The sequence below is a fragment of the Hibiscus syriacus genome, unplaced genomic scaffold (genome assembly GCF_006381635.1).
Source record: "Hibiscus syriacus cultivar Baekdansim isolate YM2019G1 unplaced genomic scaffold, ASM638163v2 tig00015148_pilon, whole genome shotgun sequence".
In the NCBI taxonomy this organism is placed as follows: domain Eukaryota; kingdom Viridiplantae; phylum Streptophyta; class Magnoliopsida; order Malvales; family Malvaceae; genus Hibiscus; species Hibiscus syriacus.
The window spans coordinates 1-58150 of record NW_024062351.1 but is presented as its reverse complement, the minus strand read 5'-3'; the positions used below and the strand labels follow the sequence as shown (position 1 = coordinate 58150).

The window sequence follows — 58150 nt, the reverse complement described above, 5'->3', positions numbered from 1 at the left end:
GTGAATAATAATGGAAGGAATAATTACCCGAAATTACAGAAAGGAGCAGACGCTCACATCTCTTGAGAAACTCCCAATGGAGATGAGCCTTTAAGCCGAGTCTTCTCGTGATGTGATCGAGGAATGAAAGCGGGGTGATCGGATGCATCTTCCATTGAAGTGTTGACAGTACCAAAAGCTCCATTCTTTGAATCGTTTTGGCCTCAAAAACATATCTTGTCTCCTCCACCTTAAAAGAAACAAAACAAAAACACATGTTCAATACATGTATATGTTTAAGCATGTAGCTATGTATGTATGGATGGGAAACGTACTTGTAGGTCTAGAAGAAGGGGCACATGGGTCTCTTCACCTTTTGCAGCCAAAGAGAGACAAGTTACCGCCACGAGTTGGATCAACCAGGGCCTATCGTTTTGTAAACCGAATCTACTAAGGAACCTATCCAGATAGTTAACGGAAAGTACAGCCGTGAGAGCAGTGAACCCGTGGAGAGCATTGACTTTAAGCATCCACTCCACCGCCTCACGGTGGATCTCACGGCGGGTCACCGTCAGAAACTCATCATCTTCCTTGGAAAAAAAAGAAAGTAGCTCGTCGTCTTCCCAAAACAAGTCTTGCTCCAACAAGAGTGGGAAAAAGGAATGGGACCCGCCATTGTCGGAAGAAGAACTCTCTTCTTCTTCCTCTGAAACTTGAGCCACGCCATCTTCTTCGCAGTAGAGAGCATCAAGCAAGAAAGAAGGGTAATTCTCTTGTTGATGTTCACGGTGTAGAATTGCCATCTTCTTTACGAAGAAGGGTTCTTTTTTTTCTTCTGAGTTCCCAGACTTAGTTCATCATACAAAACAATAAAGCATCCATAAAAGAAAAGCAATATATGTATCCAAGAAGCTGGCTTTTTGAAGTTTAGGGTAAGTCTTCCAACTCAAAATAAAAAAGAGTAATGCGTAGAGTGGCTCTAATAGCTTATAGATGGAGATTATTAGAAAAAAAAAAGGACAAAAGGGGAGAGGAGGGAAAGGAAAAGAGCGGTCGGAAGAAGAAGAGAGGGAGACTGATTTTTTTATCAGTGGGTTTCACTCTTCTACCTTTGTTCCACTCAATAAATAATATTTTGTATGCTTCTGAAATTGTGAACCGTCAAGTCTCATGACTTTTCATATATATAATATGTTTTTTTCGTATGAAAATTTGTTTCTAATATGGTCACGTTAGTATCACCAACTACTAGGTTATTACCAACTTGGTCACTCATAAGTCAAAATAAAAAGAACGACTATTTTTAACTGGTATAACAACAATTATATCTTAATATTCATACATCATATTAATTTAATCTTAATTTCAAGCAATTTAATAATATTCTGTTCAGCCTTTAATGAGATTGCTGGTATCCTTTGATATGAAATAGGGTTTATTATATATATATTCTTTGAATTTCTTTTAAAAATTATATTTTTATTGTTATCTCTCCAAATTTTCAGAGACATTTAAGATTTTTAGAATTTCTTTGATATGACCGTAACTTTTGAAATGTTGCAATATTTTGACGTAGATTTACTATTTGATAATCAAACTTATTTAGTATGTTAACTGTAAATAACTATCAACATTTTAGATCCGATGTTAGTATTAAGGTCCAGTATATAAATCATTATATAAGACTAAAAATTTAGAATATTCTCTCTTGAACTTTCTCTCTCTCTTTCTACGACCACTCATCCTTGTCTTTAGGTTTAGCACATCTGTAACCAAATCCTGTATTAATGAAAAGTTACGGGAAAAATAAATAACCAAATCCATCGTAACCCAATTTTCTCATCAAAAATAATTTTTTATATAAAAATTACACATACAAAAAAATGTTTTGGGGTTTTGGGAAAAATCAATGGGTTGTGGCATGGGGGAATGGAATGTGGTTGGCGGGGGGCAGAAGGAAAGGTTAGAGTACTGGGGTGGCACACACACCAAGCTCAAAGTTGAAGCCTCCATGAAAACTACTCTTCCTACCAATATACTGCTTCTTTATCATTCATATCACCGTTATGTTTTTAATGATATGTATAAAAAAATAAAACATAAAGTAAATGTTGGCAGTTAGATACAGTTTTTAAAAAAAATAAAATTTAGATATCAAAATGAAACAAAAGTAATAATTTAATTATTGTACGTGTAGTTTAACCTATTAAAAATATCAGATTTCTAATAACCAGGTGACATTGATATTAAAATGGAAAGAAAAATGATAATATTATATATTTGAAAATTTTGAAAATAATAAATTAAATGTTTATGTTTTTTAACCATGTTTCCAAACATGGGAATGTGGATTTCATTCCCATTGGAATCCCACATTCCTCGAACCAAACAGCCTCTTAAAGAATAAAAGAACATTTTGATCTGTACGGAAACAAATCTAACCTTATTATTACTATTATTTCTCTCTTTTTCTTATGTATACTTTTGCTTCTTTGCTTGCAACGTTGGTTGTATTAATGATGCCTATTATCATCAGTCATCACACGTATTTACATCTTCTTAATGTTAGACCTAAATAGGATCTACCAAATATTTTAAATATAAAATTTAAAATTATATAGAATTCAAATTTTTTAAAAGTAGCATCGCATCGCAATATCATTCTGTCCATCCTTGGTGCCATTGGCTTTGACATCTTGAAGGTTTTGCTACGGACAGTGGAAATGGTTGAACTCGATGGCTCCCACGGTGTGCTTAGTGGGTTCCCATATGAATTCAACGTCAAAACAATATAAAGGCGTTAATGGTGGGAGAGAGAATTTGATTGAATTCAAAAGCAAATGTTTCTAACATCTTGGTGCTGAATCTTTCAAACCACCCAAAATTGTTTACCGTGATTGGTTTGAATTTCCTCTCATTTTGCACCGAAAGTCCCTCTCCCTTCTGCTCGGCACTCAAAGGGGTGGTGGAGGAAAAGTTTGCAGAGAGAGCAAGTTAGTTCGGCTATCAACAGTTAATTTTATCCTACACATCTAATTATGTTGAGTTAGTATTTAATGCTTAAGTCGATAAATATACTCATATAAGTACTGAAATAATATTGATAATTTAAGAATTTCATTATAATATTCTAAGGTTTAATATCAGTATAAAATCCGAACTATATATGATTTTCTTAAAAAACTATCGGTATCCAAATAATTAATCGAATAATTAACGTAAACATCATGATTTGAACTGCTAATCTTATGTAAGGGATCTAGTACTTCATCTTCATCCTATTAGACCACCTAAATATTTATGAACTATAATATGTTGGGTCTGATGCAATTAACACTACCATTAATAAAAGTAATAGTGAAATACATAAATATTGGTATAAAGGTAAAACTATGATTTAGTCCCTATATTATATTTAACTTTCTCATTAATAATAATAAAAATACTTTCTCAGAATTGAGTTACTTATAACTTTCTCACTAATAATAAAACAAACTTTCTCAAAATTTGTATCATAAGAATAAGTTCAGATGAATATACTTAGGGACCATTTATAATTAAACCATTCATTTTAACAAATACCATAATTTGTCAATTTTATTTTCCTTTAATTTTTTAACAAATAAATATAGAAAAATGGCTGCAAAAGAAAAAATGATGAAGGGAAATTATTAAAGATTATATGAAATGTACATCAAAGAACATATATTTGAAGGCATTGTACATGCTTAGTATAAATAAAAGTACATTTGGGTCATTAATCAGTAAAAAAAATATTTTCATCCATTGCACACTTTCTTAGCTTCTCCTCCATGACCCAGGGAGGGAGGTAATTCATTGCTTTCTCAACCACTGGCGACAATAATTGTCCTGGTTCGTTGCCCAGTACTCGTAGCCGGAATTCGCTTCAATAGCTTTACTCCCAATGGACTGTCCTTGCTCTGCATCATAAAGCAACGTTATAAATTCACATATACGAATTGAACATGGTAATGGAAGTAATGAAATTCAATGTGAGTTGTAATTACCAGACGACAAGTTCCGGCTGGGAGGTCACATACGGGATACTCTATCGGGCAGCAGCTGTAGTGATCATCGCAGCATGTCGCGGACTCCATCGGGCAGCATCCCCAGCCAAAGCAGTAATTAGCGTACTCAAATAAGCAGCAGCAAGTGGTTCCTTGACGACATGTGTAATACGCATCACAAACGGTTGCAGGTCTAACAGGAGCAGGGGGAGATGGGGAAGGTTTAGGCGGGTTTGGTCCGTTTTTGATGGGGTATGATGCCATCATTGCAATACCACACTTTCCGGTGGAGGCGCCTGCAATGTTACGCTCCATCTTGATGTATCCGTTCTCCCCCCAGTTAGGACCCCATGAATTCCTCACTATCCAATAATCTACACCACCTTTAGTGCCATATCCGACAGCAACAACACCGTGGTCGAGATTTGTTCCACACTGACCGGTAAATACACCCTGCGTACCAAACACAATGTTATATGTACAAACTCTTATTCAAGGGCGATGACATAAGATTATCTACACTTGATAAATTAGGCTTATTCAGATTTCATAACACAACAGAATAGGTCTAAATGCACTTCATGGTGCATTTGATCCAATTCACTGGTAGCAAAATTCGAATGAAGTCTTCAAAAACTAGAAAATTAGTGCTAGAAGATTCAACTGTTTAGTATTTACCGATTGGTAAAGTTGAAAGGCCCTGCCACCAGCTTCAATGGCAACACTAACAGGTTGATTTGCAACAGCCTTCTTCAAAGAATTCTCATTGTTTTCGGGGACATCTTCGTATCCGTCGATGGAAACAACACGGGCATTTTTCTACAAGAAGAATGTAGATTACAGTAATTAACACCATCATCATAAAATTTTCTCATACTAAAATGATCAAAATTCTTACTAACCCTATTTTCATCACATATGTTATCTGAAGCACGGTAAGGGTATTCCTCTTCGGTGTTGATACCACCATTGTTAATAATAAACTCAAAGGCTTGGTCCATGAGACCCCCATTGCATCCCTGGTTATACAAATTATCACAGTCCACCAGCTCCTGCTCCGACAATGAGACGAGATCATTGGTTACAATCTTGTTTATCCCTTCTACTGCAGCCACAGTTGAAAATGCCCAGCAACTCCCTACACACAAATCAAATTAATGTCTTTGTTCATAGTAAAAACGTGTGATACAAGAAAAGGGGAAAAAAAACTTTACCACATTGGCCTTGATCCTTGACGGCCCCGACGGCACCTTTCTCCCTCCAATCAACGGACTCAGGTAAATCATCGCCAACCCGAAACGCATACTTGTTGCTCTTCACCTTACCTGCATGTCTATACGATCGGGTTTTCAGGTCCACCCTTGTGCCCAAATACATAGCTTTGTATTCCTCATTGGTCAAATCCGCAAACTTGTTGAGACCAACCTTGTAGGTGCGTTTAACCGAGTTATGTTCAATGACAAAGTTGAGATTATCCTTAAAGATCTCGAACCGTTTTTCCTTCTCCCCCAAGGCATTGTAATTCTTGCCATGTTTCACTAACCACATCTCGTAAATCCTCAACATCTTGACCTCGGTCGTCGTCTGGTGTCCCCGAACATGGTCAAGATCATAGTTGATGATGGACATGTCCAGAGCCGATGACAGTGTTGTTAAAAAACCGAACAACGAGATAGAAAGGATAATGAAAACATGGGAAGAATGGTTGAGGAGAGACATGATGGTCGTTTTGGGGGATGGAAGGGAGTTGGAGGAGAGATGGGGATATATAGGATAAAGCAGAAGATAACAAATAGGAAGAAAGTGCGTTGAAATAGGATTAAGAACTGAAAATATGGTGTTTGTATCTGTCACGGTTTGATTATGAGAGGACAAGGGCGACCCTACCCTATATTTAGAGATACAAAGGAGAGGCGTTCGTGGAAAGGTCTCTCTTTGTCCTATATGTATTTGAATTATATATATATATATGGTTGTCGACATCATATCGGTACCGATTGTATTAGTCTGTACCTAAAATTTAGATCGATTCAAATTTTAATATGTTACGATTTGAATTTTTCTTTTACTTATATGGGTTGGACTTGTTTGGGATTTATGGGCCTCTCCTTTCGTCATTGCAACTTCTATGGATTCCGATCCCTCTATGAAATTTGGTTCTTTCATTTATAGCTTTAAAAAAATGTTTCTTAGATATGGTTTGGAAAAAATAAACCATAATTACATGTTTAAAATTATATTAATACTTTACCAATAACATAGATTTTTTAATTAAAAAGTAAGGGTTTTAATCCTGACATTACGAATGGAGCAGATTGGATTGTACTAACATATAACAACCTAAAACCCTAGGCTTAAAGAGATGAAAAAAATCTGGAAAATCACGAGAAACAAACCGGATCTCCACCTACCAAATAGCACTACCACTTGCAGAAACCATATAAAAACATTTCCGTTTCAAAAATGCTACTCAACAACCACACTTACACCATTGTATAACATCAACTCCAACACTTTTTCCTTTAATCTTTCCCTTCACTTTAATCCATGGAGATTTTAACCTTCTTCAACAAAGGTTTCGCTTACACTTCCATTTGCTTCCTTTTCCTTCCATTTCTCCTCCCCGTAATATCCCACGATGGTACCGATATCGGCCCGATAGGCTCACCGGCACTGCCATTGGGTGTCTCGACGCAACGGTTGATGTTCAAAGACCGGAGGCTTGCTGTTGTTTACCCTGTAATCCAGGCATTCAAGAGAACGATCACCGAAGATCCACTTAACAGGACGGGGAATTGGGTCGGGTCGGATATATGCAGCTACACGGGCTTTTACTGTGATAACCCACCAGACAATGAATCAGCCGTTGCTGTCGCCGGCATTGACTTCAACGGGTTTCTGTTAGCTGCTCCGACACTGGAAGGTTTCGTCGACAACCTCCCCGACCTCGCTATCTTCCATGCAAACTCAAACAGGTTCTTCGGTTCCGTACCGGACGTCTCCAAGCTCAGATATTTCTACGAGTTGGACATAAGCAACAACGGCTTCACCGGAACATTCCCGACGACGGTCATCGGAATAAAAGACTTATCGGTCTTGGACATCCGTTTTAACTCCTTCGCCGGGGAAGTTCCGCCTGAGATTTTCAACCAAGCACTCGAAGTCCTCTTCATCAACGACAACGATTTCACCGCCAAACTACCGGAGAACTTCGGTTCGACGCCAGTTCTCTACCTCACCTTGGCGAACAACCGTTTAACCGGTCCGATCCCGCAAAGCATACGCAACCTCAACTCGACATTAGTCGAGGTTTTACTGCTGAACAACAAGTTATCAGGTTGTCTCCCTTACGAACTAGGGTTTTTGAAAGAACTTAGAGTCTTCGACGTCGAAATAAATCTGTTAACCGGTCCATTGCCGATCTCCTTGTCGTGCTTGGAGAAAATCGAGCTGCTCAACTTTGCTAATAATCTGCTCTACTGGGAAGTGCCTGAGGAACTGTGTGCGCTTCCAAACTTGGTGAACTTGTCGTTGTCGGACAATTTTTTCACCCAAGTAGGTCCGGTTTGCAGAAAGCTGATAAAAAATGGTGTTCTTGACGTGAGACAGAACTGTATCCCCGGTCTTCCCGACCAAAAATCACCACAAGAATGTGTTGAGTTCTACGTGAAGTACATTAGGTTGTGTCCGGACCCTGAGTCGTATAAAATCATCCCTTGCAGGGATAATGCTCCAAGGAACCATCATTTGGAAGGGTCCAATACCAAGAAAGCTCCCGTTACTTACAAAACTCTTTCAAGACACAAGTTTTAAGGTTTTTTTTTTAATCATTTACGTTTAGAATTCGTTAGCTCTAAAGTTCGATTTTATAGTATCGGCATTGTGTTTTACTACAAGGTTTTTAATAAGTTAATGCCAAATGTGGATGTAACCGTTTGTAGTTTCGAAAAAGTTGAAAAATTATTAGATGGATTTAGTTAATCATGTTATTCTTAGTCCCGACCAATAAAATTCATGAATGATTGCTATGGTTTTGGATATCAAAAAGCACTATCAAAGTTGTTTGTTTGCGTATTATCCACTTTTTATGTTGTAGTAATTAGTAAATATTAATATCATCCTTTTGGAATCAAACAATCCAAAACATCATGGATCAATATTTGGTATATCAATAAATTATCATCAAAATTTAAAATAAAATAATTAAAATTTATTTTAATAACATGTCACTATATGATTAATTAATAAAGTATAAGATTATACACTACTAATACATCAAATATTCACCCTAACAAGTAACAACCCTTCAATATATATTTTTTTATATATTTTATGATTCAACCCTTCAAATACACTACTAATTAATACATAAGATTTTATATATTTTATGATTCAACCCTTCAATATACTTTTTTATATTCCCTCTTCTCTCTATTTCTATATCTACGGGATAGATTTACTAGCATTCTTGAAAAATTAAAGTATTTTTTACATATATTTATAAATTATATACGATTGATGTCATAATTTTTCAACAAATATTATCTTATAATCACCTTAGACTATTCAAAAAAATTAATTATTCAACCATGATATTTCACGTTTACATCTATAGTTTATGTATGTTACATTTTGAGTATAATAAAATGTTTAATTATTTATTTTATGTATAAAACAATTATATATATCAACAAATATATATTATGATTTAATACAATTGAGATTAAAAAAATACATACATTGTCAAAAATTAAGAAATTTTCTAAATAAATACTTTCATGTAATAATCCCAATTTACTTAAAATGAATAATTAACTAAAAATGTATTAATAAGGGATAAAAGAAAGAGAAAATGAATTATATCATGTTTGCCTTTTGTTGAAGGGTCAACACTGATCAACTTAATATTACAATTATTTTCTTGCTAATTAATTTATTTAACTAAATTTAGGGCAAACTGTGTGAAAGGTCACTCAACTATGGATAACTTTCGCTTTTGGTAATCCAACTAAAAAATGGTATATATTAGTCATTCAACTAATCAATTTCTTTGTCATTGGCCATGACTTCTTACGAAAAGATGATGCGTCAGTTACTAAAACTAATATTATAACAATAAATTTAGCTCTTAATCTTTATACATCACATCACATTAGTCCTAATTCTAGTAAGGTGACCCAAAAAGACAAAATTGATTAGTTAAGTGATCAGTTTACAATGTTTTATAGTTAGGTGACCCCTGATGTAGTTTACCATTTCTTTTAAAAAGGCTACAACCATGTGCGTATAGAAAAAGGGAAAGGCAGTGGTATTCGTTCCCCCCAAAAAGCGGTTTAATTAGTTTTTAGTCCCTTAAAAACAAAAAAATATTAACTTAATATAATTGCAAAAATATACTTTAAACTCTTAAAACTGTATAGTTTAATTTCAGCTCCTCCTTAAATAAGTATTTCTTTTAGTGGTGGTGTGTTGTAGCCGTGGCTTAGGACCTCTTATAATTTTTAATTTTAAAGATATGATCTATTTAAATATATTCTATTATATTTTCGAAAATATAATTTTCCTCTAACAATATAACTTAGTCACGATAGTAAAATCACATTCAAAAAGATTATAAGACAAACTTAGTCAAGAGTCCTCTGAGCATATTTTACCTCTAACAATATAATTATTGGCCATCAGTTCTAATTATCGATTACAAATTTACATAATTGATTGTCGATCGATTGATTATCGATTATAAGATAATATATGTTTAAAAAAAAATTAATCATTAACCATATGTATACACTATATAGATACAATTACTCGAATTTAAAATTTTAAATACAACAATCATTTTTATCGTTAAAATCACTCGATTAATTCAACTCCATCCCTCGACCATCAATTTAAAACCATGACTTGACAAAGGGATAGTAACCCCATGGCAATAAATCCCCATAAACCAAACCACATATAAATATATGTGTACTCTGTCTCTGTCTCTGTCCTATCAACAGCCTGTTTGTGTTAAATAAATATCCCATTGTACCTTATATCCCTCCATTTTTGCACACTTACGACTATTTTGTTTAATGCCTTGTATTATATGGTGAATTGTATTTTATTCGTTATAATTTGAAAAAATAAGTAAAAATGTTTTTATAAGTTATAAAAAATAATAATAAGTTTGTAACTGAACCTATGAATTGGTCTCAGTGGTAAAAGGAAATGTTATTCATCTCAGAAGTTATGAGTTCGAGTAGTTGTGTCTGCATGATGCATGTGTGTTGTCTATAAATTAAAAAAATTCTAAATAATTACTACCATGTAATTAGCTTATATTATTCAAAATAATAATAACAATTCCACCTAAAGAAATTTATACTATTTCTTGTTACTGTTATAAAAATAATCATTTCTTTTAACAAATTGTTCCGGATTACAGGTGTTGATTTTTTAATACCCTACTATTAAAAGTTAAAAAATAGTCCTCTGACTATATGATATTGTTTTATCAAGTCCCATAATTATTAAAAGTTACGAAATGAACTATTCATATGTTCCAAACTCGTTCTTTTCCATTACAAAATCGATGACAATTTGAGTTGAACGTTAACCTGCTGACTGTATATAATAAAATCTTATCCTAAATCTCAAATAACTATACAACCTAAACGGTTCTGAGATCATATTTTATAATATCTCAGTCAACAAGTTAATGTCTAGTTCAGATAACTGCCATTTTTTTTAACATAAAAGGATGAGTTTGAACTATATGAATAGTCGGGTGATCATTTTGTAACTTTTCAAAGTTGAGGGACCCAACAAAGTAACACCCTATAGTCGAGGATAATTTTATTACTTTTAATTGTCGAGAGATTCAATGAAGCATTACGCTATAGTCAATGGACCATTTGTGTACTTTACCCTAATTTTTTTACTGTTTTTAAAATATATAAACTAAACCGTAATCCATATTATATAATACAATTATCTATAAATGACTTTCAATGTTGTACATGTGTGATTTGTACATAGTAGACAAAATTAACAACTCCAGAGTCTAGTCAAACCTTAAGACATGTCCAAAATGTTGGGCTTAGGGAATCAATTAGGTGTTCTCTCACTCTTAATCCATCATTTTCATTTAACAAAATAATACTCTTTCATAATAAACAAACACAATTAAACTCTAGTTTTCAATTAATTTATAATTATATATAAATAAATAGTGAAATATGGCAATAACTAACAAGATATTAAAATGACATAGCATACATGATTCTCAATTATACAAATCATGTGACCATTTTTTTTTTTGGAAAATGGTGTTTTGTATTGTATTAAAGGGTACACAAATACAAAACTAGAGAAAGGCAAGGGCCTCATTAAAACCTTCTCTAAATCTAAGCGGAGGAAAAAGAGTGTACCAAGTCAATGTCAAGACCAAGAGAGCTCCGAAAAATACACTTTGCATAAAGCCAGAGCGCTAGACCTACAGTCGAGCAAGCACGAGTAAGCAGCTTCAAGCACCAACCTACAGCACATTAGAGTGCATAGGGCTAAAACGCGACACGAGGGAAGCATGAAACCAAGCAAACATAACCCATAATTGAAGAAAACCAGTCCACGGCGAGAGGACAAACTGCTTAAAGATGTATTTTTTAGTCCCTTAAAGATTCTAACCTCTTAAAAATTTATAGTTTAATTTCAGCTACTCCTTAAAGATGTATTTTTTCACTGTGGTGTGTTGTATCCGTGGCTTATGACCTTTTGGGTCTAAGTGAAACCAAGAGAAGATGGAGATTTTGCTATGAATAGTATAAGGTGATTATAAATAAATGTGAATATTCGTCAGTCAACAAATTTTGAGTTGACTAGTCTATTTTATAACTCTAACTTTATTTTGATTTTTTAATCGAGTTTACAACTTTCAGTTTGAGCAAAGTTATTTGAATTTTTGTTTAAATTTAATTTCTAGATATTTATAATATTATGATACTGTTTGATTATAATTTAAACAAATTTCTATATTCATATGTGATATACGTATATTATGTAGAATTGAGTGAGAGCAACATTCTTTGTTACTATTTAGACTATTCGATAAGTTCAAATCAAAATTTTAAAATAAAGATAAACGGTGAAAATGGTTTTACGAATGTGATTGGATTATCGGCTTAAAAAAGACCATGACATGAGTGTTTTCGAGTATGGTTGGTAGAATCGGATTGGACTAATGAATCGAATTGAATTAATTGGAAAAAATATAAATTGTTTTTGAATTGTTTACCATGATAAAAAAAATTAACCTAATTTTTAAACTTGTCTTCGATAATTTTAAATATACTAAATTTTCAGATTTGAAAACGAACGTAAAATTTTATATTAAGTGGATGAATATACAACTTTAAAGATGAAAATAAAGTATTAATAAAAATATATAAAAGAATATTCAAATTATATGAGAAAAAATGATTGGTATTCATTCGTTTGTTCATATAACCGCAAAGGGGGCCGGCCGATGCACCATACCTCGACCATCAATTAAAAACCAGGACTTGACAAAGGGAGGAGTACGAGAAATACATAGTAACCCCATGGCAATAAATTCCCAGGAGCCAAACCACGCATAGTTTATACATATACTTGTGTCTCTGTCCTATCAACAGCCTGTTCGTGTTAAATAAATATCCCATCAATGTTATTAAAACCGGACCGGATCAGCCGTTTCGACCGGTTGAACCGTGAACCGGTGGCCTGTTCGGTCCAGTTAACTCTTAAAACCAGATTAGCACAGAACCGATAAAGAATCGACTGAAAACAGGAAAAACTGGGATGAACCGACTGAAAACCGGCAAAACCGGTTTAAACCGTCGGTTCACTTTTTTTCTTTAAAAAAAAAATTAAACCAAACGGCGTCTTTGTTCAACGAGCCGAGTCAAATTCGAGTATTGATGAGCTCGACTCGAACTCGAAAACTTTAAAAGTAAGCTCAACTCGACTCAAAAACTCACGAGCTAAAAATTATCAACTCGAAATATAATATTAAAACTTGAAATCTAAAAAACTCAAACTCAAAACAAAATTTAGAAATTCGATTGAAGCCTAAAATTTGAGCTCAATTGAAGCGAAAAAATAGTTCACTTTGTGCTCACCAAAAGGCTCCATGATTTTGAATGTCAAATTACCTCTATTATTTATAGAAGTAAGTTGGTATGCTCTTCTATGTTTCTTAGCCATGTGGGATTGTTTTGTTCTCATATTTTTACTCTTTAAACTTTTGAGATACTCTTCTATGTTTCTTAGCCATGTGAGATTGTTTTTTTAAAAACAATTAAACCAAATGACATCATTTGTTATGATTTTTTAAGCCCCAATTTTATTTTTTTGATTATAGTTATATAATTATATTTAATATTTAATATGTTTTACCTTAAATATTATATTGTAGTTGATTTGAATCATTTTGTTTCACTTGATTTTATGGTTTTTCATTTATACATGTTATGACTTGTGATATTTTTTTATACCTTTTAATATTGTAAACTTAAAAAAAATGTTACATATATATTAATATTGCTTTGAATATTATGTAAAATTAAAAAAATATTATTTTATATAAAATCCGATTGAACCCGATTGAATCAGTACCTTCACCGATTCAATGTCCGGTCCGGTTTTGAAAACATTGTATCCCATTGTTGTTGAACGTGTGTGATTTTTATACATTAGACGAAATTAACAACTATATTCTCTAGTAATGTCGGTTCTCTTACCATTAATCTTTCATTTTCGTAATAAACAAACACAATAAGACTCTAGTTTTCAATTAATTCATTATTATATATAATTAAATAAATAGTTCTGGTTGTTGATAAGTTGTTAGGGCTTCCAATCATTTGTACGTTTTTTGGGTCGAATTTGAAGTTTATTGTATTCTAATCATACACGAGTAGGTCGTTAAATAAACAAGTTGATTTGGACCACACTTAGGATTTGTTTTGTCTTATTCATTTTATGAACAGGAGATTGATTCGTGATGATAATCGTTGTTGGGTTTAAGATTTTATGCTGTAGATTACCAATACTAATAGTTTATTAATATAATTGTAGTGAGTTCAGCGAGACTTGGTTTTAGTTAAGGATTTTGTACTTAATTATTTGAACATGATGCGAAATGGAGTGACAATACCTTAAATATATTATAGTTGTTTTGAATAATTTAAAGTGATTATAAAATTATATTTATATAAATATTTTATTAATATATTTATAATACACGTATTATATAATTATAATTATTTAAATTTAATATTTCTAGAAATTGTACACACCAATTTACTAAACATTATCTAACATCAAACATTTTCTTGTTCATTTCATCTAAAGATAAAATGTAAATTTTTATTATTTTGTTGACATACTATAAGATTATTTATAGATATATTTTATAAAAAAAATGTTTTGAGTATGACTTTAAATATTATAATTACATTAATCATGTTCGATATTGGGAATGAAACAGTCTTAAAAAATATTCATAAAAAAATAAAATTTATTTAAAAGATATTTTATATTTAAAAAACAAAATTGAAGAAATCGAATTAAAAAATTTTGAACCGTCAAAAATGATAAATCTGCAGCTTTGGAGCGAGGCTTGAATATTTCGAAACCACACAGAAACGACGTAAATGCGTAATAACTATGTTTTTTTTGCCGCAACCGACACTCCAGCTTTTGCTTTCAATCTTCTGCCGCGACGCACGTGAGTCACGTGACCTCCCTGGTAAAAAAGATACAAAAGGCCATACTAGTCAGTATCCCCGTAAGATTCTTATCCGCGAGCGCCTCTAAGCCAATTATTTTAAGCGTTGACGAGCATACGGCTTCCCGGCGCGTATCGCTCATCCTCTTCCCACATTCGGAAAAATCTTAAAGGTGTGTTTGGTTGGGGGAATATGAGATTCTCATGAGAATGAAATTTATATTCTTCAATTTGGTTGGTCGGGAATGTCATTCCCGGTAATCTTACATTGTCAATAGTAGATTTTTTAGGGGTATATTATCGGAAATATCATTACTTTCTTTTCTTTATATATTGTTGGATTACCGTCGTTTTAAACTAAAATGCCCTTAAAAAAAATTTCATTTCAAAAATATATTTATTCTGTTATTGAATAATAAAAATTCTACAAAGGTTAAATTATAAATTTATCCCTAAATTATTTTAGATTTACAAAAAAATCTATAATTAAAATTTTATATAAAGTTCATGAATTAAAATAAAATTTTATCATTTCATTAAACATTTTTATATTTTTAATTTTGTAACAAAAATTATATAAATTTTATGAATTTATATTTTTTAAAGAAAATATATAAATATTTTCAACTTGTTAAAAAACAAATATATAATAAGAACAATTTAGTTAAATATACATTCTATTAATCTTTTATTCCTTTAACCAAACAGATTAATCTTACATTCCTGCTAAACCAACCAAACACAAAATACAATATTCCCAGTAATCTTATTCCCTGGTAATCTTTTATTCCCACTGGTAATCTTACATTCCGTGAACCAAACGTAGAGATGACAAAAAAACCCGAACCCGACGGGAAAAATCGAAAACAGAATTAAACGGGGACGGGGAAAAATCGTTTATGCTAAATGGGGACGGGAATAGGGACATGAAAAAACCGTTTATGTTAAACGGGGACGAGGACGAGTTTAGTAATCTCTGTCCCGATTAACCGGTCCGATAAATATTAAAAATAAATAATAATTATTATATATATATATATAATATTAATAAATTTAATTTGAATTAAAAAATATATATAATATTTATATATTTAATTTAAATATATATATCCGGCCCGATACCCGATCCGATACCCGTTTAAATAACCGTTTATGTTAAACGGGGATACCTGTTTCCTCGCAAATTTTCCCGATTACCCGATAGGAATCCCCGTTTAAATCTCCATAATTTTTTAAGCGATACAGGTACGAATATTTTAAACGGGGACGGAGACCAATATCTGGCCCGAACCCGGCCCGTTGCCATCCTTAACAAAAACGTACCCTAAGTGTTGTACCTACCGGGTTTTGCTAATCTTACCATCCGGTTTCTCACCTTCTTTCCTTAGAATGTAATCCTCCCACCACCGACATATTGCCTACGAGTACTTGACCTCAATTCTCCATCTTTTAATATATATTTTTAAAATTTTTATTTTCGAATATGTATTAGAATCTAATTTTATTTATTAAATTTAATTACTTTTATTAATTTAATTTAAATTAATTAACTTTATTTAATTAACTAAATCTAATAAAAATCCTTAAATAATTTATTTAATTATCTTAAAAACTCATAAAGCATAATTAGATTATAGATATTTATATTTTAATTCATTATCTACGAATTTAAATAATACATATATAATGTTTAATATTAATATTGATTATAATTTTATTATGAGTGTTGATTATATTATTCAAATTTAAATACTACTTAAATTTTTAATAGCTAAATTTGTACATATTTGTTCACATCTAAATTCATATTATTTATTTTCATGAATAAACTAAAAACATTATTATCAAATGTATTAAAGGTAAAGAAAATTATAAACAAAATTAAAATAATAACAAATGTTTGATTATTTTATTTTTAAAAATTTCTTAATTTTATTATAAAAATGTTTATCATGTTTTACGAGAATCTATGTAAAGACTTTCCACAGTCAAAACACCAAGTCTAAACTAAAAACCATATCAAAATAAATTTAAGACATAAAGGCCAATTAAATTGAATTATATTCAAATAATTATTAAATTTTCTAAAATTTATAATTATTATAATATTATAATGATCATCTTATAAGAATTTCATAAATTTAATGAACTATTTTATACTTTTTTTAAAAATTTGATAGCTAAAACAATAGTTAAAGTATAATTTAGTGGCCTTGATATAGTTTATCCAAAAATTAAAATTTCCACTTCTACTTTTTACACTCCACTGTTTCCTCATAAACAGTTATGAACATTCATATTTTGTAATAATATTTCTGAATACACTTAGAAAGGATAAAGCTTTTATAACTATTACAATTCTGTACCTAAGAAAGAAAGAAAATGCAAACGATAAAATTTGCAGAGATTAATCGACCTTGAAAATTGTATCAATCATCATCTTCACCGGCTGATAAAGAAACGGACAAAGGCGATGATGATGTCAAATTCTTACAGAACTCAGATTTCTTACCGTTATTGTGTTCTTTTCCGACGATAAAATGTCCCAGAGAATCTACGGTTTCCACCAAATTTTCGTCGCACAAAAACTCGTCACTAAAGAGGCTTTCAACGTTCCTCTCGATTTCATGCACGAAAACATGGGTTTTCTCACCCCTCTTCTTGCTCCTCGCCAACACCCCCTGTTGGATCATAAACTTGATCCATTATGGGAGCCTAAACCCAAACCCAAACTAAATTGATGTCATTACTTACATCATTTAATTAAAGATGTCATTGCTTACATCATTTAATTAATGATGTCATTGCTTACATCAATTTAGTTAGGTGAGAGTTAGATATTTGTTGAATTTGTAATGGTTTAAATTAGTTTATTTGTGTGGTGTAGGATTGTTCTTGAGTAGTATAAATACCCCTTCCCATTTTAGTTTTAAGCATCAAGAAAAATTAAGAGCTTCTAAGTGAGTGAAGAAGCAAAGTCTTATAAGAGTGAGTTGTAGTTCTTGTTTTTGAGTGAGAGTACTCTTGTAATATTTGTTTGAGTTTCAATAAAAGTTGTTTGTGTGAGTGTTTTATTTCCAACAAAGTGGCATCAGAGCGAGTTGGAAAGATCGAAGGTCTCGACGAGAGGAATACGACGCCGCCAGAATTTTCTCAATCTGAGTTCTGACGCACCGCCACGCACCGCCGGAAGACTGCTGCCAGAAAATCGAGTTGACTCACCGAGTTGAGCCGATTCAGCCGAGTTGGAGCCCTTGACCGAGTTGTCCAAGTCCCTCCAAAGTTTTTTTTTTTTTCATCGTTTCGGATTCATCCGTGCAATCGGATTTTACAAAATCTCATTATATTGAGAGATATGGCAAATGGTATGGCACCATTCCAAGTTCCGACACTCAACAACAACAACTACGACAATTGGAGTATCAAAATGAAGGCACTTCTTGGATCACAAGATGTGTGGGATATCATAGAGAAAGGCTATAATGAGCCTGCGGATGATGATATTTTTGCTACTCTTACACCAGATCAAAAGACAACTTTGAAGGATTCAAGAAAGAGAGACAAGAAGGCTCTCTACCTCATCTATCAAGCATTAGATGATGATGGTTTTGAAAAGATTTCAAGTGCAAGCTCTAGCAAGGAAGCGTGGGAGAAGCTGCAAACCTCTTACAAAGGATCCGAGCAAGTGAAGAAGGTTCGTCTCCAAACATTAAGAGGTGAATTCGAATCCTTAAACATGAAAGCATCTGAGTCTATTTCAGATTATTTCTCAAGAGTAGTAGCTGTTTCTAATCAATTAAAAAGAAATGGTGAAAAGTTAGACGATGTGAGGATAATAGAGAAGATACTCCGTTCGTTGGATCCCAAATTTGAGCACATCGTCGTGACGATTGAAGAAACTAAAGACTTGGAAGAAATGAAGATCGAACAGCTCCAAGGATCATTGCAAGCATACGAAGAGAAGCATAAAAAGAAGCATGAGTTTACTGAGCAACTCCTCAAGCTGCAACTCAAGGATATGCATGAGAGCCAACGCAATGATAGAAACCAACGTGGCCAAGGCAGAGGTAGAGGCCATGGACGAGGTGGAAGTCGAGGTCGTGGACGAGGCTGGAATTACAACAATAACAATTCCAACAACAACTATGAGAAAGGAGAAAGCTCAACACGAGGCCGTGGAAGAATTAATCCAAACTCAAAGTATGACAAATCTCAAATTCGATGTTATAATTGTCAAAAATTTGGGCATTATGCTTCAGAATGTAGAGCTCCCAACAACAAAATTGAGGAGAAGGCCAATTACGTGGAGGAAAAGACAGATGGCAAAGAAACTCTTCTTCTAGCACGAAGGAAACTGATGGTGTCCAAGCAAATTCCTGGTATCTTGACAGTGGTGCAAGCAATCACATGTGTGGAAGGAAAGACATGTTTGTGGAGCTAGACGAGTCAGTAAGTGGAAATGTTTCGTTTGGAGATGATTCCACAATAGCAGTGAAAGGGAGAGGTAACATTCTTATCCGTTTGAAAGATGGGAGACATCAATTTATTTCAAATGTCTACTATGTGCCCAATATGAAAAGTAACATTTTAAGTTTAGGGCAACTGGTAGAGAAAGGTTATGATATTCATATGAATAATTATAATCTTTCTATAAAAGATGATAAGAATAACTTCATTGCTAAAGTGCCGATGTCAAAGAATAGAATGTTCTTGATCAACATACAAAATGATGTTGCAAAGTGCCTGAAAGCTTGCTACAAAGATGCATCATGGCTTTGGCATCTTCGATTTGGGCATCTCAATTTTGGAGGTCTAGAGCTATTATCTAAGAAGGAGATGGTGAAAGGACTACCTCACATCAACCATCCTGACCAACTCTGTGAAGGGTGTCTAGTCGGGAAACAATTCAGGAAAAGCTTTCCAAAGGAGTCAGAGACAAGAGCTAAGAAGCCACTTGAGCTCATCCATACCGATGTGTGTGGACCGATCAAGCCAAGCTCTCTCGGTAACAATAACTATTTTCTTCTCTTCATTGATGATTTTTCAAGAAAAACCTGGGTATATTTCTTGAAACAGAAGTCAGAAGTTTTTGAAGTCTTCAAGAAGTTCAAAGCAGCAGTGGAGAAAGAAAGCGGTAGAAATATCAAAGCCATGAGATCCGATCGAGGTGGAGAATTTACTTCCAGGGAGTTTCAAGAGTTCTGTGAAGCAAATGGAATTCGTCGACCAATGACAGTTCCTAGATCCCCCCAGCAAAATGGTGTGGCAGAAAGAAAGAATAGAACAATCCTCGACATGGCACGAAGCATGCTCAAAAGCAAGAAACTACCCAAAGAATTTTGGGCGGAAGCAGTATCGTGTGCAGTCTACTTGTCAAATCGATCTCCAACAAGAAGTGTATGGGGAAAGACACCGCAAGAGGCATGGAGTGGAAGAAAGCCTGGCATTTCCCACTTGAGAACCTTTGGAAGTATAGCCCATGTTCACGTACCAGACGAGAGAAGAACGAAGCTTGATGATAAAAGCGAGAGTTTTATCTTCATCGGCTATGATGCTAATTCGAAGGGCTACAAGTTGTACAATCCAGACAATAAGAAGTTTGTGATTAGTCGAGATGTGGTCTTCAACGAAGAAGGAGAATGGGATTTTAACTCTCATACAGATGACTTCAATTTCTTTCCTCAGTTTGAAGAAGATGAGCAGACAATGAGGGAGCAACTAGATGAATCTCAACAAGAGCTTGCAACTCCACCCACTTCACCAACATCAACCACTCAAGGAGACTCGTCACCTTCATCATCGTCAAGTGGGAGTCAAAGTGAAAGAGTTGTGCAACGCACAAGAAGCCTTAGAGATCTCTATGAGGTAACTGAACGACAAGATAATCTTACATTATTTTGTCTGTTTGCCGATTGTGAACCAGTGAGCTTTCAAGAAGCGGTACAAGAAAAGAAATGGAGAGATGCGATGGACGAAGAAATCAAGGCCATCGAGAAGAATGACACATGGGAACTTACCTCACTTCCCAAGGGACATAAGGCGATAGGTGTCAAATGGGTGTACAAAACAAAGCAAAACGCCAAAGGAGAGATTGAAAGGCACAAGGCGAGGCTAGTTGCTAAAGGCTATAGTCAAAAGGCTGGAATTGACTATGATGAGGTATTTGCTCCTGTTGCTCGATTGGAGACTATCAGACTAATCATTTCTTTGGCAGCTCAAAACAAGTGGAAGATACAACAGATGGATGTAAAGTCCGCCTTCCTAAATGGAGTTCTTGAAGAGGAACTTTACATTCAGCAACCATCAGGCTATGAAGTCAAAGGGCATGAAGACAAGGTGTTGAAGTTGAAGAAGGCTCTTTACGGGCTAAAACAAGCACCAAGGGCATGGAATAGCCGAATCGACAAGTACTTCCAAGAGAATGGCTTCAACAAATGTCCCTACGAGCATGCTCTATATATCAAGATCAAAGATGAAGATATTTTGATCGTGTGCCTCTACGTGGACGATTTGATCTTCACTGGAAGCAACCCAAGCATGTTTAATGAATTCAAGGATGTGATGATGAAAGAATTCGAGATGACAGACATGGGGCTCATGGCGTACTACCTTGGCATTGAAGTTAAGCAACAAAATGATGGAATTTTCATTTCACAGGAAAGCTATGCAAAGGAGATACTGAAGAAGTTCAAGATGGAGAACTGTAAGCCAATAAGCACACCGGCAGAATACGGGATCAAGATGACCAAACATGAAGAAGGCGAAAGTGTAGATCCAACATTCTTCAAAAGTTTGGTAGGAAGTCTACGCTATCTAACTTGCACGAGACCCGATATTCTTCACGCAGTTGGATTGGTTAGTCGCTACATGGAATCCCCAACAACCACCCATTTTAAAGCCGCAAAGAGAATTCTTCGCTATCTGAAAGGTACAATTGACTTTGGCTTGTTCTATTCAGTTTCTAATGATTACAAGCTTGTTGGATATAGCGACAGTGATTGGGTGGAGACATAGATAATCGAAGGAGCACTACTGGATTCGTATTTTTCATGGGAGATATTGCATTCACATGGATGTCAAAGAAACAACCGATTGTCACATTATCCACTTGTGAAGCGGAATATGTTGCTGCTACCTCATGTGTTTGTCATGCAATTTGGCTTAGAAATCTATTGAAGGAGATTGGTTTGATACAAGAAGAGCCTACCAAGGTTTGTGTCGACAACAAGTCAGCCATTGCCTTAGCAAAGAATCCAGTATTCCATGATCGAAGCAAGCACATTGATATTCGCTACCACTATATAAGGGAGTGTGTTGCAAGAAAAGATGTGGAAGTTGAATATGTGAAGTCACAAGATCAAGTTGCTGATATTTTTACCAAGCCACTGACCAGCGAAGACTTCTTAAGATTAAGGAACCTACTAGGGGTCACGAGATCAAGTTTAAGGGAGGGTGTTGGATCATAAACTTGATCCATTATGGGAGCCTAAACCCAAACCCAAACTAAATTGATGTCATTACTTACATCATTTAATTAAAGATGTCATTGCTTACATCATTTAATTAATGATGTCATTGCTTACATCAATTTAGTTAGGTGAGAGTTAGATATTTGTTGAATTTGTAATGGTTTAAATTAGTTTATTTGTGTGGTGTAGGATTGTTCTTGAGTAGTATAAATACCCCTTCCCATTTTAGTTTTAAGCATCAAGAAAAATTAAGAGCTTCTAAGTGAGTGAAGAAGCAAAGTCTTATAAGAGTGAGTTGTAGTTCTTGTTTTTGAGTGAGAGTACTCTTGTAATATTTGTTTGAGTTTCAATAAAAGTTGTTTGTGTGAGTGTTTTATTTCCAACACCCCCGCCGTAAAAATCGGAGCCATCCTCCCCGGAGCATCCGGGAAGTAGCCACGTGGACCGTCGATCAATATTATATCCCAGCTCAAATCGTATATATGGTTCGGCATGTCGTTGATCCCAAGTTTACAATCAGAGAACAGGAGATTCTGCACCGGTCTGCACTCGTCTCCGATGTGGGATTTCGCTAAGGATAACAGCTCCGACATTTTTTTCACTTTGGTAGTGTACTGAACATCGTACGCTTCGATCTCCGGGTGGTTGCGCTCGAACGACGAGACTAAGTACTCGCTTTCGTCGAGAAAAACGGTGTGGCCATGGATGTTGAGGGAGTGCCAGAGGAGGGATTCATGGGTGAGACCGAAAACAAGGAAACGGCACGGCGAGGAAGGGCAATTATGGAGAGTGGAAACAATAAGGGAGAGTTCGGAAGACGACATGTGGTGGGTGGTAGTGTTGACGGTGGAAGCGTAGTGGAGGAGGGCGGCGGTAACGGAAGTCGGTAGGGAGGAAGAAGCGGGGCTGGAAAGATAAGGAGTAGCGGAGGTGGAAACAGAGGTGGTGGTGAAAAGAGTCAGAGAGAAAGCAATAGTGAAGAAAGTGATGAAAAAGAGGAGGAAGAGACGGTGGGGCGAAGTGGCGGTGGGTTTGTGGATGGATGGGTGGAGGAGAATCAGCTTTGTATTAGCGTTGCTGTTCTTCATGTTCTCTTATTGTCTCTGGGTTTTGAGAGAATTCTTTGATAGCGGTTTTTGGAAGTTGAGATTAAAAGCGAAGAGGAGAGGAATCGGGGAGGAAATTTTGAAATGAATCGGAGCACGAATCTCGAAGGAAAGTGAAAGGGAATGACTGGGGGACAAGAAAATAGTAGATGAAAGAAATTGGTGGGGATTTTTTTTATTGGAGGACGAGGTGGTGGAGCCGGAGACCGATACCACGTCTGTAGTTTTATTACACTTAAAGCGGTGGTTGTTTTCGATGATGTTTGTTTCTCCCTTGGATTAAGTACTAATTAATACGGGATTAACGGAGGAGGAAGGATTTGTGACTTAAAACTTTTCTTACATCATTATTTCTAAAATAAATAATAAACGTCTAACATAATGTATAACAATTTTTTATTACCTAAATTATTCAATAAATTTTTATTATACATTTAAGTATATTTGAATTATGAATTTAATTTAATATTTAAGCTACTCGTCAACAATTTTATAGCATATGGTTAAAAGCTTTCAATTAATACATTCTCTTTCCTTTAAGTTGTAGGTTCAATGCGTATTAGAAGTAAAATTCTCTTTCTCCCTCCCTTAGGTAGAAACTGTTAAACAATTAAGTTATTCATGTTAATGATAATAAGATGATACTGTCAGTTGTTAGTGATCTATCCCTTATAATTTAGATGGAAAATTATTGTTGGTGAAAAAACGATCGTTGACTTGTGTTTAGAAGAAAAATAAATTGGGTCATGAAACAAGAGACTCAAAGAGTTGGTCGTTATAGCGAGCGGTTAATCCCCTTTTCAATTTGGATTGGAGCATTTATAGATATTTATAGTTTGTGAGAGTTATAGGTTAGTCATGACTACTTGTAGGTCAGTGTGTTAAGTATCTGATAGACATCGGATTTTATTTTATCGTATCAGGTGTGTCTATCAGAGATCATATTTAAATATTTTAATTCACTTTAGGGTATGTACTCCGGAAATGCAAGGTTTTTGAAGGGCCTCAATGAACAAAGAAATTTATATGAAATATATTGATTAATGGAATGTTAGTAGTTTGAGTGAATGCGGTTTAATATAAATCATAAGATTTCAAAAAGTGAATTGTCAGTTGGTAGAGCGCAAGGCTTTTAACCTTGTGGTCGTGGGATCGAGTCCCATGATGGGTAATTCATAATTCTGACTGTCGGAGGTCTCCCACGGAAGCTGCTATCAACCTGGCGTTGGGGCAGCCTACTATCCTACCTCCCCTTACCCCATTACATATTGAAATAAGATTAGCTAATTTTTTTTATAAGATTTCAAAAAGTATGATAACTCGCATCTCTTTTTATTTATAAATTGAAATATAATATAAATTATACTCGTATGTGTATATAATAATAATAACAATAATAATAATAATAATGATTTAATCCATCATAATCTTTAAATTTTTTTATTACGATAATAATATCTACAAAATTAAATTAAAATTATCCGTTGTTTGATTCAATGTGTAATACTATAATCAATATAGGGTTTACGTGTGAGTGGACTCGGTAAAGGAGCATGAGGTATGGAGAAGGTAATTGATGGATGATGTTGGAACAGATAAGCATGCCAAAGTCTGCATTTATGACACACATTACATTCTTTACTTTTTATTTTTTTTACTTTTGGATTTATGAACTTGCTCTCTTTTTTATTTAGTTTATTTATTACCTATCCTATGCTGCTTATGGTCCTCATTATCATTAATTTATTTTGTATCATTCTCAAAAATAATAATGATGATTAACGAGACCGGAGGTTTGGGTTTTAACCAATTTGAGCCTTTGTTCCTTTTATTAATGATGATGTTCACAAAAATTATCATCTTTTAGAAAATATGATATATGTTTTCAATTCAAATAACAGTTAGCTACTTGATTTTTCAAATATGACTTTATGATGATATGAAATCGATTAATATCTTTAAGATGTAGAATGTTTATTATTATATATCGGGTAAACTACACAAATGGTCACCAATCTTTGAGTAAGTTTTCATATTTACCACTGATGTTTCAAAAGTCACAGATCGGTCACTAATATTATCGTTAAACTTAATTTAGGGCTTTTATTCCTATATGTATTCTTTCATATTTTTTTTCTTTGGAAAATTGTAAAAGAAGAGAAATTTTGTGAAGATGGAAGACTCAATTGATGTTTTGCTTTGCAACTGTGAATACCCAGCTAAGGTTTTATTTTTTTTATTTTATTTCCATCAAACCCAAAAGAAGCTTACTATAAAGCATAGCGTTGTCCCCCCTTTGTCGTAACTCCATGTAAATACAATAGTTTTTCTTTACTCGTTTTTCTCTCTGATTTTTCTCTCAAACTAATGGAAGAAGAAAAAATGGGTTTTTGGAAGAAAAAGAAATGGGATTGTGGAAGAAGAAGAAACGAGTTTATGAAAGACAAATAAATGTGTTTATGTATAAGAAAAAATGGGTTTATGGAAGAAGAAGCAATGAGTCAATGGAAGAAGAAGAATGATTCAGAATGAGAAATGAAACCCTTGATCCCCTTTTTAATTGATTAATTAATTATTAATTACATATTAGTTCAAGCACCGGTCAAATGAATTCCAATGGTCCTCCAACGTTGCGGTCAAAAGTCAATGTAGGCAGTTAGGGGTGGGAATAGGCCAGGCCGACCTCCAGGGGCCTGGGCCTGGCCTATTTAACTAAACAGGCCAGGCCCAGGCCTTTTTAAAAGCCTATTTAACTAAACAGGCCAGGCTTAGGCCTATTAAAAAGCCTTATAAGCATGATAGGCCGGCCTATTTAGAGTGACTACTTTGTAAAATATACTAAGTTAGAGTGACTTAATAGGGATTTTACTCTAAAATTAATGGCTAAACTGAAAAATATTAAATGTTTATTGTTAAACAGGCTTTTAAACAGGCCCAGGCCAGGCCTAAATAAAAGACTTTGACAGGCCACAGGTCAGGCCCAGGCCAATACAAATCAGTGTAGGCCAGGCCCAGGCCTATTAAAGCCTGGCCTGGCCTGGCATATTCCCACCCCTATAGGCAGTTAAAGCGCCAGCTGTGTTTTTCATCATACCTGTTAACGGCTGTTAACATCGAGTGACCAATTTGTAACAAACGATAAAGTTAGTGACCAATTTGTAACTTTTAAAACTTCAGCGGTAAAAACAAAAACTTACCTAAACATTAGTGACCAACTGTGTATTTACTCTTATATATCCGGAGATTACATTTAAAGTTCATTTAATTTCCGTTAGATAAAACTTGTAGAAATGTCAGTCATCCCACCAACTAAATTCTTCAGACTACTTTACAGCTTTCGACGAAACTATATTCTTCGAACATATGTTTTTTAGTCATCTGCATTACATAAATAAAATTCTTGATAGATCCACATACCTCATTAGAATGTAAGTAAAGAATTTGCAATTAGATATATTTAGGGTGTAAATCTATAAATAATCATGACAACTTTACCGTTGATACACATTAAAGGTTATTATAAATATCCCAATCAAAACTAGAAACATGATCGAACAAATACTACTATATGCTTATCCGAGATTAATAGCATTTTCCAATTTACGTAGGATATTAGAAAGCCGATCAAGGTACTTCCAAGGGCAGGATAGAATGTTTTAATATTGTTTCAGTAGAATCTATGGATGTAGAAAATATATTGGTGGGATCTCAATTAGGGATGGGTATGGACCCGATCCCGACGGGTTCTGACCCGATCGGGTTGGGGTTTTTTAATATAAAAAATTCAAGTTCGGGTCGGGCTAGGTTGGATTTTTTAAAGGTAATGTTCGGGTCGAGTCGGGTTCGAGTTTAGGGTGAAATACCCAATCCGACCCGAAAAATATAATTTTACCTTATATTTTTTTATAATTACAATAATACCCCTTTGTATATTATTTTTTTCAATTAAATCATTGTTTTTATTGAATAAAAATAGTATTTTTATTATTTCGGGTCGGGTCTGATCGGATGATTATTTATGTTTGGTGATTATAAGAAAATTCATAAATTATGTTTTGCGGTTGTGCCTACACAGCACTTAGCAGTTGGGCATCGTTTTCCCGTCTTAATCATTAATTTAAAACAGAACATCTTTAAATATTTGTGTATATTTTTACACCGTGTTTCGTGGGATTTTCTGTTTTATACAACTTCTTGGCAAGTGTGATTAACTTACAAATCAAATTAAGCACTAAACACCGGGATTAATGATAACAAAACACATTGTGTTTGACAAAAGCTTGTATTGATCAAGGGAAAAGGTGGCCATTGATTACTTTTTGAAAAAAAGATGTACCCATCTCACACTACACCATTTCTTTTGACCCCATTATAGATCAAATCAATTTATTTATTTTAAAAAGTACACTTTGGTGAAACTTTATTTATTTTTTTTAATAATATATTTATTAAATTAATGTATTTTAAAAAATAAAGATGCCCTTTGGACTCGAATTATTTGTAAAGAAAAAATAACAAAAGACATATGCTTCTCAATTGAATTAATTTGACCAATTCAGTTATGATGGTTATACGGTTAAAATAAGTTATGTCAAGTTGATTACAGGTTATATATTTCTTTTATAATTGAGTTGAATGACTTAATTAACTTTTAATATATATAATTTTTAAATATATATTTATAATATATAAGTGTTTAACTAAAATCTCAATTCACTTAAATTTAGTTTAATTTATAGATTGAATCGTATAATACAAATTAATCTATTAAAGCATGACATTTGATAAGGTCGAGTTCAACGACGACCCAATTTAAATAGGTAGAAGCAACCCACACATCTCAAGTCAAGAAGCCCAACTATCTCTACCCATTTTTGATTTACCCAAACTTAATCCGGAACTATTAGGGATAGGCACGGGATGTGGACCCCACATGTTCTAACCTGATCCGACTCTATTAGATGTAGGTTTCATCTAAAAAAAACAGGCCGAGTTCGGATCGGATAAATTCACCTTAAACTTGGTTCAAGTCGAGTTTCGGGTGGAGGGTGTGTTTTTATTGGGTTTGTCAGAAGCCCAACCCATGTCCATCCCTAGGTACTGTAATTGTAAAACCCGACCCCTTGCTTTACCCAAAATGTTTATATTTCATTATTCTTTTTTCTCATATTGATTTGTTATGAAATATATTTAAAATTGTAGAAAAATAATCTAAAAATTCAATGTTATTCTGATTTCCTCTAATGATAATCCGATCAAATTAGTTTCAAGATATATTGTTCCTTTTATTGAAGGAATGATTTTCATTATTTAAATTTTAGAGAGATTTTGAAAAATCTAAATCGACAAAATAATAGAGAATAATAAGACAAATTCATCCGTATCCGTATCTAGAATTACAATAAAAAAAAACGTCTTAGAAGAGTAATTTTTTAAGATAACTAAAAATATGTGAAAAAACTTTCAACTTTGATAAAGAAAACGGTCGAGTAAAATTTAAAATTAACTTCATTGACTTTCACATCAACATCAAACTGCCACATCATCTGAATGTTAACAATTTAATAATTTGTGGTTACATTGAAGTCAAAAAATCAAATTTCAGTGTTAAAATTGAAACTTTTTAAAATTTAGATGGTAAGATCTATATAAACACCAAAACTCAGTGACATTTGGGAGTAGTTTACCCCAAAATTTTTATCAGACAGTTTAAAAGGACAGTGTACATATATATATATATATAACTTCTTAAACAGACGAATAGAAAGGACAGTAAATATCAACGAAGTAGATACAAAAAACATACGTATTTTGTTTACTTTAAATGCATTAATGATTCTAGCTAAGCTACGTTTGCCCTGTATCACCAGACAGGGATTAAATTCCTCAATTCGACGTGGAAGTCGGACACGGCAACGGCGACCGACTTAAAAGGAGATCAAGAACACTATCACGATCTCTGCTCCGGATCTCGGCATCACCTTTCACTCGAACGTTTAATCTGCAGGGCAGCTCTGACAACGTTTCCCCTTGTAATGATTCCAACCTTTGAGGTGCAAATAGAAATCAATTAGAAATCATCCCTGGCTAATATGAATTCAAGAAGCATATAACGGTGAGTGTGCACGCGAGTGTGTGTGTACGGAAAGATACAAAGAACATAACGGTCCGCAGAGAACTTCTTACTAGCTTGCCATCACCATCTACCACCGGTAGTCGACGATACTTGGTCTCGAGCAACAACCTGATACGAAAAACGTCGGAGTAAGGACATCTACCTAACACGATAAACGCATTCGATGCGTTACAAAAAGCTGGAAAACGAATACCTAGCAGCGTCTTCTAGGTTTGTTGTTTCACGAACAACAAGCGGTGAAGGTGTCATCAAGTCCCCAACCACTTTTCCGTTGTTTTTGTTCATCAATTTCTGTATTTCATTGAATGTCTGCCATGGCAACCCAGAATTAGAAAAAGAAAGCAACAGTTGTAACGCCACAAAAATTCATAGTTGAGATCTATTTTGCCTGAAACCAGGTATCCATATACGAAAATAGAGATAAATCGGAAAAAAAATGTTCGGAGGAAGGCATGCATATGTTGTTAAGTCGATAAAAATTATCAGGGTCGGAGCGGCAACATTGAAATATCTAGAACGTGAAGGAACTTAGCATTGGAATTTGGTACAATGGTACTACAAATTATAAACAAATTTCAAGCAAAACCGAAGATTCAAAAGCAGATTGCTTACGTACTTTCCAAGAACTATCAACATTAGGAAACAGGGTCGTGTCATTTTGACTGCTACCTGATGGATAAAAAACGGAACGAATCAGTGACCATTTGGGGACGCACAATTACAAGAGAAACCGAGGTGGAAAAACTCCGAAGTAGGTGTAGCATTCACCCCTTATTACATTCCCGACGTGCTCAGATATATAAACACTCGATAAATATGCATGATAGAAACGCTACTCTAAGCAAAACCTTGTATAGAAGTTTAACTCATTACCAAGCATCAAAAACAACTACCTGAAACAGAGTCCAGTGCCAGCAAATCATAATCGGAAACAACGCCGACCTGCAATATAGAAGTCGGTCAGTACTAGTTTAAGGATGACGGCCGTACCGCTGTAGCTCAGAATTCCCAATCCCAGACCAATAATCTACTCCAAGACCATATTCTCTCCATGAAAAAAAAATCTCAATCGAACGAAAACATGATCATTAAGAACTATGCGTATCCAAACACAACTCTGTGCATTCATAATCATATACCAACAAGGCAACAACAAACAAGATATCAAAATTCCATATCCTATAAACATACATGATTCTCAGTTTAAAAGGAACACAAAGAAAGAAACCCCAAGCTACAAAATATGAAAATAGTAAAAATACTTTAAAATTTACCAAATTCCAATCATCATCAATCACTGGGAAACCAGTGACTCTCCTCTCCACAAGTGACTCCAATGCTGCAATTACAGAAATTCACAACAAAATTAGGACTCATAATACAAATACGGTGAATAAGTAAAGTTATCAAGGATCATTGATACCTTCATCCACGCTTGTTGTAGCTTTGACAACATGTAAATCCTCTTTCCTGGTCATGAAATCACCCACTGTATAATTTCCATTTCTTGACTAAAAAAATAACAGAAACATGTAAAAGAAACAATCTTTTAAATAGATATAAAAAGGAAGATCCCAAAAAGAGGTCAATAGAGGGTTACGGGGACTGAGTTGGCCATGAGTCCAGCAGCCGATGGAAAAGAGCCTTCTTTGGGTTTGGGGAGAGACAACGAAGGTGGTAACTTATCCGGATGATGGTACAAGGAGACGATGCAGGGTTGCTTGTAATGGAGAAAAGAGTTGAGAGAAGGGAATGGTTTCAGGGTTTGACTATTAACTAAAGAAATCGAAGCCATGTTCATTAAAAAAATCAACCTTCTTTCCCAAAGCAAAACAAGAAACAATTTGATGAATTTAGATACGGAAACAAGGAAAAAGAACTTTGGATATTGATAAAATAGGCTGAAACCGAGAAGTGGAGATTGAAAGAATAAGAATAATGATGGAAATAAAAAGGGTGTGAGCAGTTGTTACTTGTTCCACTCAAACAGGAGACTTGAGGAAAGAGAGAGAGAGAGAAGCTTAATTGGTCGGTACAGTGTGGGACTTTGTTGTTCTTTTTATGTTTAATTTATTCTGAGTCCCTGTACTTTTTATATATTTACAAATTAATTTATCAGGTTTTATTTTCAATAATTTAATACTTGTACTCTTTATACTTATATAAAAAAAAGTATAAGTTTACACATTTCTAGGATAGTTAGATGGATGAAAATAGACAATTGAAATTATCTTCTTATTCCTACTATTAATCTCAACCGTCTATATCTATTATATATATATATATATATTAAACTTGACCTCCTTAAGAGACGCGTATAATAAATTATTAAATTTGATAGTCGATGATACTTATATTGTTTCGCTTTATGTGAGCTTGATATTTGCATTATAAATATAATATATCTATACTTAATAAAAAATGGTTACCTAAAAAAACAAAGTTATATTACTTTCGAATTTGAAAACTAATTAAATATTATTTATTAAAGACAATTAATATCAATTTTCTTTTGTCATTTTTTATTTCAACATACAAAAAAATTATGTATTTTTTGTTCACCTTCTTTGAACTGTTCGTCTTCTTTGAGTTGATAACTTCAATAAAATTATAAAGTGTTTAATTTAAGTTGAAGACAATTTTTTAAAAAATGTTTTTTAATTCAATAAATATTTATGGTTTTATTTTAAATATATATTCATCATGCGAGTTCATGAATTTTAATCTTTAAAAAAATCTACACATACACGCACGTACGTGCATGCACACACACCCACTCCTCCCATGTCTCTGATTGTTGAGGTTGAAAACATCGATCTTTCGTTTATAAAACGTGATCCCGAGTTTTTTTTGGGGGGAAATATCAACAGTTTATTTTTATTTTTACAACGATCCTAAAACGTGTAAAACTAAAATGCTCAACATTGTACAAATGCATCCCACCCTCTCCCTCTCTATAGTTAGAATTTGTTCGAGTTCAAACTAAAAATTCAACATCAAACAAAAAATCGCATAACTGATTTTTCTACTATTCTAATATTATAATTGAAATATGTTTAATAATACTATCAAAAGATTTTAAATAAATTAGGTTATCGTTAAAATAAATAATCAAATTCAACAAAATTTCCATCATAGTGCTATTGATTGAATTTTAATTATTAAATCGAAAGAGTGGATAATTAAATTATTGTAACTAATAATATAGAGATTAAATTTTAAATGTGCAAAGATTATAGGGATTGAGAGTAAAATTAGACCTTCTTGATTTTACCTCAAAGTCCCCATACTTGTGAGCCGATTTTGTTTTTGTCCACACAATCACGCGCCAATTAAGCATTTGTCGGGACTCCTCTTCCCTCCTTGCAAGAAAATTGTGACTCATCACATCTTTTATTAATTGTTCAAACAAGTTGTTAACTTTCTTTTTCCCATTTACTTAAAATATGAATTATTCAACAGCATTTCATAAATTAAATTACACCGTTTAATTTATATTTTGGTGTAGTATTCGTTCGAATTATTCAAAATATATTTAAAAAAATATCGTTGATTTTCTTATCTCGTTTGATATTATAATTTAGGGTAAATTATATGTTTAGTATTTAAAGTATTACTTTCGTTTCATTTTGGTACCTAACTTTTTTTTATAACTATACAGAACGTTTAGTTTAGATTTCATTTTGGTACCTCACTGTTAAAAACTTAACAGTGATGCTCACGTGTCACCATAAGCTAATGTCATATCATTATTAGAAAAAATATAAAATATGTATTAGTAATAATCTTACATGCAATTATGTTTTTTTTGTATCTCCCAATATACTATTTGTATTTACTAATGTCTTAAATGCAATTTTGAAAGTATTAAGTGATATAAACTTTTATATTAACGTGTTCTATTTTTTTTAATAACGATCAAAATTTAATTTGTTACCCAATTAATTTGGTTTGATTATAAAAAAAATTATTATGGACAAAATCCTTTAACATTAATTTATTTTATTCAAAACGTTATAATTTAAATTATAAACATTATTTAAAAATTTAATGTTTCATTTTAATATTTTAATTGATTGTTTGTTAAAACAAATCCATCACAAGAATAATGTAGTAAAATGTGATTTATTATAAGATGTATTTCTAACGTTATTATTATCTATGCTATTTTTAAATAATGAATGTGCGTAGGGTTGGGCATGGGTCAGGTTTCGGCCAACCCGACCTGAATATTTTATATCATTCACCTTATCCGACCCCATCTGAAAAATATGTACCCTACACCCGACGTGAATTCAACACAACTTTTTTAGATAAAATTCGAATCCGATCTGAAATAATATAATAATATTATTTTTATTTAATAAAAATAGTGATTTAATTGGAAAAAATATATAAAGAGATATTATTATAATTATTCCTAAATATGCAAGTAAAATTATATTTTTTAGGTCGGACAGAGAATTTTTCACCCTAAATCCAGATCCGACCTAACTTGAACACCACCTTTGAAAAAACGTCCTAATCTAAACCCGATTTAAAAAAACAACTTGATTGAATTGGGTCGAGTCGAAACTTTCGTCGGATTCGATCTCATGCCCATCCCTAAAAGTGCGATTTATTATAAGAAAAATAATCTTATATGCTCTATAATTGTTTCGCGGTAAAAGGATTAAGTTCACATTTTCATCCCTCATTTAATCCATCAGCTTAATTTTTCTCATCATTTTGACGATATGATACTATGAAAACGTGCCACGTCAATTGTGGGGCCCGTAAAAAACTAATAGTAAGGAATCCAACGCCTGAGATATCGTTTTGGGATCCCAACTTAGGGTTTACTACCGAAAGAAACCTCCGAACTTATATTACAACTTTTTGTATGTTCAATTCGGTTCTGTGTTGCATTCGCAGCTACTCCTTTCCCTTCTTCAAAACTCATCTTCTCACGCGCCACCCCCACTCTTCTGCCGGCGGGGAAATATCCGTTTCCTTCTCTTTCCCTTCACTATCCTCCCCTTTTGAAAGTAAGAAAAAAGTACAAAAAGGAAAGTTTGTGTCTTTAGGAAAGGTTGAGATTTTTAGCTCACTATCATTTATTATTATATTAATTGCTCTTCGTGTTTTGTTTGAATAATAACAAAGAGGGGAGGGAAGAAAGAAGAAAACCCTAAAAAAGTAGAAAAAATTGAAGAAAAAAGGGTTTTTTAGCTGTTGGCTTTAGAGGTTTAGAGAGATGGCGCATGTTCAAGTTCAGGGGCAAAGTGGGAGCGTTAACAATGGATCTGGGGGAGCCAATAACCAGTTTGTAACGTCTCTGTATGTTGGGGATTTAGATCCCAGTGTTACGGAGACTCAGCTTTATGAGTACTTTAACCAGGTCGGTCAGCTGCTTACGGTTCGCTTGTGCACGGATTTGCCGACCCGAAGGTCTCTTGGTTATGGTTATGTCAACTATGGCAACCCCCAAGATGGTAAAATGTTCAGTTTCTCAGTTTTAGTTTTGTATTTCGTTTTTTTCCAAATGATTTTGTTCACTGTAGATTTGATGTTTTTATTTTCTTTGCTGATTAATGGATGATTGATTTTATTAGCATTTTAAACATTTTTTATGAATTGCATATAGTTTTAATGAATTATGAAAGGAAAGAAAAAAGTTATTAGTTTTGATTCAATTGGAAATGGCTGATACAATAGTATAATACTGTAAAGCTGATATATATATGTGTGTGTATGGCTGGTTCAAAGAAATATTTAGTGTATTTTGCTACTGTATTGATTTCACAAAAAGTTGTTTAATTATTCTGGATGGTATCCTCTTTTGTTTACCTACAGCTGCAAGGGCATTGGAGCTTCTGAACTTCACTCCTCTGAATGGGAAGCCTATCCGGATTATGTATTCCAACCGCGACCCTAGTCTTCGTAAAAGTGGTGCAGGGAATATATTTATCAAGGTAATAAAATGAACTGTCGTAGGGTTTCTTTTGCTGCTTTGTTTCGAAAATCCGTGCTCCGTTTATCTCACTTTGTTTATTTTGTGTTTGTTTTTGGTGAATCTGCAGAATTTAGATAAGGGAATCGACCAAAAAGCTTTGCATGATACATTTTCTGCATTCGGAAACATTCTCTCTTGCAAGTTAGCCACGGATCCCTCTGGTCAGTCGAAAGGTTATGGGTTTGTACAATTTGACAATGAGGAATCTGCCCAAAAAGCAATAGATCAATTGAATGGTATGCTGTTGAATGATAAGCAAGTCTATGTTGGTCCTTTTGTTCGCAAGCAAGAGCGAGACACTTCTACTAACAAGACAAAATTTAACAATGTCTATGTAAAGAATCTCTCGGAGTCGACTACTGATGAAGACTTGAATAAGATTTTTGGTGAATTTGGTCCAATCACTAGTGCCGTGGTGATGAGAGATGCAGATGGGAAATCCAAGGGCTTCGGGTTTATCAACTTTGAGAATGCAGATGACGCCGCCAGAGCTGTTGATTCCCTAAATGGAAAGAAATTTGATGATAAGGAATGGTTTGTAGGGAAAGCTCAAAAAAAATCTGAAAGGGAGGCTGAACTGAGACAGCGATTTGAGCAGACAATGAAAGAGGCAGCGGATAAATTTCAAGGAGCAAACTTATATGTTAAGAATTTGGATGATAGCATAAGTGACGAGAAACTTAAAGAGCTGTTCTCTCAATATGGTAACATAACATCATGCAAGGTTAGTTAGCTTGTTTTCAGAATAGTCGAGATCAGTGGATTCGATACTCGGTTGGCTGATCCTATTATTAAATGTAACAGGTTATGTGCGACCCTAACGGTATAAGTAAAGGATCAGGGTTTGTTTCGTTTTCAACTCCAGAAGAAGCATCTAAAGCTGTAAGTATACCTGCTCACATAATCTTATTGTATAACATAAATCTAATTCTGGTTATAACAGCTTGCTGAGATGAATGGCAAAATGATCGTCAACAAACCTCTCTATGTTGCACAAGCTCAAAGGAAGGAAGATAGGAGAGCCAGGTTGCAGGTGTGTTATTTTGATATTTTCTTCGAGTCTCGACCTAACTGTAGTGGCACAAAAGGATGGTTTTGATTCTTTAGTATGCTAAGGTGTATGCAACAATTTTTACAGGCTCAGTTTTCTCAAATGCGACCACTTGCAATGGCACCTTCAGTTGGACCTCGAATGCCAATATACCCACCTGGCGGTCCAGGTCTTGGGCAACAAATATTCTATGGTCAAGCACCTCCGATGTTCCATCCTCAGGTATTATATATGCATTTTATTTCTTAACGTTTTGAGTCATATGATGTCTTTCTTAACCTACTGAATTAATAAATTAATGTTACCATGGCATCTGCTTTAGAAAATCACGATCTTGTTTTTGCCTTTTTATTCTGTCAGCCTGGATTTGGGTATCAGCAGCAGCTTGTTCCAGGTATGAGGCCTGGTGGGGCTCCCATGCCAAATTTCTTCGTACCGATGGTTCAGCAAGGCCAGCAGGGTCAGCGTCCTGGCGGTAGAAGAGGTGGGTCTGTTCAGCAAAATCAGCAACCAGCTCCTTTAATGCAGCACCAGGTTTGTTCCATCACTTTTTTGATTTTGCAATATATTTTTTACATACGCTTATACCCATAAATACTTCATCTGATGGTTCACTAAAATATCAGATGCTACCCCGTGGGCGGGTTTATCGCTATCCACTAGGGCGTGGGCTGCCTGATGTTTCAATGCCTAATGTTGCTGGAGGCATGATGTCTGTTCCATATGATATGAGTGGCATGCCAATGCGTGATGCACCTCTTTCGCAGCCAATTCCGATTGGAGCTTTGGCCTCGGCTCTAGCAAATGCTACTCCAGATCAGCAAAGGACAGTACGTACTGCTTTGCTTTATTATTTGTTACTTCTCATTCTGCATATCGGTGCCACCAAAGTATAGATTAATACTTGTAGCATAATACAAGGCCTTTTATGCTTTTGTTAAAAGGGTTAATCACACGTATACACAAACAGAGATGTGAACTTCCCCGTTTATTAATAAACTGAAATTGCCTTTTATGGGATTATGGATCTATGTGTAGATGCTGGGGGAGAATCTCTATCCACTTGTCGAGCAGCTGGAACCCGATTCAGCGGCTAAAGTAACAGGTATGCTTCTGGAGATGGATCAGACCGAGGTTTTACACTTGCTAGAGTCCCCTGAAGCTCTAAAAGCCAAAGTAGCAGAAGCAATGGAGGTTCTGAGGACCGTAGCTCAACAGCAGCAGCAAGCCGGTGGTGCTGCCAATCAGCTGGCATCACTGTCATTGAATGACAACCTTGCCCCTTGAGTTTGAATGCCTGCTATAGTTAGCAGTGTGGCCTTCTATTGAGGCTCACGAATGAGTTTGCTTGGTTAGGAGGATGAATTAGCTGGTTTTTGATTCACTGCTGTTTTCCCAAGCGTTTTTGGAACATTGAAAATACAATCACTTCCATGCTTTATTGGTTCTTTGCTATGTGACTCAGAATGCACTCTCAACTCTTTTGTCTTTGGGATTTGGAATTTGATTGTCTGCTTCTTTGCTGTTGAGGATTATAGGTTTTCATTGCTTTTGAAAGAAGTTTTATTTCTATCCAAAAAAAAAGTTTTATTCATTTTTCACATGTACCTTGTGACTGTTCAACCGCAATTTTAAAAGTAAAAATAAGTAGCAACTGGTTTACTTCCTAAGCAACTGAGATTTTATGGCAAAGCTCTCTAATTGCCAAGTTAAACTGTTATCTCCATTATTGGACACGTTTCAAACACTACCTAACACAGTGAATATATCACAGATTGTCAATTATATGTTTCACCACCGATTCGTACAAGCTTATATAAAACTTCTGCATCAGAGGCTTCATTTTAATTAACACGCCTCAATCTCAACCCAACATCAGCATCACGATCAGGCTGCCGGATTATTCCAGTGCCCTGCGGTAACTCAGATGAAGTTCCTGTCTCACTTTGCTTTTGTTCAGAGTCTTCCCCGAAGTTATGAAGTTGACGACCGATGAGGTATCTGTCGTCCCTTATAGAATTGTGGAGGTTAGTGAACCAGACATGAAATCTCTTAGCACAAAAGCACAAGAAGCTAAGGCAAAGGCATCCCAGCCACGCGAAGCGGTAGACAGCCGAGTTAACCACTAATGGGTATCCAAGCACGGGAAATACCCCTCGGGCTAATACATAAGGTAAACACAACGCTGTCAGCAGCTTCATTATGATAGGAAACACAATCTCCCGCAACACCCAAAGGCCCTGCAGTCTGGAGAAGCCATCTTCTCTCACCCTTTCGAATTTTACTCGCCAGCTATCATCTACCAATGGCATCATATGATCCAGCATAACCTGTGGATATAAGAAATCAAGTTTTGGCCGTGTCATGGAATAAAAGCCTCATAGTATATAGTAAATTGTGGTTCGACACTTACAAGTCTAGTCCATATCTTCAGAAAAATGAGACCCAGCGCCCAATCTTGATAAAGGAGGAAAACTGGACTCTCATCAACAGGCACCCGCATCGGCACAATCACCAAAAGCTCAAAAAGCAGGCCAATAAGAACAGGAATGATAAAAATCTGGACATTACAGCACCAATGAAGATATATAAGTTAGATACGGGAAGTTGGAAACAAGTAGAAAGCCGAGATTACTGAGCACATACCCATATCGATAATAGCAAGGAGCTCTTGATGACAATGACACCCCACTTCCAGATTTGGCCTAACAGAACTGAAGCCCTCTTTGTTCTTATGTGCTCAATGGAGTATCTAGCACCAGCCAAGACTGTCCAAATGAAATAGCTTCCGATGACGAAAGCATAAAGGTCTACAATGAAAACCAACACAATAACCAATTAGCACTAAAATAATAGTCGGAGAACTTTGGGGGGCGGGTTGGAATAAGAATCAAATTCCATTACCGTTGCACTTAATGCCGTGAGTTATTGGCAGAAGAGGAATTGCATTGAATAGAGCACGTCCAAGTGATATCGGTACTACTATCAAGGCAGAGTTGAATACAAGCAAAGTGATCCAAGCGATGACCAGCAACAGGACAATGCGAAGAACAAAACTGTACTTGCTAAAGAATTCATCGATAAAAATTAGAGAGCCAACTACAACCAAAGATATTAGACTAACAAAATGTATAAGAGAAGATGAAGAGGAATAAAGCAGCCATTAACCATAATCCACCGTCCTAAATGAAAAAATAACTAACAGATACCAACTTTTGTACATCGACAGGCCAGAATATCCCCTCTTCATTTCAGGATTCAGTACTTAGCAAGTTACTACTTTGAGAAAAATCCATTTGGATGAATCAGATATAAAAGAACAACTTGGATCCTCATCCCAGAAAATGGTAAAAATTCATATTGTTGTAATGCATCTAAACAAATCTAGTTAAAATCTCCTGCACTTAATCTAAAACAAATTCAATATCTAATGTCAAAAATAACTTGTAAGTGCAAATTTGATGATTTTTCTCATGTTAATAGTATAAATAAAACCTACAAATTCTGGTCACAAATGTAGAATCTAAAAGCAGTGGTACAAGCAAGTAAACCAACAAACAAAATTAAGAAAAACGAAAAATGAACCACAATTAGATCAGACTCATCAAGTAATATTGTCAATCAAAAGAATCATATAACTTACTCTGAATCGGTTTGTTCATCTCCATCAAATTCCTCCACAGCATTAGAGTTCCCTGATGCGAGGCCTCTATTTGGATCATCATCAGCAGCAAATGCAACCATGGCCTGTTCCTGTGCACCTTGCACAATCTGTAGTCTATCCTGTTGTCCCTGTTCCACATTGACAATTTCCTGGGCACCATTCTCCTCCGGTCTGGGAAGTAAGAAGTCGGTTAAGCCTAATGCCCACCCAACTGCAGTAAACCAATGGCGCAGAAGAGACTTGATTGTCGTCCGCAATTTAAAATGCTCAACAGCAAATGGAATGCATATTTGAAAGAGAAGCATGTCCGCTGGAATCTCTGTAAATGGGTCCGAAACCCTGCCACAAGCAAATCATTTAAATGTAAGATAACAGTAAGTACAAGTGAAGCAATGAGAAATGGTATGAGCCAATCTTACGATATATCGAGTGGGAAAATAGAGGGTGTCATCCTCATAGCAAATTTAACAGGCAAAAATACCAGCATCACAATCAAACTCCCATAAACTGCAACTGATAACAAGACCCTCCGAGCATGCTTGTGTACAGGATCATCAATTAAATCACGGAACGGATTGTAGTTTGGATCAGCCGGGTCTCGAAGGAAGTATAGAACCCCATTACGTAAAACCTGCCCGTAACAAATATGATATTATCCACTCATCCTACAATATGATAACAGCTTGTAAATTAACACTTAATAACATAGAATGGAAAAGAGCATTACCCCTCGAAGAAGGCTGACAAAGATGCTTATTTGTAGCATGTACACAATTCCTACAACCCAATGAATCAATGAGCTTGCTAAAGGTGAGACTGAGAAGAACTGAACTCTTTGAGACATTGATTTTCCAAACATCCTTATTGTACATACATCTAGCCACCATCCACACATCAAAGGGAACACCCCAAGCTCAATTACAAGCAGGAAAGCAACCTTAATCATTGTCATCAAATGCCTCATTGCCGCCAAGAACTGCCTGAAGAGGGATGGTATTGTCTCAGCTATTGAGGCAATTCCATAGAACCTCCCCATTGTCAAAGGCTCACCCCTAGTGTACCTAATCAAAGTGACAATACCTAGGTAGAAGAAGACCAAGGAGAATATAAAAATGTACCCAATAGCAAGAGTTGTAACATCCGAAAGCCTTGATGATCCGATAGATACTCCTTTCAAGAGATCTACTGAAAATGGTGCACTTGTGTTGCTTGAAACTTCAGCGACTCTGGTAGAGTTTGTTTTCAACATTTCTACAACCTGGCCTTGGCCTTCTGATGTCAAATTTGTAACGGCAGTTAATGCGTTCTTCAATGTGATGTTTGCCAAGGAAAGGGCAGTATCCGTCAGTGGCATGACTACTGACAGCACCGGACCACTTGCAGAAGAGAAAAGCCAAGATACATAATAGAGAATAATGCGGCCTATAGAGAAAGGCACAAATATTACTACACCAAGGAATATCATATTGCTCGCTAGAACCTGCAGGAATGGAAAATCAAATCATGAAAGAATGTCATGCTGAACATAGTATTAGCATAGAGAGAATTATGCAAAATTCTACTCATAATGGAGATCAAGAGTTCTTAGCTGACTGCTGACATCATGCAATTCAAAGTAGTACCATCTAAAGGAATAGCAATTAACACCCAAATAATGGATAGAACTATAAAATCATACAATGGCCTCGAGTGTTGGTATTTTGGAAGAGGAAACATTTTAAGGAATGAAAATAGAGGCAAGAATGGCACTCTTTAAAACAAAATAAGATTCAGGATAAAGTTTCTACCATTAATATTATAGCAAAGAAACAACCAACAGTCATCCATCCAAGAAAAGTGCTGAAAAATTAATCATGTTTGTTCACTTAATGATGTCCTAAACTATAAGTCTTCTCAAATTTCATCTTAGCAAGAACCATGCCACTCGACAGATTCACACAAAGGCAAGCTCACAAAAATCTCTTTGTTTTTTGGATGATAGGCCGAAAAGCTAGTCTCAGCACCTAAAGGTTCCCAAGAAATTCCCCAACAATAAGTCAAGTCAAGCACCAGTAAGATAAGGCCAATTAGAAGTTAAAGGATAGATAATTAGATAATAAAAGTAAAACAGCCAAAGAGACCTACCGTGAATGCATTCTCAACCAAATGGAAAACAGGACCCTGCATGCCAACAAGCTCATCAAATGGTACATCCTCGGCGCCATCAGCATCATCCAGGCCATCAAACATCTGTTCAACGTGAGCTTCAAGACGAGCTGCCTGCATTTCCCAACGAGCGGCCACATTTTCAGCATTCCTTCTGATCATTTGGCCAGCTCCACCAATACCTTGTGCTCCAACAACATCTTCACCATTACCATCACCGGCTAAATTCCTATTAGCTTGCCCTGCGGGTCGCCTAGCAGCACGAGCACCATTCCTATCCACTTCATCTTCTCTCTCAGCATCTCCTCCAAGCTCTCGCAAATGCCGAAAATAATCCCTCAAAGAAGTGGCTCCAAGAAAAATAAACACAATGCTAGCAGAAAGTAGGAACCCGTGCAAGCAATCAGTTAGAATGATTGTGGTTGAAATGTGGCTTAGGAATAATCTCTGAGCTTCACCAAAACTCCTGACAAAAGCCAAGCGCCATATCCAAAAGGTAATGAAAGGTATAATGAGGAGCCACACTGAGAGTACAAAACTAAGGCGCAAAAAGAACTGCAGAACATGGCAGGCTTTCATTGCCATCCCAACAACAAACTCCTGAAAAGGAAGCCTTGCTGGAGCATTCTCAGCATACACAGGAGAGAAAGAAAATGCATGCTTGCAAACCTGCAAAGAAAGTCGAGCATAGTTAAAGCATTAAAATCACATGGCAACTCTGCCTTCTGGAGCATAATTTTTTTTCTTTTCAAAATTATAAAAAAAGGGACACAAAGAGAGAAAGAACCACATGTAGAACCTTTTCAAACATAAGTTCAAAAAACAGGGAGAGAAGGAGAGGAGAGGGAGAGAGGCAGAGACATATTCACATAAATAGAGAAACATAGAAGAAGGTAGATAAAGAGAACTAACACGCACACATAGAAGTATTATGAAATGACAAAAATAAGAATTCATGAGAAGCCATGTTCACAACATGAAAACGGAAACCATTTCCGATCAGCAAACTTCCCTAAAAGCTATAAATGCCATTCGTAAGGTTGTACTAATGTGGAAAGTGGAAACAACACTTGTGTCTTGTGAATGCCCTTTTAGCATCTATAACCAAAAGTTCAAGGCTAATCAATAACATACTTAAGTTTATGCCTTTGACAATGTGTTAATCAAATTTAATATTGTCGAGTCTAAAACCATGAGCATCACAAACAATGAAAAGAAACAAAATGTTCATCATATTCTCTTGACTCCAAAAATGGAAAGCTATCAAGATTTGTAGCTTCAATTGACATTCTTCGTAAAGGAATTAAAATGAAGCCAAAATTGTCTTCATTTATTAATCACCTTTGTCAATCCTTATATAACCATACCTAAATCAAATACCAAATCATGAAATTTAATAATAAAAAGACAAACCCTAACTGGAATTAAAATAATTAATGGAAAACCTATCATCTATACCAAAAATGATTAAAATAACCTAACCTCGCATTGGCGAGCATTGCTGTGATTCAGCCATTGAAGAAGGCAATCCTGGTGGACAAATTTGATACTTCCGCTACACGCGCAAGGGTATCGAAGCGGATTCTCAGCATCTCCCGGGTTCCGGCAGATCCTGCAAACGTCATCATCTTCTTCCTCCTCCTCCTCCATCTCCGCCGCACCCGCCGCCGCTGCCCCGAACGACATCGATGACGTCGCTTTTTCTTCCTTCTCTGACGATGTGAACGAAGTAGATGAAGACGGCTTCATGCTGTCTTCTACAACGGCATCTGTGGAGGAACTGGGGTTTTCAAATCCCGGAGGAGGACGAGAAGCCGCGGGAGCGATCTCCATAGGGTTGAGTTTGAGGAACGAGGAAACGAGTCGGTTGAGTCCGTGGGATATTGCAAATATTATTTTACAATCTCTCTCTCTCTCTCTCTCTTCTTTTGTTGATGATTGACTATGGATTGAGTTTGAAATGCGTAAACATTATATTGCGGGATATGTCGGCAACTCGGATTGGTTCGCCTCTTTCCCTTATATATATATATATATATATGAGTTTTGAGTGAGTTAATTCACCGTTGATTAGATATATATAAGTTGAAAATAATAATAATAATTCTTTGAATATTAAATATTATTAAAACGTTTTTTTTTACTTTTTATACAATTTTAAATAAAACAATTAAATAAAAATATATTATATATATGGTATAATGATAAAATTATCCTTTAATGTTTGTACATATGGTTATTTTGCACTCCATTCCTTTTTTAAGCATTTTATTTCTAATGTTTTAATTTTTCTTTGTCAAAATAATAATCAAATAATATTATTGACATGATAATTTCATGTGCTTCAAATTATTGGCGTGACATATTATATTATCATTTTTAATGACGTGATATATATTATATTATTATTTTTAATGAAATGTCACGTCATTAATTTTAATTATGTGATACATGTCACGTCATCACTTTCAATGACTATCTGTATTTGATTTTTTAATTGACTAATCTAGATCAAATATTATAGAGACAATAGCTAACCTCCCAACCCAATTTACTCTATTCGCAAACACGATAAATCGAACCCCTAACTTTACTTATGGGATATAGACTCACTAGACCAATTAATTGTTGGTCTTATTAGTTGCATATAATAATATCTATTATTGTTTAATGAAATTATTATTTTATTTTAGAAAACTGAGATTATATTGATTAATGTTAAAATAACTTGTGATGTTAATTTAATTAGTGGAAATAAAATTTGTTCTATAAATAACAAAAATTATTATCAATTGCAAGTAAAAATGGATTTGTTATATAAATTAAAAAACATTCAATATTTATTTATTAATGTTAAAATGTACTTATTTTAGTATTTAACTTCATAAAAAATACCCCATTAAATAATTTTAATAGAAAAAACATATTGTTTTTCTTTAAATACTTGATTTCGAATAGTTATGATTTTAAAGGGTGTGCGTTATCAATATACTAAGAAAATTTCAGAACATATATTAGTTTGTAATCATCATAGATATGGATGTCAATTTTATTAAACCCCAACGAGTTTCAAACTAACTCGGTCGAACTAATTTTTTATTTTAAAAATTTAAGTTCGGATCAAGTTTTTATTAAAGTGTGATCGAGTCAACTTGGATTCAAATTTAAAGTGACGAAAATCTGACTCGACTTGATATAATACTATAATATTCTTTTATATTAAAATATAGTTACAATAATACTCCTTTCTATTTTATTATTCAATTAAGGTCTTTTTTATATAATAAAAATATTATATATATTTGGATCAAATTGAATCCGGATTTTAGCCTAAAAATTGTGTTGAGTTTCATGTCGAGTGACACCCTCCTAAACCCGAATTGGGTCAAATATAATAAAGACTTCAAATTTTAAATTAAATTCGAATGAATCAAAATTCCGACTCAACTCGACCCGTTATCATCTATATTCCATGCTATTAGTAAAAACTAAAATATCATTAATTTTGTGTTGTGATTAATTGAATCGATATTAAATTATCAAAATTTACTTAATAAAAAATATTAAGTGGAGCAGTAAATAATTTGTATTTGAGTTTATTAAGTTTGTCTTCAATCGTTAAGTAACAACTTTCAATTTACTTTATTTAAATATTATATAAAAGAATTAAAAGGTAAAAATACTATGAAAATAATGTATTAGTTAAGGGTAATTTAATGATTTTTAAATAAGTTGATGTTTGATTAATCGATAATATCAAATACAATCAAATATATTTTTTAAACAATTTTTATCTAAAAAAAGAGGATTATTGCTCTTAATAGGTATTGAAACGACAACATAAGAGAAAGTAAACGTGTGAATTGAGAGTTGTAACAATTTACTCTATAAATTGTTAACAATGTGTTTCGTTTATCATTATATGATTTTTATATGATCTTAAGTAATAAAATTTTTATGTTAATAATTATAAAAAATATTTTTATTATATATTTAATTTACTGTTATGATTATAAATATTTATTGTATTTTAAATATTCTTTATTTTAATAAATTTAACTGTTTCTATTAAAAACATTTTATACTGGTTCTTGGAAATATAATAGTAAAATATATCTTCAACAAAGTAAAATAATAAATAAATAATAAATAAAATATTACTCAATAATTATTTGCTCAACTTTCACTATGAGCCACACCTGTCCACCTAGGGATGGTATTAGACTCGAACTTGATGGGCTTCGATCTGATCAGATTGGATCGGGTCGAGTTTTTTAAAAAAAAATCAGAGTTGGGTCGGGTTTTTTAAGTGTGATGTTCAGGTCGGATCAGGTTCGAGTTTAGGGTGAAAAATATCATACCCAACCCAAAAGAATATATAATTTTATATTATATATTTAGGAATAATTACAATAATACCCTCTATATATAATTTTTTTCAATTAAATCATTGTTTTTGTTGAATAAAAATAATATTTTTTATTATTTCGGGTCGGCCGGGTCGGGTCGGGTCGGGTCTCGGTGGAGGATCCTTTATTCTAGGGTCGTGTCGGATGAAAAAAACCCGACCCATGCCCATCCTATGTCCACCCCACCCCCTAATGCCGCGCGTGGATCGCCGCCTACCTCAAGCTTTACAGAATTGATACGAATAACAGTGTTTGAAAAGTTTATAATTTAAAAGTTTCAAGATATTTTTGTCAAAAACATAATTTTAAAATATAAATTAAACTAATCAAGTTTTATTTATTTTTAAAATTATAAAAAATTATAAATATTAAGTAAAAATTATTGATACTTTTTGTCTAATTAAAATTACTTTTTCAAAAGAAAATTAATAGAAAAAGATCGTTTTACCAAAATAAAGTTTACAATTAAGAATCAAATCAAATTATTATTTGTATTTCAAAAAATCTGATCAAATCAAACTAAATTCGGACTCTAATTAGGCTCGTATAGGTAGGACTAAATGAGACGATACAAATTACGAGTAACTCAAAATCAACTCGATCAAAACTTAGTCAACTTGAGTACGGTAGAAGTGAGAGTAATTATTTTAATCCAATTTGTTCATTCATAAACAAAATGTTAATTTTTAATTTTATTTAAATGATCTAATACCTCAATTTTATTAGTTTTAAAATAATTTTTAGATAGTGTTTTTCCATCCTAGTCTGGTCCTAAGCCCAAACCCTCTCATAGCGCGTGAGACCACCTTTCTTTCTCTTTCATGGAAATCTAAGATCCCACTGCATGAAACGACTCCATTTTCACGACACTTTATACTTTAATTGATCATCATGCAAAGATATTTGTTCAGCCCCCACCCTCAAATTTCCTCCTTGATCACCGCTCGTCTCTTTATTACCCTCCCTTTTTCACCATTTTATAGCAACTTTGTTGCGAGTAAATTTTATTGGTTGTTTGTCGGTGGCTAGTACTAGCATCCAATGCAAAACCCCGCTTCTTTTGACCCATCATAATATCACTCCTGCTTTCTGGGTTTTATCTAGTTTGTTTTTCAAGCTACAATAATTTCTTCTCTCATCACTTCACTGTCAGTTTCTTTACTAATTTTTCTCTGCCAATGTTTCATTTACCATGGATGGTGGTTTCAGTATATTTCACTTTTAAGCCATAGCTGTTGTTAAACAACTTGATTCACTGCATAAACATAGGTGAGAAACTTTCGAAGTTTTAGCTTGCAGTTTTTGCTTCTAAGTTGGATTTTTCTATGATTATCCATGATAATGATGTTTCAATGTTAGGATTTTCTCTGGGTTTTTATTATAGTAAATTTTCTTCAAGTCACTTAATTCACTTTCCTTCTTAAGTAGCGTCTGTTAGCAAGTTAAATTTGTCAAATATGGTAACTATTAATGGAATTTATATAGTTTTTTGGGACAAAAAATTAAAAAACTCTTATTTTAATCCCTTAATACATGCATCTGTTAGGGATGCCTACAATGCACTTTTAATGCTGTTTTAGTGATTGATTTGTTTTGCATCTACCTGTGTTTGTGATTACTGTATGAAGTATATATATGAGAATTCCTAGTGTTTGTTCTGAGTTAAGATGCCTGCTTGATCATTGAAAAGCTAACTTTATAGCTGCTTTTTATTTTGTTCTGAAACAGAAACTAAAATCATGGACCACAAAACATGGCTCTGGAGGAAAAAAACTTCCGAGAAGACCATTGTCGCTACCGACAAGGTCGACATTTCCTTGAAACGAATCAACGAAGAGGTTAATAAAAAATCTTTACCATCTTGCGCATGTTTTTCTACCCTTGTTTCTTGAGATGTTTATGTTTATGTTTATGATTCTTGGATATGATCTAAGACATTAACCTGAGGATCGGTATTTTTACTCACTAGGAACAAATGCCTACGATGGAGAGGGGACGAGACAGAGTAGTGAAAAATCTAAATGAGAAGCTTGCTTCGGTCCTCCTTGATAATCATGCTAAGGATGATTTGGCAACCAAAAATGTGAAAACGGCACCAGTAGCCAATGCAGGTGACTTACTTTTATACTCACTCCTCTTCCCCTAAAAGTCATATTGTGTCATCGCCTTGTCGGAATACCGATTTGTTTTGTTTGAAATGTGCACTTTGCTTTGACTATGATGTAATAGATACTAGTTCTCTTTTAGGTCGGGAAATGGCTGAAGCAGATCATGCAATCACTCTGAAGAAAGAGCTTGATGAAGCTTTGAGGCAGGGAAAATTGGCGAATGAAAAGTTGTCTCACTCTGAGGCTGCATTGAAGGAATGTATGCAGCAGCTAAATTTTGTTCGAGACGAGCAGGAGCGAAGGATCCATGATGCTGTCGAGAAGACATCTAGTGAGTTTGAGAAAGCACAGGAAGCATTACAAGACAAGTTGACAGAAACAAACAGGAGGCTCGAAGAGTTGACTATTGAGAAATCTAGGCTGAGTAAGGCCCTGCTAGTCAATGTAAAATTGATCGAAGATCAGCAGAAGCTCAAGTCTCAATCCGAAACAGAATTTAGTTCACTGATGGACAGGCTAGATCTCACCGAGAAAGAGAATGCGTTTCTGAAATATGAGTTTCATGTCCTCGAGAAAGAGCTTGAGATCAGAAATGAAGAGATGGAATACACCCGTCGATCATCCGATTTGGCACATAAGCAACATTTGCACGATGTAAAGAAAATTGCCAAGTTGGAAGCTGAATGCCAGAAGATACGCTTACTTTTGCAAAAGAGGCTGCCGGGTCCAGCTGCCATGGTGAAAATGAAGAATGAAGTCGAAATGCTAGGAAAGGACAAGTCAGAAAGGAGAAGACGGAAGCCGAATTCCACTAGGGATTTAATCGTCAAAGGCTCGACCGCTGAAAATCATCCTGAAAATCCAACCATGAGTATCAATCTCCTGTTGGAGCAGTTACACAATATTGAAGAAGAAAACAAGACTCTCAGAGAAATAATGGTAAAGAAGAATGCTCAAATCCAGTCATTGAGTTCAATGTGTTCTCAAACGTCATCCAGACCGACAACAGAATTCGAGATTCAGCCTAAAGAGCTGTTTAAAGGACAGAAATCGATGGAGCTAATAAGGAGTAGTCCCCTATCAAGTGAACTGTCTATAACATCCGGTTTCGACATTGGCAGTACTGATGGAAATAGCTCTTCTTGTTCATGGGCGAATGCTTTGTTTTCAGAATCTGCACAGTCAGATAAAAGACTTTGGAATCCAATTGATCGCAGGGCCATTACAGTTCCTGAAATGAGATTAATGGACGATTTTGTTGAGATGGAAAAATTAGCCTTATCAGATGGTAAGGAGTTGGTTCCATTTGAGCAGGGTCACTGTGGCTTCAGCAATACAAAGCAGATGCAGCCAAAAGATGTAGCCGGCGAAAGATCCTTTGATTGGCTTCAGGTTGTTTTGAAGGCTATCTCCGAGCACCAACGTATTTCCAGTCGAAGTTTAGTTGAAATACTCGAGGACATCAAAATTGCTTTGGGATGTAGCAATCTTCTAAATACCCCTGATGTTAACAAAAATGCATGTTCAATGCATCCCATAGAAGCTAATGCTCTACATATCAGCGCCTACATAGGCTGGAAATCTCCAAATGTATCTCCAACTACAGGTTCACTCGGTGGAGCTTCAAGTGTTGATACCTCAGCTGAAAAAACGAAAAACCAACAGTTTCAGCCTAATCTGAGCAAGTCAATCGGTAAAATCATCGAACTGGTTGAAGGAATTGGACCAACATCTTCCGATTCTTCCGAAAATTGTCTAGAGAAAAATCAGACTTCAAAACAATCACCAACTCATGCAGACTACTTTGTCCGTGTTTTTCAATGGAAAAGTTCAGAACTAAGCACCGTTCTACAACATTTTCTTCGTACATGTAATGATCTGTTGAATAAAAGGGCCGGTCTTGAAACTTTTGCTGAAGAACTGTCGTTTGCTTTGGACTGGATTGTGAACTACTGTGTTACTCCTAAGCAAGCTACGAGTGCAAGGGATAAGATCAAAAGGCATTTTGGTTGGAATGATTCACAAAGTGAAAAAGAAGTTGCTTCTGCAAACCACACTTTAGTGGTGGAATCGGATGTGACCCATATTTCTAAAGAACAATCATCGGACTCCTTTGCTTCTTCACCTGATCGAAGTCGAAGTGTTATCCCCGAAAAGGAGGGTATTTCTTGTAGCCTGGAGGAAGAAAACAGGAGATCAGAAGATGATTTGAAGGATATGAAAACCAGACTCGAATCAGCAACTAACAAGAGTAAGACCCTGATGGTACAACTTGAAGAATCAAATGAAAGGATTGGAGGCTTACAAGCAGAACTTAATATGTTAAAAGAATCAAAGGAAATGTTAGAGGATCAGCTTGAGAACCAGAAGTCAATTAATGACTATCTCGATACCCAGCTGATCGTTGCCAAAGCTAAACTAAATGAAATCTTCCAAAAGTGCTCATCTTTGGAAGTTGAGTTGGAGTTCAAAAATAACTCTTGTGAAGAGCTAGAAGCTATATGTCTTGAGCTTCAACTCCAGTTAGAGAGGTAAAGTATTGCGTCTTAGTTTTAAATCCTGTGAATTCTAAAGGAAGTTGTGAAAACTTTCTGATTTCTGAAACATTACTCGCAGTGTGGCAAAGAAAGAAACACCGACGTATGCCATGAATCGAGAGGGGAGGCAATCTCAAAAGGCAAGTCATTCACTAGTCAGCCTATTATTTGCCCAACCTACTAAAACTTTATCTGGTCTTTGGTATTTTTCTGATATGTAACTTTATATTTGATAAAGGCTGTCATAACTTTACAGTTGATATCAATGTCAAATGGGAAACTCTATCCCGAATAATGGTTTTATGTGGCATGTTGAACATACAGGGTCGGGAAATTACAGCGGCTTCAGTTAAGTTGGCAGAGTGCCAAGAAACAATTCTGAACCTAGGTAAGCAATTAAAGGTGTTGGCCTCATCGCAAGATGCAGTACTCTTCGACAAGGTTTTCTCCAATAGTAGTGCTGCTGCTATAAACAGAAGGGTGAACAAACGTCTCTCCTTGCACGACCAACTGCTAGCTGATGATGGTGGCAAAGCCACAGACATCAACTCTCCAAAAATTCAAGAAGCAGAAGATTCAACCCTTCCCGACTCCAGTAATTGCAAGAAATTGCAAGCTTCAGGTTTTCTGTTGCATAAATCAGAAGTACATCGTGGTTCCAGGAGGGAATGTACTAATGCCGGTGTTATGGCTTTGGCTATTGTGCCAAGCAAGAAGCAAGGAGTCGGTTTGCTAAGGAGGCTGCTGTTTAGGAGGAGGAAAAGTTACAGTAAGAAACCTCATTACCAGAATTGAACAGTGAGCCATAAAATAAAGAGGCAATGCGGCCACTGAAGGCAAAACAGTAGTTTTCATAGTAGTGTGGCGATTGGTTTTTCGTTTGGTTTTTCACGGTGGCGAGAGCTCATAATCCATTTGCAAGAACTCAGTTTGGTGTATAGTGTCCTGACTTGGCTATGTATAATTCTGTGTTGTGAGAAACCATATAACTACAGATTGAGTTGGTAGCTTTAACCAGAAACATCATTTGTGAGATTTGATCGTATTTTTTTTTCCTGAGATGATATCACTGCAAGTTACTTTAATGGCAAATGAAGTTTATCCTCTGCTTGGTAAGTTTGTAAGATACAAAAAAGATTCACAATAAATTTTATGTGATAAATGTAATGTTCATGAGTTTCTCACCTACAACTATTAAGTTATAAGTTTTTCTATGCTTTATTGGCCTCCTATTGCTGCCATTTTCATTTCAAGCAAGGCATCTTCAAAGCACTTAGCTAGGAACTCCGGGTCAGGGATGATATCTTTCGCTACAAGAATTTGCATCTCGGCTTTATCAGCATAACTCAACATGTGCATCGTGATAGCCTGCATTAACAACACTAGAACTCTTAAGTTACTCGAACTCAGGTGTCGGTGTTTGACATAGATATATATAAAGAGCCCAAATAACACATGTCGGTTCGACGGTGTCGTACCTGCGGCAGACTGGAGGTATTGACCTTAATGCTGGAGATAGGGTTGCCTGCAAGTGTAATCTCCTCTAGAGGGCCAATCATGTTTGAGATGGTGAAGGTGGTATTGCAAAGAAGCCTGTGGTTAAGCAAACAAGCATACTGCAAACACCATAAAAAACACACACAATTAGTAGACAAAAAAATATCGAAATCAACTGTTTTCTGATGTTTCAGGCTTTCAGCTACACCTTTGATCCTAGCAGGGTCATTACAAGATCACCAATCCTGTACGAGAAATAAGCTTCCAGGGAATTTTTCTTCCTGTCAACCATTGTCTTTGCTCTCTTCAAATACTTCAAAGGATCATTACCAGCTTTATCATAGAACACAGGTAGCAAAATTACACCAAATCTGTTCCCCCATCTTGCTTCTGAATTATCCTTCGTCAACTTGGATATTTTCTGACAAACAAACAAAGTTATCACCAAATGAATTTCCAACGTGAAAAAAAATTGGGCAAAATCTGGAATTGTCAACAACAATGAAACTGACCAGCAAACCTGGTTTTGATCTTAAATTAACCATTGCTACACCTGTCATACGAAGACCTTCATGCAAAGCTAACAGCAAACATTGAACTCTAAATCAGTTCCAAGATATTGTCAGGTGTTTGATCAAACTTTATGAACAAAGTTTACCATTTGGTGTTCGGTGATCTAAGTATCTTGATAGCCCGGATGACACCACCCCGAACAGGACATCGTTAATGGTCTGCAAATTTGCATTCCATCGGAAAGTCGCGGAATTGTTACACGAACATAGGTGTAAGTGTCGAATACGAATATGATTAGATTGGTTTTTGTTACTTACAGTGTTGGGAATTGCCTTTTTCACCTCCTTCATGTCCTTAAGCAAGAACCTAGCGGTAGCCAATTTCCTAGGCCAGAGTTCGACACCGTCACCGCCGGAAATAACCGTTTTCCGGTCACGTGCAAGATAAATCCTTGCTAAAAACTCTATCAAAAATACCAAAGTGAACAAAGCCATCTTCAAGAACCTCCACAAGGCACCAAGCAACCAGAATAGGCTCCTTCTTTTATCGCCCATAGATTCTCCAGTCTTCTCGGGAACCATCATGGGGAGTGCGTTCTCATCGCTCGCCTTCCTGCAACTGGCCATCAACATGGACATCAAGGATATCCCGTCCCCTAAAGCATGGTGAATCCGGAACACGAAGCACTTATGCGCCATTAAAAGATGGATCTCCCAGAAGGGTTTGTCCGTATTCAATGGAGTGCTCACTGATAAATCCGCCACATATTGATTCACTGCCATTTCATCATCATCGCTGTCTTCTTCTTGTTCGATGCTAAAACCTTGGTTTTCACTTCCATCCATGAATTTTCCGGATTTATCGAGCCGGTTGTTGAAGACGATGACGTGTTGGTCGATGTCGAGCTGGGTTCTTCTCCAGTGCTCGAATCCGTTCTCATCACGAACCAGCAGGCTGCAAAATCTGGGGTGCTTCCACATCAACGAAGACTTCACGTTGGCTTTTACAGCGTCTATGTCGATGGCGTTTTTGCCACGGAGGATACAGTGGATGACGACTTCTGTTTTCGGTTGAATAAAAAGCCGGCCAGCAGGACTCAATGGTTCATCGGATAAAGTACCCGGACCGGCCATGAAGTTGAAAAAAATGGGGTAATCAGATTGTTCAAAACGTCGGTGACCGAACACTCAACTTCTTCGCCGTAGTTTCCCCGGACCCGCATGAAGGTAGAACGTCTGATGGCATGTTTTATAGTTAATGCCGAGTTTCCTTATGGAAACTGAAACGTGGAGAAATAAAATTCCCCTGCTTACATCCCATATCCGTGTATGTGCCTCACCGCTCAGATTCTGACACGTTTATTAATAATTTATCACTCAACTAACAGAAAATTGTCGTTATCTTTAGTTTCCTTGCTTTCCCATTCGAGTGTTCCGTGTATAAACAAGTCAATGCCGCTTTGTAACATTTGTTTCTATTTTTCTCCTTAACTTTTTGCACAATAGTATATTATATCGACTTCATTTAAATGTTTTAATAAAAAATATTAATAATTTTTTTTTTAAATATTCTTATAAATAATCTAATTTGACATCTATAAAATGTACAATTTCACACTTATTAAATCTTTAATATAATTTTCTTTAAAATTTATACCTTAATATTAGTTCATACAATAAACTTTTGTTAGTTTACCTATAACTAAATAATACGTATGTCATATTATAAATGATGGGATGCATATAAGTACATGTGATGGGACATAGAGATTACTGGACGGTGCCACGGTGGGACATTTTTAAAGTGGATTTAAATCTATTTATTACGATATATTAATTTTTATCTCCACAATTTTTGGTAATCTCTACCATTAGTTATTAAGTTTTTTTTCCTCCACATTTTCAGTCATCACAAAAATTAACATTCTTTGATATTCTTGTTATGATCATGGTAGTCTCGTAGATAGCATTAAATCCTATTATATTTAAATATATATTTGTAAAACTCATAAAATTAAATATAAAAAAGGGTAGTTTTTGAAGTTTTAGGGATTTAGATCGTTTTTTGAAAATTCAAATGACGAGAAACGATCTTTAATAAGACGGACAATATAACATGAAATTAACATCATCAAACGACCGTTATATAAGATTAAAACATTATAAAATCAAAATTTTGGATGATCTTCTATCAATTTTGAGCATGTTTCGTTATAAATCAAACCAATGGGAAGAAAAATGAAAGGAATATGAATATTATTTATATGGTAATAAACAACAACCGACATGATCAAAATAATTTAAAATTTTATGTAGAAAATAACATTATAATAATGATGTTATTATAACATTAATAATTTAATAATCAAACAATAATTTTTTTAAAAAATGTAATAATTTAATTAAAAAATTGTAGTTTATTGACTAAATAAGCATATGGTTCGTCCCGGGAGTCACTGCCCTTCATTTTTTTAATTTAAAAAATTATCGATAAATCTTAATTTTAAATATTTTTTATTTTTTTATTCTCATTTTTATTGTAATTATACTTTCTCCTTATTATTCAAGGATAATTATTTTTGCCCTCCTTGAATTGAAATCCTGACACGTTTATGTGAAAGTAACTAATGGTGTAAGTTGTCTTTTCCCCCTTTGTGTGAGCTTCTCGATATGAACATGAGTATACCTAGGGTTAAGTTAGATCAAACTCTAAATGGGAAAAAATCTTATATATATATATATATAGATCAAACTCTTTCGATTTTGATACTCGACTCAACATTATATATATGGTTAAAATTTACTTATATTGTATAAATATTTTTAGTTTATATAAATTTAGATCGTTGTATAAATAAAAAATAGATAGCTGATGATTTTTCTAGTGAATATCTTCTTATTTACTTATTAATCTCATAAGATATTTTCATTAATTTATTAATTTTAAATTCATGTAAAAATAAATAATTTTATATTATATAATAGGATCATATCTCTTATTATATATATATATACACATAACAATTGTGACTCAAATATGAAAGCTGTGTATATCTAGGTGGAGAATTGTGACTAAAATGCGTAAACCATCAATCCTTATCTCTACTCTCTTCTTATCCCTTCCAAGAGAGGATATCTAAATAACAAAATAGAAAACGAAAGGGAAAGGGAAACAAAATAATATATATATTTTAATTTTAATTTTTTTATTTTCTGAATTAAATACATATATTATTATTATTATTATAAAATCGTTGTCTGAGTTTTAGGTTTTCAAGTGTGGCCCAAAATTGTATAACATCAATATTCATGCAGTGTGACTCAATATATATTTGTTATGTTCCTAGATCACTTAAAGCCCAAAAGGGCCTTGAACTCTTAAAACGCACCGTCCTGACATTTTTTTGAAAACCCTAACGCTGAGTAACGCAATCTCTTATATAACCCCTTACCGCCGCGGATTTAGCTTTGCTGGGGTTTTACTTCAACGTAAGAGACTTTGTTTTTCTGCGAAACCACAAACGGAACAACGATGGCGGAGAAATTAATGGAATCGGTCCAATGCTTCGGGCGCAAGAAGACGGCGGTGGCTGTAACGTACTGCAAGAGAGGCCGTGGTCTGATCAAGATCAATGGCTGTCCCATCGAGCTCGTCGAGCCGGAGATCCTTCGCTTCAAGGCCGTTGAGCCAATCCTTCTCCTCGGCCGTCACCGTTTCGCTGGCGTCGACATGAGGATCAGAGTCAAGGGTGGAGGTCACACTTCTCAGATCTACGCTATCCGCCAAAGCATCGCTAAGCACTCGTGGCTTTTTACCAGAAGTACGTCGATGAGCAGAGCAAGAAGGAGATTAAGGATATTTTGTCAGGTACGATAGGACTTTGCTAGTGGCTGATCCCAGGAGGTGCGAGCCGAAAGTTCGGTGGAAGAGGTGCTAGGGCAAGATTCCAGAAGAGTTACCGTTGAGGAAGTTTATGGTTCGTTTGCTGTTCTAATGATTAATATGGTCATGCTTATCCGAGTTAAGTTTTATTATACGGATTTAAATTAGCTTGTGACTTGAGTTTCAGATTTCTTTTGGTAGTTATTTTGCTTGCTTAAATCTATAGATAAACGTTTCAGACTGCTGCTCTTTCTCGTTTATTGTCTGGTTTTTAATCATAATTGGGGATTGTTTAAAGCAGTTATAGTTGATAATTATATATTACTTTAGTACAATGGAAATAGCTTTTAGATATGTTGTAAACCCTATATTTGCTTCTATATGCATTTGGTATGTTAACATTTGCCGTTGTTTCTGAGTCTTGTTATAGATATTGGGACATGAAGCATCTTGTTCATCTTGTATATAGCTTCATGCGTACTCTTTTGTATATAGCTGAAGTGGGAAGATTTAGGAGGTGTTTGTTTTGCAGATGTAAAAGGTCTGTAGTTTGCGGACCACATCTGCGTCATCTGCAGCAGAAGAGATAGACCAAAAGTCTGCCGTCTGTAAGAAAAAAGACTGTTATTTTTAACGTCTGTAGACTGCTAAAATAAACTGAAATATAATAAATTGATTTTTAAACTTAAAAGATTTTGAATACTGAGATTTAATAATTTTAGTTTACAATCTGAAATTTAAATAATTTATACAACTACAATAATAATTTTTTTAGAAAAACAAACATCACCTTAATAATTGTTATAAGTATCACATAATCACATGTATATTAGTTTATAAGTTTTATAGAATATTTATAAATGATCATTAAATTATAT

General features: G+C 34.7%; 9 protein-coding genes and 1 pseudogene across 9 annotated transcripts; 4 read left to right on the top strand and 6 right to left on the bottom strand.

Annotated features, from left to right (window-relative positions):
• Nucleotides 1-13: 13 nt before the first annotated feature.
• LOC120207697 (cyclin-D3-1-like) lies at nucleotides 14-782 on the bottom strand (the record flags this gene model as incomplete). Its single annotated transcript, XM_039207121.1, has 2 exons — nucleotides 315-782; nucleotides 14-229 (listed from the first exon to the last, which is right to left on the bottom strand). Coding segments are annotated over exons 1-2 (684 nt in total), but the record flags the coding sequence as incomplete, so codon positions are not given.
• A 2928-nt stretch (nucleotides 783-3710) lies between these two features.
• Nucleotides 3711-5762, bottom strand: LOC120207707 (low-temperature-induced cysteine proteinase-like). Its single transcript, XM_039207129.1, has 5 exons — nucleotides 5222-5762; nucleotides 4910-5145; nucleotides 4686-4826; nucleotides 4008-4460; nucleotides 3711-3920 (listed from the first exon to the last, which is right to left on the bottom strand). Exons 1-5 carry the CDS (start codon nucleotides 5724-5726, stop codon nucleotides 3825-3827), a joined length of 1431 nt encoding a protein of 476 aa, XP_039063060.1. The 5' UTR covers nucleotides 5727-5762; the 3' UTR covers nucleotides 3711-3824.
• Nucleotides 5763-6489: 727 nt separating this feature from the next.
• On the top strand, nucleotides 6490-7825 carry LOC120207699 (uncharacterized protein At4g06744-like). Its single transcript, XM_039207122.1, has one exon. It carries the CDS (start codon nucleotides 6555-6557, stop codon nucleotides 7818-7820), a length of 1266 nt encoding a protein of 421 aa, XP_039063053.1. The 5' UTR covers nucleotides 6490-6554; the 3' UTR covers nucleotides 7821-7825.
• A 9333-nt stretch (nucleotides 7826-17158) lies between these two features.
• LOC120207706 (protein IRREGULAR XYLEM 15-like) lies at nucleotides 17159-23453 on the bottom strand. Its single transcript, XM_039207128.1, has 2 exons — nucleotides 22616-23453; nucleotides 17159-17438 (listed from the first exon to the last, which is right to left on the bottom strand). Exons 1-2 carry the CDS (start codon nucleotides 23315-23317, stop codon nucleotides 17190-17192), a joined length of 951 nt encoding a protein of 316 aa, XP_039063059.1. The 5' UTR covers nucleotides 23318-23453; the 3' UTR covers nucleotides 17159-17189.
• A 5639-nt stretch (nucleotides 23454-29092) lies between these two features.
• On the bottom strand, nucleotides 29093-31372 carry LOC120207705 (CBS domain-containing protein CBSX2, chloroplastic-like). Its single transcript, XM_039207127.1, has 8 exons — nucleotides 31072-31372; nucleotides 30895-30982; nucleotides 30746-30810; nucleotides 30365-30413; nucleotides 30088-30140; nucleotides 29665-29780; nucleotides 29522-29579; nucleotides 29093-29381 (listed from the first exon to the last, which is right to left on the bottom strand). The coding sequence occupies exons 1-8, from the start codon at nucleotides 31270-31272 to the stop codon at nucleotides 29313-29315; spliced, it is 699 nt and encodes a 232-aa protein (XP_039063058.1). The 5' UTR covers nucleotides 31273-31372; the 3' UTR covers nucleotides 29093-29312.
• A 3335-nt stretch (nucleotides 31373-34707) lies between these two features.
• LOC120207704 (polyadenylate-binding protein 8-like) lies at nucleotides 34708-37974 on the top strand. Its single transcript, XM_039207126.1, has 9 exons — nucleotides 34708-34945; nucleotides 35307-35425; nucleotides 35534-36190; nucleotides 36271-36348; nucleotides 36410-36499; nucleotides 36605-36739; nucleotides 36878-37051; nucleotides 37144-37347; nucleotides 37556-37974. Exons 1-9 carry the CDS (start codon nucleotides 34708-34710, stop codon nucleotides 37802-37804), a joined length of 1944 nt encoding a protein of 647 aa, XP_039063057.1. The 3' UTR covers nucleotides 37805-37974.
• A 155-nt stretch (nucleotides 37975-38129) lies between these two features.
• On the bottom strand, nucleotides 38130-44249 carry LOC120207703 (probable E3 ubiquitin ligase SUD1). The gene is made up of 9 exons (XM_039207125.1): nucleotides 43809-44249; nucleotides 42306-42995; nucleotides 40909-41661; nucleotides 40601-40812; nucleotides 40161-40520; nucleotides 39422-39582; nucleotides 39164-39327; nucleotides 38931-39077; nucleotides 38130-38847 (listed from the first exon to the last, which is right to left on the bottom strand). Exons 1-9 carry the CDS (start codon nucleotides 44157-44159, stop codon nucleotides 38362-38364), a joined length of 3324 nt encoding a protein of 1107 aa, XP_039063056.1. The 5' UTR covers nucleotides 44160-44249; the 3' UTR covers nucleotides 38130-38361.
• A 3550-nt stretch (nucleotides 44250-47799) lies between these two features.
• Nucleotides 47800-52413, top strand: LOC120207701 (filament-like plant protein 7). The gene is made up of 6 exons (XM_039207123.1): nucleotides 47800-48004; nucleotides 48464-48573; nucleotides 48705-48846; nucleotides 48983-51374; nucleotides 51460-51520; nucleotides 51705-52413. Exons 2-6 carry the CDS (start codon nucleotides 48475-48477, stop codon nucleotides 52173-52175), a joined length of 3165 nt encoding a protein of 1054 aa, XP_039063054.1. The 5' UTR covers nucleotides 47800-48004; nucleotides 48464-48474; the 3' UTR covers nucleotides 52176-52413.
• Nucleotides 52414-52517: 104 nt separating this feature from the next.
• Nucleotides 52518-54609, bottom strand: LOC120207702 (O-acyltransferase WSD1-like). The gene is made up of 6 exons (XM_039207124.1): nucleotides 53708-54609; nucleotides 53536-53608; nucleotides 53390-53457; nucleotides 53086-53298; nucleotides 52859-52996; nucleotides 52518-52748 (listed from the first exon to the last, which is right to left on the bottom strand). The coding sequence occupies exons 1-6, from the start codon at nucleotides 54521-54523 to the stop codon at nucleotides 52599-52601; spliced, it is 1458 nt and encodes a 485-aa protein (XP_039063055.1). The 5' UTR covers nucleotides 54524-54609; the 3' UTR covers nucleotides 52518-52598.
• A 2230-nt stretch (nucleotides 54610-56839) lies between these two features.
• On the top strand, nucleotides 56840-57370 carry LOC120207698 (annotated as a pseudogene).
• The last annotated feature ends 780 nt before the right edge of the window (nucleotides 57371-58150 follow it).

What these genes read in the sequence shown, in the direction of transcription:
- LOC120207707 (XM_039207129.1), bottom strand. Translation starts at nt 5,726, where the DNA reads ATGTCTCTCCTCAACCATTCTTCCCATGTTTTCATTATCCTTTCTATC. An exon ending in ACATATGTGATGAAAATAGG is followed by an intron (nt 4,827 to 4,909) that starts GTTAGTAAGAAT and finishes TTCTTCTTGTAG; the next exon opens with AAAAATGCCCGTGTTGTTTC. An exon ending in CCTTTCAACTTTACCAATCG is followed by an intron (nt 4,461 to 4,685) that starts GTAAATACTAAA and finishes TTTGGTACGCAG; the next exon opens with GGTGTATTTACCGGTCAGTG.
- LOC120207699 (XM_039207122.1), top strand. Translation starts at nt 6,555, where the DNA reads ATGGAGATTTTAACCTTCTTCAACAAAGGTTTCGCTTACACTTCCATT.
- LOC120207706 (XM_039207128.1), bottom strand. Translation starts at nt 23,317, where the DNA reads ATGAAGAACAGCAACGCTAATACAAAGCTGATTCTCCTCCACCCATCC. An exon ending in CTCCGATTTTTACGGCGGGG is followed by an intron (nt 17,439 to 22,615) that starts GTGTTGGAAATA and finishes ATCCAACAGGGG; the next exon opens with GTGTTGGCGAGGAGCAAGAA.
- LOC120207705 (XM_039207127.1), bottom strand. Translation starts at nt 31,272, where the DNA reads ATGAACATGGCTTCGATTTCTTTAGTTAATAGTCAAACCCTGAAACCA. An exon ending in TCATGGCCAACTCAGTCCCC is followed by an intron (nt 30,983 to 31,071) that starts GTAACCCTCTAT and finishes TTATTTTTTTAG; the next exon opens with TCAAGAAATGGAAATTATAC. An exon ending in ATGTTGATAGTTCTTGGAAA is followed by an intron (nt 29,781 to 30,087) that starts GTACGTAAGCAA and finishes TTGCCATGGCAG; the next exon opens with ACATTCAATGAAATACAGAA.
- LOC120207704 (XM_039207126.1), top strand. Translation starts at nt 34,708, where the DNA reads ATGGCGCATGTTCAAGTTCAGGGGCAAAGTGGGAGCGTTAACAATGGA. An exon ending in CTATGGCAACCCCCAAGATG is followed by an intron (nt 34,946 to 35,306) that starts GTAAAATGTTCA and finishes GTTTACCTACAG; the next exon opens with CTGCAAGGGCATTGGAGCTT. An exon ending in CAGAAGAAGCATCTAAAGCT is followed by an intron (nt 36,349 to 36,409) that starts GTAAGTATACCT and finishes TGGTTATAACAG; the next exon opens with CTTGCTGAGATGAATGGCAA.
- LOC120207703 (XM_039207125.1), bottom strand. Translation starts at nt 44,159, where the DNA reads ATGGAGATCGCTCCCGCGGCTTCTCGTCCTCCTCCGGGATTTGAAAAC. An exon ending in ATTTTCCCACTCGATATATC is followed by an intron (nt 40,521 to 40,600) that starts GTAAGATTGGCT and finishes TGCTTGTGGCAG; the next exon opens with GGTTTCGGACCCATTTACAG. An exon ending in GATGAACAAACCGATTCAGA is followed by an intron (nt 39,583 to 40,160) that starts GTAAGTTATATG and finishes TGAATTCTTTAG; the next exon opens with CAAGTACAGTTTTGTTCTTC.
- LOC120207701 (XM_039207123.1), top strand. Translation starts at nt 48,475, where the DNA reads ATGGACCACAAAACATGGCTCTGGAGGAAAAAAACTTCCGAGAAGACC. An exon ending in TGAAACGAATCAACGAAGAG is followed by an intron (nt 48,574 to 48,704) that starts GTTAATAAAAAA and finishes TTTACTCACTAG; the next exon opens with GAACAAATGCCTACGATGGA. An exon ending in GGCACCAGTAGCCAATGCAG is followed by an intron (nt 48,847 to 48,982) that starts GTGACTTACTTT and finishes GTTCTCTTTTAG; the next exon opens with GTCGGGAAATGGCTGAAGCA.
- LOC120207702 (XM_039207124.1), bottom strand. Translation starts at nt 54,523, where the DNA reads ATGGCCGGTCCGGGTACTTTATCCGATGAACCATTGAGTCCTGCTGGC. An exon ending in AAAAGGCAATTCCCAACACT is followed by an intron (nt 53,609 to 53,707) that starts GTAAGTAACAAA and finishes GCAAATTTGCAG; the next exon opens with ACCATTAACGATGTCCTGTT. An exon ending in ATACCTCCAGTCTGCCGCAG is followed by an intron (nt 52,749 to 52,858) that starts GTACGACACCGT and finishes TTGTTAATGCAG; the next exon opens with GCTATCACGATGCACATGTT.